Below are 72089 nucleotides of genomic sequence, written 5' to 3'. Positions count from 1 at the left end.
AACAAAATAGCTATAAGGCAATGCTTTTTGTTAGTATTGGATTTATGGCCATATTATCAAATGATTTTGTTGGTAGTTTTTATATTTGGCTTTCATATTTAGATAGAATTCTATTATAAAATCATTCATTTTTACCTAATTATATAGGTGACAATGAATCACACCACAAGTAGAGGTGGTGTATGTGCTGTTTTCTTAACTGTTAGAATTCCAGTATTGACATTATCTTCACTTGTGGCTTCCTGTAGGAACATTTTAAAATTACTTGTTTATTTTTCCAAACTAAACTCAGGTATTAAAATTAATGAATCTACTTAAGTATATACTTTCTTGTGTACTTGATTTTGAGAATTGCTCCGTGGACCCCAACCCTTCAAAGTTGAGGATTTTTTTTTTTTTTAAGTCCATGGTGTTAGAATATTTAGGAGTAGAAATACCAATGTGTTCAAGATGGAATTAAACCTCTTGAGTCCATGGGACATACTAATTTTGTTTTCTCTTCAGCTTTGAATTCCCACTATTTAGCTACCTGGTAAATGTCATTTCTTTTTCCTTTTTGGAATGTTTCTTAGCATCACCATGAATCTGGTATAGCAAAAGTGACACAAATACTGTGTATTGGGGCAACCTAGGAACGGTTGACTCTGCTCCAAAATTTAGATAAAATTGTTCTTTCTCTGGCAGAGCTTTCCTTTATTTTATTTAATGTTCTTATATTTGAAATGATAGCAACACAATCCCAAAAGAGCAGTGAAGCTAGAGGGAAGCAGCCAAAGAGGCCCATGCAGTGTCTCTTTTGACCTTCAGTCCTGTAGATTTAATCAAGTTAGAAAAAGGTTTCCTAATTTATACTTAATCTAGTTCATCAGTTCTGTGGTTGTAGAATATCACTGTAACTGGAAACTGCAAATTCTCAGGTGCCACTTCAACTTAGAAGTGGAGTGCCATTATCTGAATCCTGTAAGATCTCTGGGCAAATTTGCTGCACGCGAATGACTGAGAACTACTGGAAAGTCTAAGTCACCAGGACTAAGCATAACATAGGGGTTTTATGTTATACAATTAGAGAATAAATAGAGTGATTTATTTTACTGGATTGTTGCTGTTGAATAAATACTTTACATGCCAATTTTTGGCAGTAGTTATTAGTTTGAAATCAGGGTTGTTTTTGGAGGTTCAAAATTATGACCATTTTTTGGCCTCCCTTTCAGGTGTAATATAGCCTCATTACCTGTGAATTCCAACTTTGTCAATTTGCCCACTTGCTGAAATTTCTTTATTTTACTACCCCCAAATCAATTCTGTGAACAATAACAGACATATACAGAATGATAAAGGTTTGAGTGGTCCAACATACTCATTCCCAGCTGAGGTCAGACATGGTGATGCTCTTCCTTCTTGTCAGCTCTCATACTGTAAACAAGAGGACTTTCAGTCTCTGAGTGATGTATTTTTTTTTTGCATTTTTGTACTTTTTGTTGGTGATGTCACTGCTCAAATGCCCCCAAGCCTAGTGCTAAAGAGGTATTTTGTTCCTAAGCACGAAAAGGGAAGAAAAAAAAAATGTGACTTATGGAGAAAAAGCTCTTTTCAGGTATACATTTTAGTGTTGTCGACTGTGAGACCAATGTTAATGAATCAACAACGTATACTAACTAAGGTGTCTTTAAACAGAAACACTCAACATGAGATTGTATATTGATCGGCTAATGAAAATGTTATGACCAGAGGTGCATAGAAACCTAACCCTATGTTTTCACCTGAGTAGTGTTTCAGCCTTCACCAATTTATTGTTCACATCTTTATAGAACATAAATGCTATGAATAGTAAAAATCAATGGTATATGATTTCACTTTTTCAGGTCTCTACCACTTTGCAAAAATAACAACTCCACCTAACGCTGTTTGGAGAATGTTTTGTTTTCGGTTGACCTAATCTTGTATGTCCTAACTCATTTTAAGATTGATTTAATATCTGACTTTCAAATATTTCCGGGGAAATCTTAAATAACTTGTTCAAATCTTGTTTTATTTTCCTCTAGTGATTGTAAACTTCAGGACAAATTTCATGTTCAGGAAGTATTTACTCCAAAAGATTACAAACATATCTCTGTTATTTGATAAAAATGAACGTATTCTAATTCTGATTTTTGAGGTACATGGAACAGGTGTAATCTACTCTTAAAATATGGTTTACCTACACTAGATGTTTTAAAGCCAAAGTTATTAAGAATATAGATTGATGGAAAGATAGGTTTTGTGAAATTATCTAAGCAAAATATAAATTTTCACCTTCCTGGGTTTCAAATGAAGACCTCTGACCATTTTCTGCCTATTTTTATACATGTGGACCTATACTGTTTATTTCCATTAGGTAATATAAAGTAATATAAAGCAGAGTTTATTACAAGGATCTATCCAAGCCACATGCTTTTGACATGTTTTTCCTTATTTTTTTTTATACAACCTGAGTTTATTGACACTGTGAACAAGGAAAACCATGACCTTGACAGAATCTACGTAGGGTCTCTAAAGAGGGAAGTTAGGGAAGGACGCTTGTAGAGTTTGTAGGACTGGACTTAGGTCAGGATGGACAGAATTTGTAAATCTGGCAGGTTGCTAGAACTGTCCGTGGTTTTTGGAACACATAAATCCAGGTGAAGTTACTGTTTCTATGGTCTTATCTTGGAATATAAGAGTCTGAATGAATTAGCATTCAAATAATATAAGTTTAGATAGTTTATATTGCATATTATGATTTGGTGCACTTAATCTATTTTGAAAATCAAAATACAGGTGTTTTTGTTTTTTGTTTGTTTTTACAAATTGTGGTTTCCATTTCTTTTCTCACTGTAGTATCTAGCATAGTGCTTGGATGGGCACTCAATGAATGGTTGAATGAATCAGTAAATTATTTTTTAAAATTTAAATCCAAGTTAGTTAACATATAGTATAATAATAATTTCAGGAATAGAATTTAGTGATTCATCACTTACATATAACACCCAGTGCTCATCCTAGAAAGTGTCTTCCTTAATGCCACTCACCCTTTTAGCTCTTCCCCCCACCCAACACCCCACCAACAACCCTCAGTTTGTTCTCTGTATTTAAAAGTCTCTTATGGTTTGTCTCCCTCTCTGTTTTAAAGTTGGAAGCATCACAATTCCAGACCTCAAGTTTTATTACAAAGCTATAATTACCAAGACAGTATGGTAATGGCACAAAAACAGTCACATAGATCAATGGAATAGAATAGAAAACCCAGAAATGAACCCAGAAACATATGGCCAACTAATCTTTGACAGAGCAAGAAAGAATAGGTAACTAACATTTAGCAAATTCCCAAACCATTTAGCAAATGGTGTTGGGAAAACTAGACCGCGACATACAGAAGAATGAACAGGAAGCCATCAAAAGCCTAGAGGAAAAAACAGGCAGCAACCTCTTTGACCTCATCTGCAACAACTTCTTACTTGACAAGACTCCAGAGGCAAGGGAATCAAAAGAAAAAATGAACTATTGGGACCCCATCAAGATAAAACCTTCTGCCCAGCAAAGGAAACAATCAGCAAAGCTAAACAGCAACAAGAGAATGGGAGAAGATATTTGCAAATGACATATTAGATAAAGGGTTGGTATCCAAAAATCTATAAGGAACTTATCAAACTCAACACCAAAAAACAAATAATCCAGTGAAGAAATGGGAAAAAGACATGAATAGACACTTTTCCAAAGAAGATGTCTAGATGGCCAAACGACACATGACAAAATGTTCAACATCACTCATCATCAGCGAAATATAAATCAAGACCACAATGAGATATCACCTCACACCTGTCAGAATGGCAAAAATTAACAACTCAGGCATCAACAGATGTTGGTGAGGATGCGGAGGAAGAGGATCCGTTTTGCACTACTGGGTGGAATGCAAATTGGTGCAGTCACTCTAGAAAACCATATGGAGGTTCCTCAAAAAAATTAAAAATAGAACTACCCTACAACACAGCAATTGCACTACTAGGTATTTATCTAAAATATACAGGAAGCCTGATCCTACGGGGCACATGCACCGCAATGTGTATAGCAGCACTATTGCCAATACCCAATTATGGAAAGAGCCCAAATGTCCATCGATTAATGAATGGATAAAGAAGGTATGGAATATACATAGAATGTAGTATTATTCGGCAATCAAAAGAATGAAATCTTGCCATTTGCCACAATGTGGATGGAACTAGATTTTATTATGCTAAGTGAAATAAATAAATCAGAGAAGACAAATATATGATTTCACTCATATGTAGAATTTAAGATACAAAACTATTGATCATAAGGGAAGGGAAGCAAAGATGACATGTTTTTCCTTATTAACTATTCATATATAAGTGTATTTCTCACTTTAATTCTTGGGGAGTGTTTGAGTTTAAGTTTTATTTGAATTTATCTTTTATCAACTAGAGATTGATGTAGGGCAGCAGACCTAAAATAGCTAAAATGTTTATTCAGTTGAAATTGTGGATTGTGAATTGACGGAAGCAAATTGACAAAATAATAGTCACTGTTTCCACCATTTCTTTGTCTGGCTCTAATATAGGAAAAACTCTTGTTTGTTAATCATTTAGCTTTATGATGGTTATTAGGGTTTCTTTTAAGATGCCCAAGGGAGAATCTGCTATTACCAACTTCTTTCCTTCTCACAGATGTCCTAAGGACAGGTAATCAGGTTAGATGGCCTATCTATGAGATTTGTGGTATTTTTAATTCAGTTTATTTAGGCATACGTTTCCTTATTTTTAATGGTGAAAGGTAAACATCTTATGATTCAGTTATTTGTAAATGCTTCAGAGATTAAGTATTCTATAACGATTTTGGATGATTTACATTTTAATTTCAGAATATCCTTTGGCTTCTCATAATTTTATACGTAAAAGTATATATGCCCAATTTATTTGTGATAGTTTTATTAGAATATTTACTGTAACTGTAACAAGAAAGATCATAAAGGGTGGCTAAATGCCACAATGTTTAAATTGTAAAACTTGGGGATATGGCAAGTTATTATTGTTATATCAGCTCTAATGGCAACTCTCTTATTTCTTGATTCAAAACAGAAGTAAAATCCCATAATGAAGTCAATAAGAATAATGTTGATAAGGGCATTTAACTTTTTGTATTCTAGTATGTTTTTAATCAATTAATTATTTTTTTTTCTCTTTCAAAGAACAATTCAAACAATAAGGTTCATGGTCTCAAGTCCGAAGATCTTATTTTAATATTATATATTGAATTTGATTCATCAGGATCCTTTAACTTCAGATGATAAGTGTTTGAACCACATGGTAATAATATTCCCTTTGTTACTGCATTATCAGAAATAAGCATATATACAAATTCTGGCCAAAGACATGCTAGAGAAAGGAAGTTTTATTGAAAATTACTTCTCATATCTACATGAGAACCATAATAAAACATAACTCATTAGCTTCCTCCGGATCATTGGTGCATTTATGGAGTAGCTTGAATGTCGGTATCTGAATTGCCACCATCTTGATACAAAGTCAATGTCAAGCTTGGAGCAGGGAGAGGGGAAAACACACTCTTAATGAAATATTGAGACACTAAGTCTACTAATTCTGGACACTGCCCAAACTCTAAACAGTGTAAGTACAAGTCTTATTATTTAGAAATTAATGTAGGGGATTCTAAACATTTTCATCAAAATCATCTCAGTACATTTTAACATCAAAATATTGGTTTCCAAGGACTAAGATCTGTTACTTATTTCAATATAACCATGCTTTATAAAGATTTGGTCCTCTAAAAGCAATTGTATAGTCTATATTTTTTTCCATAAGTTTCATCTAAAGTAATTAACAAACTTCCCACCCAAAAAATGTAGTGTTTTCCAAGAGACATCTTTTTCTTTTTCCTTCCACCACCATTTAGTGGTTAGATATTAACTTGTCTGTTTAAAACTCCTAACACACTCATCCAATTCTCTTGTGTAGTAACACTTTTCTATAAATATGTGGTTCAAATAGAAACTACGTTTTTAAAATATATTTCCCTCTTCACAGCTTATTGCTCTTGGGATTTATACCCAGTGCAATAAATATGCGGCTAGACTATGAATTTTGGACTTGAGACCAAGTAGAGCATGTCTGAGCCTATCTTTGATGGTAAATATTTTTGTTGTGAGATATGGGAACTGCTGAGTGGAACACTTTTTCCAATAATGAAGCCAGTAGTCAGAGAGAAGCAGAGACAAGAGAAGGAGAGAGGTTGTAGTGATTTTTAAGGAAAACCCTTTCCTGATAAAACTAGGCAAAAAGTATGAGGGGTAGAAATACAATTTTCCACAAGGAAATCCTTTTCCCATATCCCTACACCTTTCTTACTCTCTACACCACCACGTTTCCTAGTAGACATAGAGCTTCAATGTTCTTGATGTTCAAAGTATATTTAATATATCTCTGGTTTATCTTCTGTCTTTTCCCTTGTTCTGTGTCTCGACTCTCATGGAACTCAGAACAACCTTGTGGGGTGGGCGTCAGGACTGAGGAGGAGGGAATACAGAAGCAGCAGTGACAATATTAGCACAAGATTAGGGGGAGGGGAGGAAACTGACAGTATCCTTTATTCACACTGAGTTTCTAACTTGAAGGAAGTCCACGCTGGGGGAAGGAAGAAAGAAAGTTCAGCTGCAAAAGGCAATTTCATTACTAAAATGTGAATTTCCCTGGAAAGAAAGTGCCTATAAGACTTATCGTTCCAGAGTAAGCAGAAAATGTTAGAAGACTGTATAAGATTTCTCTCAGAGAATAGAGAAAAGAAGTGACATAGTGAATTTCCAGGCTGTAATGGGAAAAAAAAAGTTGTTTCTTTTTTTGCTTGTATTCTAATGAGTTATGTGTGTTCAATATAACAGTTATGGTTGTATAATGGGACCACTGGCATGCTACAATTGTTGGCCCAGAAATTGAGAGCAACAGACATATAGCATGGACTAAGATACATAGATAGTTAGATATACTGGTCAAATTTATGATAACAGTAGAACTACTGTAAAAATCTGATACAGAGTAAGTTGCAAATAAGTATACTTATAGGTTTCTATTAACAAACAGAATGAAGGGTTTAAATGACATGCCAGAAAGAAATAATTAAAGAATAAATTTTGATAATGATGACAGGGATATGTCTTTTGAATCATTTTATGTGAGCAGTAATTTTAGCATTAAACATATCACATACACACAGGGACACACACTTATTCTTTGAACCATAATGAGTAATGAACTAATAACATAGTTTCATTCATTTATTCCACACACCCTCAATTCCTCCTATATTTTTGGCCTTGTACTGGGATCTAGGGGCATATACTGAGTACATATGCAATGACTTCACCCTCAAGGGGGCTCCCTCTTGGGGAATCATTTAACTAACAAGGTTAATATGATGCAGTTTGGCTGTATTCTCTAAGGGAGGACATTTATAGAAGGGCAAGTGGGCAGAACGGGGGTGAAGAAGGATGAAAGGGGGCTACTAGATCAAAATTATGCCTCGCAAACACTTGGAGGATATTTAGGAGTAAGTAAATTAAGAACTGAAGAAAAGAGAAATAAGCAGTGAGAGCCACACGTTGAAGGCCTGGAAAGCAGGAACAGAATGAGCAGTAGTGAAGGGGGAGGAGAAAATAATTAGACAAGAGAGATGAGCAGGGCCCAGATCATAGCAGATTTTGCCATGTAAGGAAAGGAATTTGTAATTTCAGAGCAATGTGGTCAACAGAACAGTTTCAATCACGGAAACAGGACTAATTTTAGTTTGTTTCATTTGTTTGCTTTGTAGAAAGAGCATTGCGACTTCACATCTGTAGATGCAAGAAGGAGATTCCTATGAACTGAAATAACAGAAATGCTGAACATAAAGCACACAAAAACCAAGCTTTTAATGTATCACTGAAATAATGAGAGAGGAAGAAATCCATAGATATCAAAAATACTTTGAAACTTCTAAAATGGAGATAAGACCTTGTTTTAGCTCTGTTTTTGTGGGAAGATGATCCACTTCTTCCTCTTTGAAGACTACGTAGAATAGAGATTGTGACCAATTGACAAGAAGGAAAAAAAACCAAAAAACAAACAAAAAGCATCTTCAGGGCACCTGCGTGGCTCAGCGGGTTAAGCCTCTGACTCTTAATTTCAGCTCTGGTCATGATCTCACAGTTCACAGAATGGAGCCCTGCATTGGGCTCTGCACTGAGTGTAGAGCCTGGTTAGGATTCCTTCTCCCTCTCTCTCTCTGTCCCTCCACTGCTCTCTCTCTCTCTGTCTGTCTCAAAAATATAAATACATCTTTAAAAAGAAGACATCTTCATAAAGATCAGCTCTTAAAGAACAATGGTGAAATAGAAAACACTGCTTTTCAGAAGTGACACAAGAAAATTTGCCTTTCTCATTTTTGGATTTGGGCACAGGGAACAAAATGAAATAATCAAATTCATCAGCTAGTTAGCACAAGAAGTTGCATTATGAACTTGTGGCCATCTTTAGAAAATATAATATGTCACATGTAACAGGATTAACTAGAATACCATCTATGTGTCAAGAAAACAAATTATAGGAGGAGAATTCAAGGTGGCCTTAGGTAGCTAAAAAACTCAACATTTGGGGTTGCCTGGGTGGCTCAGTTGGTTAAGCGTCCAACTTCAGCTCAGGTAATGATCTCACAGTTTGTGGGTTCAAACCCCACGTCAGGATCTGTGCTGACAGCTCAGGGCCTGGAGTCTGCTTCGGATTCTGTATGTCTCTCTCTCTCTCTCTGCCCTTCCCTCATTCATGCTCTGTCTCTCTGTCTCAAAAATAAATAAAACATAAAAAAATTAAAAAAAAAACTCAATATTTGGTGGAAACAAATTCAAATTCTCTCCTGAAGAATGTTAAGAAAACTTGGATTATAGGTTAGAAGTAGGTTTTATTATGCTTTTTGCTCCCTTAACATTCTCAGGTAGTTCTATATCATGCTTTTTATTTTGCATTTTAATGGCTCTTGTGTTTTGTACTTGTGTCTGATGATTCAGTGTGATGATCTGTGAAGATAAGATGTGAAATAAAGAGGATTCAAGGCTGGACCCATGGACACTGCTGGTAAGGCTGGCCATGAAGAATGGCAAACTTCTAAATCATGCACCAGTGTGGAAAAAGAATCACAAAATGTCCTTATAATGAAAGCTTTATATCAGTGGGTTACATGGGCTGATATCCAAATTGGCATGTTTCTTTGTGAAATCTGTGGCAATTCAAAAGGCAACAATATTTCCAGAAAATAATTAAAGACACTCATTTATAAATCACAGTCATTTGACAAATGCTGGAACTGATTATTTTATATGGTTTTAGAATCTAAAAATAAAGTTTTTCAAAAAAAGTATATCCTGTAACAATGAACCAAGTTATGTAATACCAGAGAATATTGTCCAGAAAAGGATAAGTCACACAGTTGGAAAAACCTAATAATGCCAGCTTGTAAAATTGTAGTGAGGAAATTGCTAAGACAAGATGCTGAATGAAAATTTGAAAAGGTGTCACTCTCAGGGAGTATGATCGTCAGTGTGTTGATAGTATGTCCCAGAATACTGGAAAGGTTTTGTCTAATAAGCTGAAAACAAACGCTTCACATTCCAAGTTGGTGAGTCTAGGGATTTCACCAATAAACGCCATTCTGTGGTATTCGTAACATGTTTAAATGATGATGAAATTCATAGTACCTTTTCCTGTGCAAACAGTGGCCTGACACAAATAAAGGACTACTTTTATTTAAAGTTCCAACTTCATACCTTTAACAGAAATTCTGTCTTGGAGGAATTGCATTGGAACATTCACCAAAGTTCCCCATCAACTATTGGCTGCTTGATTTCACTTCTCTTATTAAACCCAGAGTCCCAGCATCATCAAAATACAATGCTTTGTTCACAGAAAGTTTCTGTTTAAAAAAAAAAAAACCCAAAAATGAAAGAAAAAACAAAAAACAAAAAACAACTCATGGAAAGGAAATGATAAGTTTAGAAGGATGCCACATATAATGGTCAATTTTATGAAACCAAGAGACTAACCCAAGAATCTGTTTAAAAAACTGTGTAAAATCCTATAGGCAACAGGCTTAAACACACACTTCTGCTACACAAAGAAATCCAGTGGTATAATGGAGAAAGAGTGCCCAACAGGATGTATGATATGAAAGGGAAATTATAGGAGCACTTTCAAGAAAATTGTAGGCCAGACTTGGCTGAGTGCTTTGAAGATGAAAAAAGGCTGCAGAAAACAATCTAATTGGGAGACAGTTTTTCATCATGTGATCCATTTTAAGTCCTGAGTATATATTTTTTACTTCAGATGACAAGTTTTTTTTTCTTTTTGTATTTGAAATTAGACAAATCATTTTTATTTAAAAATCATTTTACCAAAGGAAATCTTGAAATATTTCCACTGCTGCTTGGGTTTGCAGTGAGGAATTATATGAGCAAGGCCCAAAGCTTATTGAAAAACATCTGGAGAACTTCAGAACATTGAACAGCGTTTTTCTTCCCTCTCAACTCAAATATGTAACATAATGATAGACCTTTTCCTTGTCACTTCTGTGCAGCCTGAGAACTCGACTTTAAAAGAACAAGACATATTTTGTGAACTGCAGTCTGATCATATTTTCAAAATTTGAGTTATTAATCTGCCTCTGGGCATGTTATGTATTTCTGTAAAAGAATACCCTCCAACCAGAAGAAAGCACTCATCATTTTGATGCAGTTTTTAACTTCTTATTTCTATATGCAGACTTCTGCTTGTTTAACAGTCCTTCAGCTTAAGAACAGAATTTGTTCCACTTCAATTAAAAATGAAAATCATGTGAAGGGGGCCTGGATATACTCTTTTACAGGATATACTTTTTATTTAAGTGTCTGGCTCTTGGTTTCGGCTCAGGTCATGATTTCATTGTTTGTGGGTTTGAGCCTCACACCAGGCTCTGTGCTGGTGGGCCCAGAGATTGTTTGGGATTCTCTCTTTCCCCCTCTCTCTGACCCTCCTGTGTTCTCTTTCTCTCTCTTAAAATAAACTTAAAAAAATGAAAATCATGTGGGTTTATTGTAAGTTTGACCTGGCATTGAGTAAATGTGCAGCAAAAAAAAAAGGCTCACATTTCATACTTCATAAATTTCATTCTTTATATCTGACTTCAAAATAACTTTTATGTGTATATTATAATTACGTGAAAGATCATGGAACATAGGTGCATAATAGTTTTATAACTCATACATTGAGTCTGATCATGTCACTTAGAATATTGCTTTTCAAACTCTTGTATTATATCTTAGGTTATAATTTTAATCAACTGGCTTTGATTTATGGTTTCAGTAGTTTTATCATTCAACCATTTCAACTCATTTCATGTTGTAATGCTATCAAATAATATCAAATTAGAATGATTATTTAAATATTTGTTTTATGCAAACCATAAGAGACTCTTAATGACAGAGAACAAACTGAGGGTTGATGGAGGGGAGGTGGATGGGGGGAATGGGCTAAATGGGTGATGGGTATTGAAGAAGGCACTTGGTGTGATGAGAAGTAGGTGTTATGTGTAAGTGATGAGTCACTAAATTCTACTCCTGAAACCTATATTGCACTGTTAACTAGCTAAAATTTAAATAAAAATTTGGGAAAAAAGGAAATAAATATTTGCTTTATGATTTATACAATATTTAAAAAGGAAAAAGATATTAATATCAAGAAAGATACACTAAGCTCAATATTTGCTATTTATTTTGAGTATTAAGAAGGGAAAGTTAAAAAGGAAAACTGTTTTGTATGTATTACAGTGCATACCTTAATAGATTTCTAAATAGTAGAAATTTATGACAAATCTCTTAGGTCAGCCTGGATTGGGCTAAAAAAATAAATAGGGAGTTAATTTTTTTTTTAAAGGAAGAAAAACTGTAGTGTCAGGTGTCTACATTATTAACTTACTTGAGTAGTAGGGTGGAAAACCTATACAAGAGAAGTGTGAATATAAAAGAAAATCCACAGGAAATATCACTCTATTAAAAAAGAATTGATAACTATTATTGGATTATTATATCCATAATTTATTAATCATGTTTAATATACTATACAGTGTAGATATAATAATTTTTAAGTAGGAGCTTTCAAAAACTTTTTCAAAGTTTTTTCCAAGGTAAAAAAAGATTGGGAATGGCTGGTAAAATATAGATATACATGAGATATATCAGTAATCAGAGTATATTAAAATGAAATAAACTCTTTTAAAAATCATGACATTCAAATTGATATAAATATTAACCTATGGATATACTATTTTCAAGAGACAAACCTAGCAAGTTAAGGTGTGGAAATTTAATTTCAAAGATTAGAAAGATATATATCAAGCAAACCCTAAGTAAAAGATACTATTGTAGACAGTATCAGTATAAACCACAAAATAAAACTATGATGACTAAAGATATAAAGTATCACTATATAATGATTAAACTTTTAATTCACAAGTGAGTATAACAGTCTGAAAGTTGAATGTAGCTAATGGTATAACTTTACAATACTAAAAGCAAAAATTTGCCAGAAATTCAAGGAAATGTGGCCAAATATAACAATTTAGTGACTGCTTTTAGATAATATATATTTAAATTCATAAATAAATGAAATTCATAAAAATAATAATAAATAATAAATTTTAACAGCAAAACTAACAATACTAAACTAATGACATTCACCAATTAAAGAATATACAAAATCAAAGAGCAACCAGAGAACCTTTATGAAAACTGGTAATGTAATAATCCATAAAACTATCATCAACAGTGTCAAGTAATTTTGCAATATATAGAATGTATTATTTGAGCCTATATATTTGAGCCTCAAATATATTATTTGAGCCTATATATTTGCAATATATAGAATATATTATTTGAGCCTATATATTTGAGCCTCAAATATATTATTTGAGCCTATATATATTTGCAATATATAGAATATATTATTTGAGCCTATTATATATATTTATATTATTTACCTATATATATGTGTGTGTGTATATATATATATATATATATTCACTAAAATTAAGAAAATCTCAGAATTACTGAGTTAAGCAACAACATTAAGAATTTAGAATAATTCAAATTAGGGCATTAAAGGTAAGGGGAATAATAACATAAAAAAGTGAAAAGCATATAATAGTAATGATTAACAAAGGCAAAAATTATTCTTTAGTAAAAAGCAATATAGTCAAAACTCTGTGTACCCCTATATTTATTGCAGCATGATTTACAGTAGTCAAGATATGGAAGCAACCTAAATGTCCATCAATAGATGAATAAAGAAGATGTGGTACACACTCACACACACACACACACACACACACACACACACACACACAGAGGAATATGACACAACCATAAAAAAGGATGACATTGTGCCATTTGCAACAACATGGACAAACCTAAAGGATATTATGCTAGTGTAATACGTCAGACTGAGAAAGACCAATACTGTATAATTCACTCATAAGTGGAATCTAAAAAAAATGAATAAACAAACAAAATACAGAGAACAGCAAATGGTTGCCAGAGGTAAGATGGTGGGAAGTTTGGTAAAATGGGTGAAGTAGAGAGGAAAATAAAGGCTTTCAGTTATGAAATGAATAAGTCACAAAATAAAATGTACAACATAAAGAAAAAAATTATCAAAGATCCCAAAAAGCTTTTGGTTCATATGAGTGATATTTTTAATATTTACCATATTTGAAATTTAAACAGAAAAATTTGAAAAACATTTTATAATCATAACAAGAAGTAATAAGATTTTTAAGACATTTTAAAATTTTGGATAGTGAAATTATAATCATACACAGCAATAAAAATGAATGTCAATAATATAATAAAATGCATAAGTAAATTCATACCTGGTCATTATCCTGCTAATTTAAATACAAATAGAATGAATATAGGTGGTCTAAATGATCTAATATGGCTGACTAAATTTTCCCTAACTAGTTTTTCTCTTCACTTTGTATCTGATAAACTTAGTTACAAAGTTACTTGTTTATAATTTGAAGTGAGCTATTTTTCATGATTCTCCAGAAATACTAATTCCTAGGGAATAAATATCTTTTAAAAATATTATTCAAATATGTTCTCAAAATTTTGTGATCTACTGACAGAATATTTTTATCCACTGAATAAAAATTTTCTTGTTTTAAAAAACTCTAGAGCAATTAATAAAAGAACAAAGACAGAAGTATTACTAGGAGTAGAAAAGGATATATAAATTTAAAAAGCTACAGAGAATAAATACAATAGAATGTTGAAATACAATGTAGTAATTATTTTTTTAGGAAGAAATGGTTTTATACATGGGAAAAACAATATAATTTCAAATTTTACAGATAAGGGTTAGCTCTATCACTCCTCTCTCTTTTTTTGTTATTTATTTATTTATTTTTTTAATATGAAATTTATTGTCAAATTGGTTTCCATACAACACCCAGTGCTCATCCCAACAGGTGTCCTCCTCAATACCCATCACCCACCCTCCCTCCCTCCCGCCCCCAATCAACCCTCAGTTTGTTCTCAGTTTTTAAGAGTCTCTTCTGTTTTGGCTCCCTCCCTATCTAACCGTTTTTTTTTTTTTTTTTTTTTTTTCTTCCCCTCCCCCATAGTCTTCTGTTAAGTTTCTCAGGATCCACATAAGAGTGAAAACATATGGTATCTGTCTTTCTCTGTATGACTTATTTCACTTAGCATAACACTCTCCAGTTCCATCCATGTGGCTACAAAAGGCTATATTTCATTCTTTCTCATTGCCAAGTAGTATTTCATTGTGTATATAAACCACAATTTCTTTATCCATTCATCAGTTGATGGACATTTGGTTTCTTTTCATAATTTGGCTGTTGTTGAAAGTGCTGCTATAAAAATTGGGGTACAAGTGCCCCTATGCATCAGCACTCCTGTCTCCCTTGGGTAAATTTCTGGCAGTGATACTGCTGGGTCATAGGGTAGGTCTATTTTTAATTTTTTGTGGAACCTCCACACTATTTTCCAGAGCAGCTGCACCAGTTTGCATTCCCACCAACAGTGCAAGAGGGTTCCATTTCTCCACATCCTCGCCAGCATCTATAGTCTCCTGATTTTTTCATTTTAGCCACTCTGACTGGCATGAGGTAGTATCTCAGTGTGGTTTTGATTTGTATTTCCCTGATGAGGAGTGACATTGAGCATCTTTTCAAGTGCCTGTTGGCCATCTGGATGTCTTCTTTAGAGAAATGTCTATTCATGTTTTCTGCCCATTTCTTCACTGGATTATTTGTTTTTTGGGTGTGGAGTTTGGTGAATTCTTTATAGATTTTGGATACTAGCCCCTTGTCCAATATGTCATTTGTAAATATCTTTTCCCATTCCGTTGGTTGCCTTTTAGTTTTGTTGATTGTTGCCTTTGCAATGAAGAAACTTTTTATCTTCATGAGGTCCCAATAGTTCATTTTTGCGTTTAATTCCTTTGCCTTTGGGGATGTGTCAAGTAAGAAATTCCTGCGGCTGAGGTCAGAGATTTTTTCCTGCTTTCTCCTCTAGGGTTTTGATGGCTTCCTGTCTCACATTCAGGTCCTTTATCCATTTTAAGTTTATTTTTAGTGAATGGTGTAAGAAAGTGGTCTAGTTTCAACCTTCTGCATGTTGCTGTCCAGTTCTCCCAGCACAATTTGCTAAAGAGACTGTCTTTTTTCCATTGGATATTCTTTCCTGCTTTGTCAAACATTAGTTGGCCATACATTTGTGGGTCCAATTCTGGGTTTTCTATTCCATTGGTCTATGTGTCTTTTTTGTGCCAATACTATACTGTCTTGATGATGACAGCTTTGTAGTAGAGGCTAAAGTCTGGGATTGTGATGCCTCCCGCTTTGGTTTTCTTCTTCAAAATTACTTTGGCTATCCAAGGTCTTTTGTGTTCCATACAAATTTTAGGATTGCTTGTTCTAGCTTTGAGAAGAATGCTCGTGCAATTTTGATTTGGAATGCATTGAATGTGTAGATAGCTTTGGGTAGTATTGACATTTTAACAATATTTATTCTTCCAATCCATGAGCACGGAATGTTTTTCCATTTCTTTATATCTTCTTCAATTTCTTTCATAAGATTTCTATAGTTTTCAGCATACAGATCTTTTACATCTTTGATTAGGTCTATTCCTAGGTATTTTATGATTATTGGTGTAATTGTAAATGGGATCAGTTTCTTTATTTGTCTTTCTGTTGCTTCATTATTAAGTATAAGAATGCAAATAATTTCTATACTTTGATTTTGTATCCTGCGGCTTTGCTGAATTCATTTATCAGTTCTAGCAGACTTTGGGTGGAGTCTATCGGGTTTTCCATGTATAATATCATGTCATCTGCAAAAAATGAAAACTTGACTTCATCTTTGCCAATTTGGATGCCTTTCATTTCCTTTTGTTGTTGGATTGCTGATGCTAGAACTTCCAACACTATGTTAAACAAGAGCAGTGAGAGTGGACATCCCTGTCGTGTTCCTGATCTCAGGGGGAAAGCTCTCATTTTTTCCCCATTGAGGATGATATTAGCTGTGGGCTTTTCATAAATGGCTTTTATGATGTTTAAGTATGTTCCTTCTCTCCCAACTTTCTTGAGGGTTTTTATTAAGAAAGCATGCTGAATTTTGTCAAATGCTTTTTCTGCATCGATTGACAGGATCATATGGTTCTTATCTTTTCTTTTATTAATATGATGTATCACATTGATTGATTTGCGAATATTGAACCAGCCCTGCATCCCAGGAATGAATCCCACTTGATAATGGTGAATAATTCTTTTTATATGCTGTTGAATTCGATTAGCTAGTATCTTATTGAGAATTTTTGCCTCCATATTCATCAGGGATATTGGCCTGTAGTTCTCTTTTTTTGCTGGGTCTCTGGTTTGGGAATCAAAGTAATTTGATTCAAATTAAATTCCCAAATCAAAGTAATTTGGGAATCAAAGTAATAGAATGAGTCTGGAAGTTTTCCTTCCCTTTCAATTTTTTGGAAAAGCTTGAGAAGGATAGGTATTATCTCTGCTTTAAATGTCTGGTAGAATTCCCCACGGAAGCAATCTGGTCCTGGACTCTTATTTGTTGGGAGATTTTTGATAACTGATTCAATTTTTTCACCGGTTATGGATCTGTTAAAATTTACTATTTCTTCCTGTTTGAGTTTTGGAAGTGTGTGGGTGCTTAGGAATTTGTCCATTTCTTCCAGGTTGTCCAGATTGTTGGCATATAATTTTTCATAGTATTCCCTGATAATTGCTTATATTTCTGAGGGATTGATTGTAATAATTCCATTTTCATTCATGATTTTATCTATTTGGGTCCTCTCCCTTTTCTTTTTGAAAAGCCTACCTAGAGTTTTATCAATTTTGTTTATTAAAAAAATAACATCCCTTGGTTTCATTGATCTGCTCTCCAGTTTTTTTAGATTCGATATTGTTTATTTCTGCTCTGATCTTTATTATTTCTCTTCTTCTGCTGGGTTTTGGGTGTCTTTGCTCTTCTGCTTCTGTTTCCTTTAGGTGTGCTGTTAGATTTTGTATTTGGGATTTTTCTTATTTCTTGAGATAGGCCTGGATTGCAATGTGTTTTCCTCTCAGGACTGCCTTTGCTGCATCCCAAAGCATTTAGATTGTATTTTCATTTTCATTTGTTTTCATATATTTTTTAATTTCTTCTCTAATTGCCTGGTTGACCCATTCGATCTTTAGTAGGGTGTTCTTTAACCTCCATGCTTTTGGAGGTTTTCCAGAATTTTTCCTGTGGTTGATTTCAAGCTTCATAGCATTGTGGTCTGAAAGTGTGCATGGCATGATCTCAATTCTTGTATACTTATGAAGGGCTGTTTTGTGACCCAGTATGTGATCTATCTTGGAGAATGTTCTATGTGCACTCGAGAAGAAAGTATATTCTGTTGCTTTGGGATGCAGAGTTCTAAATATATCTGTCAAGTCCATCTGATCCAATGTATCATTCAGAGCCCTTGTTTCTTTATTGATCCTGTGTCTAGATGATCTATCCATTGCTGTGAGTGGGGTGTTAAAGTCCCCTGCAATTACCACATTCTTATCAATAAGGTTGCTTATGTTTGTGAGTAATTGTTTTATATATTTGGGGGCTCCCGTATTCGGTGCATAGACATTTATAATTGTTAGCTCTTCCTGATGGATAGGCCCTGTAATTATTATATAATGCCCTTCTTCATCTGTTGTTACAGGCTTTAATTTAAAGTCTAGTTTGTGTGATGTAAGTATGGCTACTCCAGCTTTCTTTTGACTTCCAGTAGCATGATAGATAGTTCTCCATCCCCTCACTTTATTTTTTTTAATTTTTTTTTCAACGTTTTTTATTTATTTTTGGGACAGAGCGAGACAGAGCATGAATGGGGGAGGGGCAGAGAGAGAGGGAGACACAGAATCGGAAACAGGCTCCAGGCTCCGAGCCATCAGCCCAGAGCCTGACTCGGGGCTCGAACTCACGGACCGTGAGATCGTGACCTGGCTGAAGTCGGACGCTTAACCGACTGCGCCACCCAGGCGCCCCAGTCCATCCCCTCACTTTAAATCTGAAGGTGTCCTCAGGTCTAAAATGAGTCTCTTGTAGACAGCAAATAGATGGATCTTGGTTTTTTATCCATTCTGATACCCTGTGTCTTTTGGTTGGAGCATTTAGTCCATTTACATTCAGTGTTATTATTGAAAGATATGGGTTTAGAGTCATTGTGATGTCGGTAAGTTTCATGCTTGTAGCGATGTCTCTGATACTTTGTGATCCTTGCAACATTTCACTCACAGAATCCCCCTTAGGATCTCTTGTAGGGCTGGTTTATGGGATGAATTCCTTCAGTTTTTGTATGTTTGGGAAAACATTTATCTCTCCTTCTATTCTGAATGACAAACCTGCTGGGTAAAGGATTCTCAACTGCATATTTTTTATGTTCATCACATTGAAGATCTCCTGCCATTTCTTTCTGGCCTACAAAGTTTCAGTAGATAGGTCTGCCACTAGTCGTATGGGTCTCCCTTTATAAGTTAGAGCCTGTTTATCCCTAGCTGCTTTCAGAATTTTCTCTTTATCCTTGTATTTTGCCAGTTTCATTATGATATGTCATGCAGAAGATTGATTCAAGGTACATCTGAAGGGAGTTCTCTGTGCCTCTGGGATTTCAATGCCTTTTTCCTTCCCCAGATCAGGGAAGTTCTCAGCTATGATTTGTTCAAGTACACCTTCAGCCCCTTTCTCTTTTCTCTTCCTCGTCTGGAATTCCTATTATACGGATATTGTTCTGTTTCATTACATCACTTAGTTCTCTAATTCTCCCCTCATACTCCTAGATTTTTTTTATCTCTCTTTTTCTCAGCTTCCTCTTTTTCCATAATTTTATCTTCTTTTTTAAAATTTTTTTCAATGTTTACTTATTTTTGAGACACAGAGACAAGCATGAGCATGAGTGGGGAGGGGCAGAGAGAGAGACACAGAATCTGAAGCAGGCTCCAGTCTCTGAGCTGTCAGCACAGAGCCTGATGAGGGGCTTGAACCCACAAACCATGAGATCATGACCTGAGCTGAAGTCGGATTTTCAATCAACTAAGCCACCTAGGTGCCCCTATAATTTTATCTTCTAATTCACCTATTGTCCCCTCTGCCTCTCCAATCCGTGCTATGGCTGCCTCCATTTTATTTGGCACCTCATTTATAGCATTGTTTAGCTCTTCATAACTATTTCTTACTCCCTTGATCTCTGTAACAATAGATTCTCTGCTGTCCTGTATACTTTTTTCAAGCCAAGCGATTAATTTTATCACTATTATTCAGAATTCTTGTTCTGTTATAGTGCTTAAATCGTTTTTGATCAGTTCGTTAGCTATCGCTACTTCCTGGAGTTTCTTTTGAGGAGAGTTCTTCTGTTTCATCATTTTGGGTAGTCCCTGGGGTGGGCCAAACTGCTGGGCACTTCTCCTGTGCTGTCTGGAGTAACTTGTGTTGGTGGGCGTGGCCGCAGTCAGAACTGATGTCTGTCCCCAGCCCACCACTGGGGCCACAGTCAGACTGGTGTGTACCTTATCTTCCCCTCTCTCAGGGGAAAGACTCACTGTGGAGTGGTGTGACCCCTGTCTGGGCTACTTGCACACTGCCAGGCTTGTGGTGCTGCTTTGATGGGACCTGGCATATTAGCCGGGGCGGATCAGCAAGGTGCACAGGGGTGGGAGGGGCAGGCTCAGCTCGCCCTGCGTTTAGTGGTCCCCTGTGGCAGGGGCCCTTTGGCACCGGGAGGGAGGCAGATCCGTTGGAGGGATGGATCCACAGAAGCTCAGCATTGAGTATTTGAGCGGTGCAAGCAAGTCCGGTGATGGGAACTGGTTCCCTTTGGGATTTCCTGGGGGATGGGAGAAGGAAGTGGAGCTTGCCTGTGCCTTTGTTCCCCACAGAGCTGAGCTCTGTCTCCCAGGGCTCCACACCTCTTGCTCCAGATGTCCTCTCACCCTCCCGCTCTCTGAGCAGAGCTGTTGACTTATAAAATTCCAGATAATAAGTCCCCCTGGCTGTCAGAACTCACGGAGTCCAGCCCCTCCACCTTTGCAAGCCAGACTTTAGGGGCTCTGCCTTGCTGGGTGGGCTGCCCCTCCACCACCCAACCGTCTCCTGCCAGTCCATGTGCGCACCGCCTCTCCACCCTTCCTACCCCCTTCAGTGGGCCTCTTGTCTATGCTTGGCTCCAGAGAGTCTGTTCTGCTAGTCTTCTGGCAGTTTTCTGGGTTATTTAGGTAGATGTGGGTGGAATCTAAGTGATCAGCAGGACGAGGTGAGCCCAGTGTCCTCCTACGCTGCCATCTTCCATGTTCCTCTATCACTCCTCTCTTTAAAAAGTTTATATGGATATCCAGTCAAAACCAATAGGGCATCTCCTTTGAAACACAATTTTAAAAAATATTTATTTATTTATTTACTTATTTATTGAGAGAGAGAGAGCATAAGCAGGGCAGGGGCAGAGGGTGAAGGAGGGAGAAATTCTCAAGCAGCCTCTGCACTGTCAGCAGACAGCCTGATATGGGATATAACCCTACAAACCATGGGCTCGTGACCCAAGCTAAAATCAAGAGTCCCGTACTTAAGCGACTGAGCCACACAGGTGCCCCAGAAATTCTTATTGGTAAGAAGAACTAATAATTAAATTACCAGGAAAAATTCAATTGACCAAAATGTATTCAAGAAGAATTCCAAAACCAGATAATTCAATAATCACTTAAAATTTTCAATCAGTTATTAAGCTTTTTAAAGAAATAAATCATTGGTCTCAGAAAAATTTTAGGGGCTATCTTTCAAACACTGAAGAAATCAGTTATAATTTCACCTAAAATCCTCCAGGGAATGGAAGAAAAATAAAACTTTTCAAGTAATCTTATGAGATAAACAGAATATTGATATTAATATTAGGTAAAGACAGCAAAGAAAAAATATTGGTTAATTTAATGCAATAGTATAAACAAATTAACAAAGTAACTCATCAAAGCATTAAAAAATAATACACTATAATAATAATCAAGTTGGATTCACACAAGAAATTCCAGAAAATCCTTTAGTATTTTTATGAGTTGGGATGCAGTTAGGAAATAAAAGGTATACTAGTAATTGAAGCAGGAAGAATTTAATATAAACATTTGTTAACTCCTAGAAGAGTTAAATAAAAGTATCAAGTGGTTCTGAGGTGGCAAAAGCAGAAAGCAGTTATTACCTCTAGAAGAGTGAACAGAAAGGAACTAAGAACTTAAGACAAGGTCCTTGTCAATGCAGAGATTCAGATATTTTCAGTAAGGGCATGGCTTTCATAAGAACATGCAGATTTCCAGTGGTTAAAAAAAAAAAAAAACTTACTAGATGTCATAAATAATTCCACATGGTAGTGGGAAAACCTTGAATGCTGGGTGATGGAGAACCATCCTAGATTTTGGCCAGCCACAACTTGTCCATGTGAAAAGCTGAAGTGAGTGCTACTAGACTTCCGAAATGCTACGCGTTGGCTATCCTGTTGAAAACCAACACACCAAATGAGGAAGGGAGCACGTTCTGACTTCTCTGGTTTTAGTGTTTTTCAAGGATATTGTCTTAAGAGAGTTGGCAAAGGAGAAAATCTCTATGAGGTCCAGCTGTAGTACCACAAAGAAAGGAGAATGAATTATGAGGTGAGAGGCATTTTTGATAACGTGAGTAAACAACTCTTTTGCCTTTCCAAATACACCCTTCATATAATGTGAATTTCCACACAGCAAATAAATAATTTAATGACTCTATCGAATAAAGTAGTATCCTGTATACAAGTGTGAAGTCTTCTCTCTCTCACCAAAATGAGAATCACAATTCCAATAGGAATCACTGGCTGTATTAATCATTAATCAAATTCAGTCATAGTTGCATTAAATATTCTATTATCTGAAGACTATTCTAAAATTAACCACCAATATATTGTATATAAAAAAGAGGAAAAATGAAAGAGAAAATAGAATTAAAGTGCACTAATAATTTTACATATATACTTATAAACTATATATATAATATAATATATAAACTATATATAATATAATATATAAACTATATATGTAATATAATATATAAACTATATATATATATAATAAGCAAAGAGAAACTATAAAGTTACTATAGTCCATATTTCAGTAAATGTTCATAATCATTGTTAATACTTATGACTTCTTTGTTTTACAACCTTTCCATATTCCCTTACTCATAGAAAAAAAAAAAAGCCTCAGCTGGTAAAGATTTTAGTAGATGGGTGACCCAGTCATTTTGAAATAAATGAGTCCTCAAGATCCTACCATTTTGCTTACTATATCTTTACTATTAGACATAAAAGTACTAAAAGTTACCCACAGATACTCCCATGGGTCCCATGTATATTTCTTTTTGCCCCCATTGTAAAACTGAAAATTGATTTTATAATATAGCCAATGGGCCAAACTCAAAAAATAACACCCTTTTCCCCCAGCTTCATTGAAGAATAATAGTTAAATAAAAATTATACGTATTTCAGTGTGCAACATAATGATTTGATATTCATACACATTGTGAAATAACTAAAACTATCAATTTAAGTAACATATCCATTACCTCACATGGTTAATTCTTTTTTTTTTTTTTTTTTTTTTTTTGTGGTAAGCATACTTTAGGTGTACTCCCAACAAATTTCAAGTATGCGGTACAGTATTATTAACTACAGTTCCTGTTTTACATTAGATCCTCAGACTTTATATCTTGTAACTGAAAACTGTACCCTTTGACATGCATTACAGTGTAAAGATCACCCCTAGTAATCCCTTTCTCTATGTGTTGGGCCAGTATCTTAAAGAGTCACAAAATGTGTCACAAAATGGTGCAGTGGAAGTCTCGTCCTCTAATTGAATGAAACCAGTGTTGTGTAGCTGGGGAGTAACATTCTTCCATTAGGAAAAAAGAATCCACACTAGCAGAGCTTGAGGTTGTTGAGACAAGAAGCAAAAATTCCACAAGTGGATTACTATATACAATACTGAGAAAAGCCCCTCCCACTCCTCGATTCTCAAACCAATGTGTTCTGGCAACAAGGGAGATGGCAACAGTTGGTCATTGTCTTCCAACTGGCCCTGTAACTGAATCTTTAGAAAGCCATTTCATGTTTTAGACAATCATTTCTCATTGATGTGAGATAAGTGGATATTATGAGCATGAGTCAATCACTTCACTTCTTTTTCCATGAAATGAATTCCTTAATAGGAACAAATGTTATGTGGCATATAATGATGGTATGAATAAGGTATCTCATGAGTCCACTGACAGTGCTGGCAGAAGCATTATTGGGGGGTAAGGCAAATCTATATCCAAAAGGAGTGCGTATCCCAATGAGGAAGCATACCGGCTCCCTTTTTGAGAAAGAAGATCAATTAATAAATCTGCCCCCAAGTGTCTGGTTGGTCTGTCTGGGGAATGGTGTCATATCTTGGGCTTGGGTTCTCTGTTGGTGTATTAGGCACTCAGCATTGGGAAAAGCATAGTCAGTTTTGGTATAGAAAAAGAACTTTTCCTTGAACCTATTCCTGAGCCTCTATTCCTGACACTAAATATTTTGTTACAGCCCTGTTGATCAAGTACTATGGAGGCCTGAGAAAGAAGCTGACTAACATCCAAAAGTGTTGTTGTGTCTATTTGATTGTTGAGAACCTTCCCTGCAGTGTATGTCCTTCGGTGACTATTCATCTGAGACATAAATATCTTCAAATTCTGTGCCAATTCTGAAAGATCTATCCTCATACCTCTCCCCCAGGCTTCCAGTTTTCCAACCTATTCCTTCCAAGGCCCTGTTGTTCAGCCAAACTGTTAGTAACAGCCTGTGAGTCAGAACACATTTGTACTTCTGAACAAAGTAGCCAGTGAAAGTGGAAAACAAGTTGTACTACTCAGAATTTTGCCCATTGGGAAGATTTTCCTTTATCACTTTGCTTCAGAATCACCCCCGAGTAGCATTTATTGTGGCAGCCATTCAATTGTGGATGACACATCTTTTAAACAGGCTCAATTTTTAATTCTTCAGTCAACTAATTGTGAAGACTATGAAGGCATAGATAGTGCTGGAGGGAGAGAAGGCACTGTAGCAGGAATAAGGGACAAGGAAATGCAATTTACTCTCTGAATTTTCTTATACCTTCCAACATGCCTGAGCTTAGTCTCTTGCGTATTATTTCCACTTGATAATACCTTCTGTGCATCCCCAACTTTTGGCTTTAAGTCAGATAGCATGCAGTTAATGATGGGTATATCAGGCTGACCGGTCACCTGATAGTACCATGGTTATCACTCGGCTTCCTCTGCAATCCAGTAGCAAATATGAAGCTAGCTCTCCATTTCATATCTCTATAATTTTCATTTGATTTTTGTACACATTCCAATTCTTTTCTGAAATTATCTAACTAGTTTCTCTATAACATAAGGCATTTAATTATGGTCACTGTAATTTTGTGTCTATTACTCAGTTTTGGACATTTAGAATTTGAAGACTATGAAATATCAAAGTAGAAACCTTCCAAGGCTGTTAGATACATGTCTTTAGTTGTGTAAATAGAAATGAATAGAAGCTATCGATTATCAAGTCATCCAAATGCAGATGGTAATTGAGGCCACTGAAAGGAATAAGATCTGCTAGAAAAAAAAAGTGTGTGGAATAAGAAGAAAAGAAAACCTGAGAAACAATTTTGAGAAACACCAACATTTAACAACCAGCAAGAAAAAGCTTAAAAGCAATAATCAAAGGGAGAAAAGATCAGGATAGAATAAAATTTCATCAAAATTTAGGAAGTAGAATATTTTTTTGTAGGGGGAAATATTCAATCAAAATGTTAGACCTGGAAAGAAGTCACATAGATCTTTTCTACCCTTTGGTGACCGTCACTATACTCTAGTGGTTAAAAGCATGGGCTTTGGAGCCCACTAATTGAATTTAAGTCCTGACTTCCACACTAATTATTATGTGATCTGTTTAAGCTCTATGTGTTTCAGTGTATTCATTCATGAAAGGGAGTTAGTTGTGGTTCTTATCTCAGAGTTACCGTGAGTCTTAGAGTAAAAGATGTGGCTTCAACTACAGGTACTTAAAATAATGCTTGGTACATGAGAAGTGCTCAGTAACATGCTATTTTTAGTGTCATTATCTGGATCATTTTTGTAATTATTCATATTATTTTCATCTAGGCAAAAGTGATGCATTATAGTGATATCGGGCAAGTCAGAGGCAGTGGGTTGAAGAATACGTGAAAGGCTTAGTGGATATGAAATAGTAGCCAATGCTATTATGTGTTTGTCTGTGAATGATGAGAAATGAAGCGGTAATGAATGTAAAAGAATGTGTTTCTGTGTGTGTGTGTGTGTGTGTGTGTGTCTAAATTTTAGACAAACTTGAGTGTCTTTTTTTTTTTTGAAGGGAAATATTCAGTGGAGGAAGGGTTGAAAATGGAGAAGGGTAAAATACTCTGTAACAAATAATTTTGTGCAAACATAGGAAGATGGAAAATCCAAATTACAGGGGAAGGGATTTATTTACACCCGTGAAAGGATGCCTTTTTATTGTGGCTACAGAGGCACATGCCAAAATGATTTGATTGTACACAAATGAATTATTAGTAGCAAATTAACATTACTGAACATTCTTATGTACCAATTATTCTGCAGATCCATATATATTTCATTTAATATTTCCTTTTCATATTTACTCAGTTATAGTTCATCATCAAGTCATTCATTTAGCAAACATTTCCTAAGTACTTACTGTGTCTCCAACATGGTATGAGCAAATGGGAATTAAAAAACCATGGTGGCTCCTGTCTCTGAATTTAGGGAAGGGCCAACCTAGCTGGAGAGAAATAAACAAAGAATAAAATCTGAGATATCGTGAGAGTAATGAAAGAGAGATACACAGTGTTGTGGAAACCTAGGATGAATTGGGTGCATTGGAAGTAGACTGAAAGGCAGGAGGGGACAGCAATGCTCCTTTTCTCAGTTTATAAACCAAGAAAATCCAATTAAAAAAAAATTTGACAACTGACTCTGATTTTACAAAGATGTTTTGTGTATCCTTGGGTTAGTTTTTGATCTTCACAATCTGCTACAGAGAAAACTAGAAAACTTCATAGTGAAATACAGCCTTCTGATTCATCCAGAGCAACCGTACTTTGATCTTCATAAATGGCGTCCTGTTATGTAATAGGTATTTCTGATATTTAAAGAAAGACATACTTTAACACTTCTGACTGAATGATTTTTTTAAGAAGGAAAATCAATTCCAGAGGCATTATTTAATACATTCCAGAGATACATCTTAAAAGAGATTAGATGATTATTTTTGGCTTCTTTTTTTAAAAATTTTTTAACATTTATTCATCTTTGAAAAATGAAGAGAGAGCATGAATGGAGGAAGGGCAGAAAGAGAGGGAGACACAGAATCTGAAGCAGGATCCAGGCTCTGAGCTGTCAGAACAGAGCCTGACACAGGGCTCGAACCCGTGAACCACAATATCATGACCTGAGGCCGAAGTCTGATGCTTAACCAACTGAGCCACCCAGGCACCCCTATTTCTGGCTTGAAATCATACATATGGTTACTTCATATGGCACAAATAACCAAAGTTCATCTTTCTTTACATACAGTGTACAAATTTTAGGAAAACTGAGACTAAGAATGGGAGATAGATTTTTCAATATGTTGAGTTCACTTTGATTATGTTGACCATTTAAAATAAATTGTAAATGCATATGAATAAAAGTGAAAAATACAATTCTCTAAACATTTCTAAGATACAAAATGTTTGGGAGTTTTAGCATTCTTCATAAAAACATAATTTCTTGAGCAACGAATGTAAAATACAGCTGGAAAGTTATTATCCTGAAATGTTTGAATGTTTTTAAGAGACAAAAATAAAATAAATGTGCTAACTAGGAAATAGTGTTAGCAACATCCCAAGAACAAGGAATGCGATATGCAGAAGAACGTGATAATTAGGAATGTGAGTCATTATAAGGGTAAAATTGAAAATTGAATCATATTAAAGTTATTAAAGTCAAAAGTTATGGTTCCTTAGTACCATTATCCAAGTCATATTACCCATATGTACTATTTTCTCTTCCTGTTTGGTTTATTTTGCCTCTGGTCTTTAGCCATTAAGGCAATATGAATTAAAATTATATTGTTCTGTTTTTCAAAGATTGCTTTTTTTTTGCTTCTTCATTAAAAATGAGATTATAAAATGTTTGTCAGACAATTTATCCTTCAGTTCCTCAAATGCGTGTGTTCTGCACATACTGTATGGAAGAACTACATTTGGAAGGCAAGTTTTTTCAGGAGGTACTTTAGATTTTTTACTTATACTTCGAATGAGCAAAAATCCAGGAGTCACAGGCAGGAGGTACAAATGGCTAAATAAGAAGGGCCTGATCACCCTTTCCACATTAGGAAAGACACTGACGTTGCCTCATGTGGACATTTTAACAGACGCAAAAGCAAACAGAAATAAATACAACCAACTTTCTTTCACTACCCTCCTTAGGCTCCTTTCGATACTTTTTAAGCACTTGGTGGTTTTTCCTCTTTAATGTTTTTTGAGGAAGAGAATAGTTTTATTGAAACTATTTATTGATATTTATCAATAGTTTTATTGAAACTATTTATTGAAACTTTATTGATATTTATTGAAATAGTTCAATAAATAGTTGTTTACTTCCTCAGATGCTTGAATCTTATGAGAATAAAAAAGGACTTTTACAATACTTAGTAAATAAAATAGCCCAGTTTCTACTCACATGTTGCTGAAATGCTTTAGGGACAGGCAAATGGTCACCCGCACACACAGTGACTCCCTTCCTCTGCTACATGCTTATCATGATTCTCCCATGTTGTGTATCTGATGAAGCAACAAGGGTAGGCATTCACAGTAGTGCATCTTAGTTTTCCTGTTTTCTAGGACTATGGTACGGAAGAGGCTTATCTCTCAACTCTTCTGAAGCAACAGCAGAAGGGGATAGAAAGGAGTGAATGGGAATATAGGAGAAAGAAAGAGGAATTAGCAAAGAAAAGGAGAAAAGATCCGGTGGCCATTCCATTAGGACTCTTAGTTCCTCTAATTTGCCTTTCTGTATCTCATTCAGTGGTCTGACATCAGAGACACAGGCTGCGTTTAGTTCAGTCTAAATTTCTCTGATGATGTAATCAGTTCCAGCAAGCGTAGGATTCTATGGGGAAATTTTTTTTTTAAAGAGATTTTGAATTAGATGCTTTCTCAAATTAACCAGTCCATTCATTAAAAATGATTAATTGAATAGTTCAGTGACATGGTAATCACACACCTGGTGGGAAAATTACAGAAAAGGAGAAATTGACTGGTGATTTTATATATATGATGGCAATCATTGAACTTGAAGTTTAATTTGTTACTCCCTTCCCTGCACAATTTGCCAGACCCAGCTTGTTATTCTCCTAACAGGTGGACACGGATAGAGCCTGTCAAATCTACTTCAGATTTAAGTTTCAGAGATTAGTGACTGCAGCAAGACCTAGTTATTGAGCATGTATAGCATACTATTACAAGGAGCTCCAGATTTTAGGAAATACAAATATTCAATAAATTAGACATGGGCAGGCTCCTCAGTTTTCCAATGGGTAAAATAAGCAAGTACTTGTAAGTAATTACCAACAACACTGAAAGGAAGAACACATGATTTTAGTTGAAATATTACTGGCTTTGTAGTCAATTTACAGTTAAATTCAAGAATTCCTTGTAAAATAGTCTTGACAGATGATCCTTGAGCATGTGCTTAGATGTTTGTAAACCAACACGATAAGAAAACAAGCATAGGTGAAAAAGGAAACATTAGGGGAATATAATACATCCTACCATTTATAAAATCCTTGACCCTGTGACATGAACAACACCTATAATAAAGACCCACAAGTTTTCTTTCTCCAAATAAAATGACAATTGGATGACCACAAAAGTATACATTGCTATAGAAATATTTTTGTGTGAATTAATGACTGAAAATAAAAGGCTGCATTGGGAAAATGCTCTTATAGTATTTCTTGGAAATTTGACCCTCCAATACATTAATGATTGGAAGAATTGCTTTCTGTCAAATTGCTATGAAGTAATTCATTTACTGTATTTGTTTGCTTACCGTGAATACATTACATTCCGCAGTTGTTGAGTCTCAAGCTGAAAACTTACTCTCCATGAGCTCTACTCTAGGTCTAGTTTTTAGTTCTCATAATTATACTATGGCAGTGACTACCTCTGTTTGCTCACTTTTATGTAGTAAGTACTATCTAATCTATAGCATAAAATATGATCAATAGTTTCATGAAGAATGGAAGTATACACCAAGTGGGTATTTTAGAAGCTCATGTGGATAGTTTGTTTGTAAAAATCTTTGAGAGGATACAACATACATTTTATTGGAGGATTCCTGGTTCCTAGGATATTAGATGCCCAGTAGTAATGTTTAGGACTACTGTAAGAAAAATGAATAAAAAATTCCCAACAGCACAAGACCTTTGGTCTTGCCAGTCATTCATGCAAGATGGGGTGAGGAGATGATTTATGTCATGTGAATCTAGAACAAAAGTGTATTTTACATATAGACACAAATAGTTTCTAAACTGTGTTAAAATATATAGGATTTTCTAGAGGAAAATAATTATGAGCTAAATTTGGGAAAATTATACTTTGTTATTTGAAATTTTACCAAAAGAAAATCACATCATGGACAGTAATAATTCTATTATGTTTGAGAGAATAGTACCAAACTGTACTAGTCTGTATTTGGACATATTCATTATATGTATGATCTTCTGAGAACTTTATTACACTTCATATATTTTTATGCTTTTTAAAATTTGTAAATGTATCAGGTTTTAAAGACAAAGTTAAAATGGAAATGAAAATCTGAATTCTATTTATTTCTATTCTATTTAGGGATGTTTTCTGAACATAACTACCATGTTTTAAGCATTTATAAAATTAGATAATGATTGCTCTACATATCCCCTTGTGTATACTCACAATGCTTGCAAGACTTTCATTTCAAGCAATGCGAAAAAAAAAGACACAGCTGAAGGAAACATCAGCATGCCGTTTCCAATTTTTCTTTAGTGGAACAACATTCATTAAAAATTTAATTTAATTAACTTTAAGAATTTATGAGAATTAGAAACCAGCTATGAAACTTGAATTAGCCGTTGTAGTTTTCAATTTGGAGCTTTACCATCAGCCCATTAGATTCATTGATCCCCTTGGATTCACAAGTAAGAAGAGTTGTACCTGACTTAAATTAGCTTTCTCTTTTCTTTGAAAATAACAAAAACAAGAATGTAATGCTCAAATAAAATTGACCCCATGAAAATCTCATAAGGTTTCTCAGGAAACATTTTTAGCCACTTTCAACAGTATTCAGCTGACCCTCTTACAGGTCCTTTTATATAATAATCAATATACGCATGGAGAATTGATACCAATTCACTTATTTCAAGCCAGCCAGAACAACAGATCAATAAATCATGAACTTTTCTTTGCTTCTTCTCTCAACTTTAACAAAACAATTATTCCAACAACTAAGCCAGTAGCCAATATTGTGATAAAGCTGTTTCAGAGGTCAGAATGTTCTGAGATTGGGACAGACCCCAGAGTTCATTTATTTATCTCCAAGTACTAAGTGAGAAATACATTTAACTGATATTCTTGCACTCTCAGAAAGCACTGCACATCTGGAAATGATGCATTTTTTTTCAAAAAAACACATTATGGTAATTAAGCAGGGGGAAGTAAGGTATTTGCATCACTTTTATTTTTTCAGGAGAGTATGATAGCAATAGAATTCTTATTAGGCCTATTGTCAATAAATTAGATACATTAAGATGATTTAATAACCAGCCATGATCAATTTTCATAGCTCATGAATCTGGTATAAGGATATGGGCATTTTCCTTCCTAAAACACAGGGTACTACAAATATTATGATATAGCTTGCTATGAACAAATGCCTAACCATGTTAAGAAAAGCCATTTCATTTCTGAGACTCTTCATGTAAACTTACAAGATGGTGTTTGGTTAATTGGTCTGTAAATTCCTTCTCACTTTAATAAACCAGGGTCTCTGTACAGACTGAAATTTAGGTTATATTATAGTATAAGTTGATTGATGCTTGGTCAGTTGATCAAAACTTCTAGATTAACTGAGTTAATGTCCATTCTTTCTTTTGAAGGAAGACATATAAAGAATGATCATCAAATTGGTAAGAGAGACAAAACTTTGACAAATGGTTAGAATAAGACATATTAAAAATGAGACTCTATGTGAACTCTTCATCAAAACCATATTTGAAAAGTATCATATGCTTAATCAATAAGGAATTTTTAAGTGTGGCATAAGGAAGACCTGTATAGAAGAAACTGACTTATAAAGGGCCTAGAGATTTTAGTAGACAAATTCAATACTCATTAACAGTGTGATGAGTTTAAAAAGAGCAAATACAGGCTTAGGGTACACTTGGGAACATGCAATATCTGGGCTAATGTAAACAACAGAACCTTTATTCTTTGTGCTAAAGAGACAATTTGTAAAGGATGTTGATCTTAGAGTGTCAGGCTTACAGAGAAACTTAAAAGAACTCAAGTAATAGGTGGTAAATGTTACAGGAAATAGATACAATAGTAGATTTTAGCTCAACGTTATGCCAAACTTGTTTACATTTTCCTTTAATGAAACATATTACCTTGTGAAGTAGTTAATAACAACATTCAAGATGAAATTCTATAACCTCCTATTAGCAATACTGAGAAAAAAAAATGTTACGTAAGCAAAAAGAGAGACTGGAGAACCAAGAAATTCTCCCAAATCTGTTTCTATGCAAGTGGAGACTGAAGATGGATGTTTATAGAATCTGGGATTATGAAAATAAACTCACCCCCTCTATGAGTATTGTGTCGAGCAAAATATACATGTTTAATGTAGTATCCTGGCCACTTGGGAACAAGACCAGACTTAAAACACAACATGTTCATTGAACTCATATGAACAAGTGGCCTGGATTATCATCCCTTGGCTACCTGTTTCATATAATGCATTTAACCATTTAACATATATGAAAATAGCTATACTTCTCTTACTAATTTGTCAAGAGTATCATTGTTTTAGTGTTCTTGTATATTTAACTGATGTCACTAAACAAGAAAAGAAAGGAATGTTCTATTCTTCAGGTTCAGGTATTATCCTAGTAATTTCTTGGGCTCAAAGGAAGGCAGTAACTCTACCCACCTAGTAGGCAATATTGAAAGATTTTGCTTAAATATTCATAGAAAGTCTTTGGGTCATTTTCCATTTTAGAATTGGAATTCTAGATGCTATTCCATTCCCTCTGCTTCTGCTTGAATATTTTTCCTGGTGCTGAAAACAATGCCAAAATATTTGCTTAAGTTCCCAATTGTGAGAAAAAAGTTATATATGTGAATATATGACCTATTTATAGTTGGAAGTAGTCTTTTCTGGTTTAGTCGCTCCTGCAATCCCTGACATAATAAAACAAGTCCCCACAGGAAGTGTGATGCTGACCCACCTTTCAAAATAATCTGTCAAATAACTGTCCTGATTTTCTGTGTGTGGCAATTATGCTGATGAAAATCTATTTTGGTCAAAAGATGCAAACCAGTTTTTGTATGTCTGTGTGCATTTAATTTTTGTTGATGTTTTAGGTATGAAAATAGCCTGGGTAATTTTTATTTCTCTGATTTTTAGTTTTCTTACTAACTTTCCATTAAGCAAATAAATTAGTTAAGTGCAAAGTAATATTATTAGAGGAACTATTCCAAGAATGTCTGTGAAATTGCATTTCAATACCCATTAGACATGGTTCTTTTTCTCTATAAACATCTCTCTGTCATTGAAGATGCAATTCTGCAACATTAAATAAAAAGCATATTTAAAATAAAACTTGATTTTCAATCGCTGAGCTGTAGCTACCTCAGCCAAATACCAGAATCCAATTAATGAGAAGTGAACTCTTCAGCTTGACCCACTGACAATTTCAATGATTTTCTTCATATTTTGAAAGTTTCATTAGAGAACACAGGACTTAATTTGAATCTGATTTGGGGGATCTGGTTGGAAATGGCTGATCAGAAAATGTTAGGAAGATGGGAGAAGGATTGGCCTCTAGGAGATAGAAGGGGCAAAGAAACCAGTTACTGAGGAAATCATTTTCCTGATGTCTGCATATGTGAGGAACTTAAGTAAAAAATGAGGAAGGCAGGGGCGCCTGGGTGGCTCAGTCAGTTAAGTGTCCGACTTTAGCTCAGATCATGATCACACGGTTCATGGGGTCCAACCCCACATCAGGCTCTGTGCTGACAGCTCAGAGCCTGCAGCCTGCTTTGGATTCTGTATGTCCCTTTTTCTCTCTCTGCCTGTCCCCCATTTGTGGTCTGTCTCTCAAAAATAGATAAACGTTAAAAAAAATGAGGAAGGCTGGATTGCTGTGGAAGGTAGCCTGGTAGAGAGTTAGCACCCATCAGTCCAGCAAAGAGCTACCTTTCCCTGAGACTTTGGCATAGGCTCAACTCCAGAGAACCTCTGTCAACTGACAATAAGAGCTCTGGTGCTGACAAGGAAGCATCATTTTTCAGGAAGCAGATGGCCTTAAAGTGGCTCCAGGAAGAAACTAGTGTGTGGATCCTTTCAGCTGCTTTGTTTTGAACATGTGCCCTCAGAAGCAGGTGGTACAATACTGTTGCAATCCAGACCTGTGAACATACGACATTTATCTCCGGGAAATGATGTGCTTTTCATTATCTGCTATCCTGGTTGTACATGCAAGCTACATATTCCTACAGGGGGTTCAGGAGAGAGGACCTTCATATTCAGTAGTTGTAATCATTCATGGTTATTGAGATAACATTCTCATAACTCAGTTCTCTCTGCTCCAAGAGGGTACCCTTACTATAATGGCTAATTTGTGAGCTAAAATGAGAAATGTGAAACAAAATGTATCAAAAATATATTTCTAGGGGCACAGAGGTTCCGAAGGGGAGATATATTCTATATTGCATGCAGGGATTGATACCCAATTTAGCATGATCTGTCTACAACGGGGTAAATCATAATTTTTTTAGAAAATTTTCTTTGGCAAATATCAAAATGGAAGTTAGCACCGATATAGAAACTAGTTAAAAAAAAAAACAAAAAAAAAAACAACTGAAGGGTGTTTTCTCAAACTTTAAGGGGTACATATATGAGAGATTTGGCAATTAAAATGTTTTATCTGTCTGTCCAGATATCTACAAGAAATACCCCAAAGAATCAGTACATATGTCAGAGAATATGTCAACAGGAACTGTCAGTGGAAAAAGTACAAACCTCCAATAATAATAGGCCTGGGCATCAATCCTATGGGAGGTGGGTAGAAGGTAGGAGCTCCATTCTTAGGCCATCCTTTTCCAGTAGTTAGTTACATAAGGAGAAACCAAAAGACAAACAGAAAGCAATGGATAACATTATTCTACTTTGTGAGGTATAGGCGAGTCAGATGAGGAGTTTTAAACTGAAGGAAGACAGAGGCAAGGAAAAAATAAACTCGGCAAGGAAGTAACCTAGAATTTCTGCTCCTTTGTGTGGCTTGGTTTTATGATCTGCTTGACTGTGATTTACAGATAAGTGTTTTTTTGTTTGTTTGTTTGTTTGTTTTTTGTTGTTGTTTTGTTTTGTTTTGTTTTGGCCAGGACTTAAAGGGCCAGAGGCAGACAAATTTCAGCTTGAAAGTTTTTTTATTTGAGCCTCAAAATTTAATACAGAGATTTCCAATGACCATGTCAAGCTAGCTACATTGTTCGATGTAACAGTATGCATATTACTAAACATGAATGATTTAGGCACGTATATCATGAATGATTTAGGCACGTATATCCGCTTTCTACTTGCTCTGAGGTTACTCCAGCTGCCCCTGATTTATGCATGTGCATAGTACTCAAAGAATTTAAGCTTTATGGTGCTGTTCCTTTGTGATAATAAAAACATTATAACTCTGTACTAGTGGATGTTGATTTTACTACTAGTTAGATTTCTACAATCACACTTCTACCCTCAAAACACACATACATTACATCAGTGAGAAGGTCCCTGCTGGAGCCCAGGGAAACACCACCCACCAGGATAAGCTCTTTGGGTCTCAGAGAGTGGAGGCATTATAAAGGGGCTCCGTATCATCGAGAGGAGCAATGTATAAATTGAAGGCACAAGCCATTTCTGAATAAAGGATACAGCCCTGTGCTTTAGTAAGGTCAATGCTACTTGAAGTCACAGATAAACCCCATATTTCAATGGTGTGTGCATGTGTGTGTATATATATATATATCCCATATGTCAATGGTGTTTATATATATGTGTGTGTGTGTATATATATATATATATATATATGTTTATATATGTATATGTATGTGTGTGTGCATATACATACATATATTTTTTAGGAAGAGAGAGAGAGCGCTCACACGTGAGAGAGGGAGGGGCAGAGAGAGAGAAGAGAGAGAATCTTAAGCAGGCTTCATGCTCAGTGAGAAGACTATTGCAGGGCTCAATCCCATGATGCTGGGATCATGACCTGAGCCATGAGCCAAATTCAAGAGCCTGACGCTTAGCCTACCAGGCACCCCTGCCAGTGGTTTAAAACATGAAACTCATTTATTATTCTAATGAAGTCAACCTTTGATAGTTATGTGCTAGAACTGGTTCATACCAGATCAAGGAGTCAATTAGTAACTTTTCAGGAATTGTGTGCACCAATTGCTAATCACAGTCATTATGAAATCAGAAATTGTACACTTATAATTAAATAAATTATATTAAAACAAAAGTAATTAATAATTAAAACTCATCCCATATTATTTATTTTACTATATTTTATTATTAGCTATGCTCTAGAGGTTATTAACTTCTATTGTATATGTATGGTAGAAATTCTATTAAATGGTATGACATACATATTTCATCCTAACTCTAACTCTGCATTCAGTGCTGAGACCTACAGGCTCAGAGTGCACATGGTTGGATGTAAAAGTCATAGAAAGTTACATATTACCAAATACTTTGCCACTGTGTAAAATGGGACTTCATCTTTCCATCCTCCAGTATGAATTTGTATGTAATCTGTACCTGAGTGATTAGATCAATATTATAATTTAGGTTACAGTTAGCAATAGCACATCCTTCCTAATTTTCATATTAGAATAAAACCAGCTACAGTAATTAATAAACCTCAAAACCTCAGTGATTTAATAAGTTAGAACTTTAATTCTTGCCCACATCAATTCATAAGTCAACATTGATCATCAACAAGCTGTTCTCCAAATGGCTCTTTTCATCTTGAGACTCAACCTATCTTTGACACTTAGTTTCAAAATTACCCCCCTCATATCTAGCCAGAGTGGAAAAAAAAAAGCAAAGGTGATAATATGCAAAGGATCTATGGTCTTGGCCTAAGAGTGACACACATTACTTCTCCTATCTTTCTATTGACTAGAACTCAGTCACATGTCACATCTGACTTCAAGGGATGCTGGGAAATATAGATTATTTGTGTGCATAATTAGAAGAGAACACAGTTCTGATGAAAAGCTAGAAAGACTCTGCATACCCTTAGATGTATAAATGCATTGTCACATGTGTTTAGTCTCTTAGATTCAGGTCTTCAACAAGATCTCATGGGATACCCATTGAGCCAATTCAATAGGCATGGCATGGCATAAATACAATCATTACGAAATCCCTACAAAATGCAATTATATACCGAAGAAATTGAGCCCAGAGTAATTGACTGGCAACAAAGTTTAACTGGTAAAAGCAGATGAGCCTTGACTGTATTTACAAACAAATTTGGTTGAAGCTTTATCTACACTGACTTGGTTTACCCACTTCTTCCTCACCCAAGGATGATGGGAGTAATTTTAGCATATCCCTAGACTTCCAACTATGCTGGAATAATTCCATTATTTTATAGCTCCATATTTTATAACTCCATAATTCCAGCTATGGTGGAATAATGGCCATTCTGTATTATCTCTGGTTAAATTCTCCAATCTGACTCTGGACTCTTCAAACCTCTCTTCCAGCAGGACAAGCTCCTAGCACCCAAGACAGTGCAGGGGAGAAATCAGTAGGAAAGAACAGTGTAAGTATAATTCTTCTTACAAATCATAAATATTAAAATATTTGAAAATGGTTATCCTAACTTAAACTTCTATATTTTACACTAAGCAATTATAGGCCTGCATCCTGTCTCTTATGACATCAATTTCAAAGCCTTTACCTTTCTCAGTACCTTCTGAAACATGGTACATTGAAGGTAATTTAATTTCCTAGGTGTTCTCTGGATGATAGATGAGGAATGCTCCCCATCATGGGATATGGAAGCTTGTTTATTTGTTTCCTTCCACTGTGGTTGCCCAGTTAAAATGACTGCTTATTTTCTTCATATGATTATTATTTTAACATTAAACCTTCTTTCTCATTACATATTTTGCCACTAGTATTGTCTCAACATCATCATTCACAGTAATGAGTTCTATTGTAACTCACATAGCTAAATCAGGTTCTACTGTCTCTAGGTTTGTATTGCAATCAGTGATGTTCTTCCATAAATATTTCAAGTAATTCCAGTTACCCAAAGAAATGAATATGCATTTAATATTTCATTGTTTTACCAGTATCTTTTCACCATAATTTTCCTTTTTTTCAATTGAAGTATAATTGACATATAATATTGTATTAGTTTCAGGTGTACGTCATAGCAATTTGGTATTTTACACATTATGAAATGATCCTCACGATGTCAGTTACCATCTGTCACCATACAAAATCATTACAGTATTATTGACTACATTCCCTATGCTATACAGTACATCCCTGTGACTTATTTATTTTATAACTGGAAGTTTGTATCTCTTAATCCCCTTCATCTTTTTCATTGATCCCCCAATGCCTCCCCTAATCTGATAACCAACTGTCTGTTTCCTGTATCTCTGAGTATCATTCTGTTTTCTTCATTTGTTTTCCTTTTTAAAATTCAAGTATAAAAAATCAATTGGTATTTTTCTTGTCTGACTTATTTCATTTAGCATAATATTCTCTAGATCCATTCATGTTGTTACAAACAACAAGATTTCATTCTTTTTTATGGGTGAGTAATCTTTCATTCCTCTTCTTTATTCTTCTATCGATGGACATTTAGGTTGTTTCCATATCTTGGATATTGTAAAAATACTGCAATGAACATAGGGGTACATATATCTCTTCAAATTAGTGTTCTTGTTTTCTTTGGATAAATACCCAGAAATGGAATTGTTGGATCAAATGGTGGTTCTAGCTATAATTTTTTAAGAAACTTCCATACTGTTTTCCATAGTGTCTGCACGAATTTATATTCCCACCAACAGTGTACGAAGGTTCCCTCTTCTCCACATCCTCTCCAACATTTGTTGTTTTTGTCTTTTTGATACTACCCAAACTGACAGGTGTAGGGTAATATCTGATTGTGATTTTGATTTGCATTTCCGTGATGATTATTTTTTGTGCCTGCTGACTATCTGTATATCTTCTTTGGGAAATGTCTATTCAAGTCCTCTGTCCATTTTTTTTTAATCAGGTTATTTATTTTTTGTTATTAAGATGTGTAAGTTATTTACATTTAAATATTATCCCCTTATTGGATCATGATTTGCAAATATCTTCTCCCATTCTGTAGGTTGCCTTTTCATTTTGAGGATGGTGTCTTTCACTATGGAAAAGCTTTTTAACTTGATGTAATCCCATTTGTTTATTGTAGTTTTTGTTGCCATTGTCTGAGGAGATTGGTCCAAGAAACTATTGTGAAGGTCAATGTCAAAGAGCTTATTGCTTAGATTTTCTTCTAGGAAGCTTTATGGTTTCAGGTCTTAAATCCAAATCTTTAATCCGTTGTGAATTTGTTTTTGTATATGGTATAAGATAATAGTTCAGTTTCATTCTTTTGAAAAGACTGTTTTTTCCCCATTGTATATTTTTGCCTCCTTTTTCATAAGTCAATTGACCATATAAGCATGGGTTGATTTCTAGGCTTTACATTCTATTTTATTGATCTATGTGTCTTTTTTCATGCCAGTACCATACTATTTTGATCACTCTAGCTTTATAGTATAGTTTAAAATCATGGAGTGTGATACTTCCAGCTTTGTTTTTCTTTCTTGGGAAATGCCTTTGCTATTCAAGGTCTTTTGCAGTTCTATACAAATTTTAGAATTCTTTATTATAGTTCTGTGAAAAATGCCATTGGTACTTTGATGGGAATTGCGTTGAATTTGTAGATTTTTTTTTTTGGATACTATGGATATTTTAGCAGTATTAATTCTCCCAATCCATGAACGTGGAATATCTTTCCATTTATTTACATCATCTTCAATTTCTTTCATCAACATCTTAAGTTTTCAGTGTACAGTGTCTTTCACTTCCCTGGTTAAATTTATTCCTAGATATTTTATTCTTGTTGATGTAATTATAAATGGAAATGTTTTCTTAATTTTTTCTAAGGGCTTGTTATTAGTGTATATAAATGTAACTGATTTCTGTATGCTAATTTTGTAACCTGTGATTTCACTGCAGGTATTTATTAGTTCTAATAGTTTTTTGGTGGAATCTGTAGGGCTTTTATATATTGTGTCACGTCATCCGCAAATAGTGACAGTTTGTTTTTTCCTTTCCAACTTGAGTAACTTCTATCTTTTTTTCTTGCCTAATTACTGTGGCTAGGACTTCCAATACCATATTCAATAAAGTGGTGAGAGTGTACCTCTTTGTTTTGTTCTAATCTTAGCGGAAAAGCTTTCAGCTCTCTACCATGAAGTATGATGTTAGCTCTGGGTTTGTCAAATATGGCCTTATTATATTGAGGTGTGTTTCTTCTATACCCACTTTGTTAAGTTTTTAACATAAATGGATATTGAATCTTGTCAAATGCATTTTTTGCATCTATTGAGATAATCATAAGATTTTTATCCTTTGTTTTGTTAATGTGGCATATCATTTTCATTGATTTTCAAATACCTCTGATGAATATAGATGCAAAAATCCTCAAAAAAAATTTGCTAACTGAATTCAACAATACAATGAAATGATAATATACCTTAATCAGGTGGGATTTATTCCAGTTAATCATGATTTTAACTAACCTGAACCCCTTTACTAATAAAGTGCAGGGAAAGAAATTTGCCTTAATCTTTGGTAACATCAGCATCAACATATTTGATTATGAATAACAATATATTTAAAGATAGAGATGGCTTCCTGATTTAATGCTTGATTCAATTTCCTCTCTAGACCCAGGAGGGAGTTATTTAAGAGATCCCAATTAGGAATGATTTGAATTAATTGGAGCAACATAATGTACACACTGCATTGCATTCCCAATTAAGTTAGAAAGACATAGAAGATATTCTGCTGACAGCACGTCTTTATTGGGCTAATAGTCATTATTTACGTATCATCAATTCTTTATCTAATGTCAAGCATTTTGTTTCTTCTGAACACAAATATGCATTATTACTAAGAAACAAAAATACCAATGTATAATGGCTTGGTTTAGTGAATAGGAATAAGATTGGAACATAGAGCATACATTAATTATTCCTCAAGTACCCAAAGCTTCACCTCTGTATGTATGTATGAATTGGATGACCACCCCCCACCCCGAACCTGTTGTGACCTAAGGTAAGAGCCAGATTTATTGGGTCTTAATTGCTCTGTGTTATACTGAAGTTAAAATGTGTCACAAGCATTTAGAGATTCTTACTGTCTTTCGACTATTCATAAAATAAAATTATTCACAGGGGGAAAAAGTTTTAATACTGATATTTTTGAACAGTGAGTATTCTTTTAGTAATATAATCACTTGTTCTGAATCTTAAAGTATTATCCTTAAGCTGTTAATAATAGCTGTTTATTATTAATTATTAATTACTATTAATTAATAACAAACAGCTATTATTAGTTAATATTAACTAATGTTTTTTACCAGATTTTTATTGTGTTCAGGATCATGTTTGCTATTATTTTTTCCTCTGATTTTTTTTGTTGTTGTATAAATATATGACGTGAATTCACAACACCCAGACTAATTGTTTTAAATCCCAGATCTGCTAATTATACCTGTGTGACATTGCATAGGCAATTTAGACTGTGACATTCACATTTTACTCTTGTAAAGTTAACTAACTCTCATGAAGTGATTGTTGTTGGGTGAGAGAAATGGTTGGAGTAACGGAGGAGGGCTGTGGGGGCGGGGGGAAGAGAAGGAGAGAGGGAGAGAGAGAGGATTCTTGTTTTGTTGTTTTGGATGAAAATACATTCTTCCACAGGATATTCTTTGAACAAAAGCAAATCCCCATATGTAAGTGGCAGATTACCTTAAGAAGATACTGTGGTTTATAGGAAAAATTTAATCAAATAATTTAATTTGGTAATACATGCCTACTGTATGTGTGTAGAATTAGACTAATCCTTCCACATGACCTCTCTGATTGAAGTCAATTCCAGATTCTAGATGATACCTACAAAATGTGAATTCAACAAATTAAAAAACTAATTTTAAAAGAAACCAATTAAGTTTTTTAAAAATATATCTCAAGAGACAAATTATAAGTTTCATTGATTCCCCCCACCATCAGTTCACCAGTTGACCAGTTGTGGTTGTCAGTTATGCAGACTCAGACTTAACTGAAGCTGAATACAAAGTCTTATTTCTAAGAGCAGATGAAGCCTTCCTGCATCCCAGAAGCTATTATAGTTTCATTACAAGTAGTTTTGTGAGGCAAGTACCCAGACTAATGAAGTCTAATTTCCTGTGGATTAAAATAGGGAAGCGATAAGGTATCGCTGATGTTAGGTAAAGAAATTCTGATTATAGCACATTTATTCTGTTAAATTACTCGTGAACACATGAGGACATGGTTGCCGGCCAGGAGAGCCAATGGCATTTTCCCTCTATGGGAGCTATGGGGGTGTAGGGATTCAAGAGCCCGTTCCATAGTCTTAAAGCCTTTTAAGTAAAAACTCTGTGTGGGTGATCTCATTTCAAGATAAAGTTAAACTAATATCACAGGTTAAAACTGGCCAGCCAAGGAACCTAAAGAAAATATACAATTATCACTAAAAGAAACTCACACAATATTTTTAGCCAAGAAAACTGCAAAAGGGGAATGCTATTATTTGTAGCTTGGCCAACACTGCATCTATTTTGAACAAATGAATGATATGGTTGTATAGTATAGATGCCTATATTCTAAAGCAAAATAAATCACACCTGAAAATTTATAGTATCTGGAAATATCAGAAGAAAATCAATTGTCAATTTACTAGAAATATCAGTTGTTTCAGAGACTGTCCTATGCTATAATCAGTCTTAAAAAGCACATTATTGCTATCATAAACCATTAATGGTGGTTTATAACCAGGGGAAAAATCCTTTAAAATCCCTCACTGCTACAATTCACAAGCCATTGCTACAATTCACAACTCGTTTGTTAGAGTCTTAACCGCCCTCAGCTTTGCCTTGGGCCATTAACTAACAAACCAATCATTAACTGCTAGTAATGACCATTTTTCCCAGGGATTATTGTTTAATTGAACTCTTGTGCAGGACCCATTATTTTCTGAGATGTCAAAATAACTATGCATTGTTATGTTTTTCTGCAATATCAAAACCTCCCAAAATAAACAATGCAAGTGTCAGAGAATTAAATTGTTCACTGTACACACTATTTAAAATACATTACTTTAATGAACAATTTTGATGTTTCAGAGGAACTTTCTCATTTTTTCCATTCTCCTGAGCATATCCATCATGTAACTCAGATGCAGAATTAATGTGTATTTCTCTTCAATAATATACACAATGTCGAGACATTTATATTAGTAAACTGGGTTATATATTCATCTGGGTAAGGCACATTTGATTATTAGCATTCTGCTCTTGAGAAACAAGGCTCGGTTGCTTGTCTGTTGCCATGGAAATAAATTAGGAAGGATAACCTGCCTACTTATCAATTTTTATTAATGCAATCAGCCTACCTGCTTAACCCATAAGTAACAATTGCACATTTAAACTAAGCCAATAAAGCACTGTAACTCTAGGGGTGCCAGTTAAAGTAAATAGAATAGAAAATTGCTGAAATAAAAAGTCTGAGTTATGTGTCATAGTTCTGATCTGCCCCATTAATATTACAGGATAAAGAATGTTGCCATTTGAGAGGTCTTTAACAGTGGTATTACCATCAACTAATATTTATTGAGAGGAGGAGAGGAATCTAAGACAAGAAGTCAAGAGGGATATAATAAAACAAAATTGCCCTCCTACTGCGTTGAGACAGGTTATAGATGAATGTGTTAAAATTTGAAACTATGAAACCTCAATCCAGTGTTAGACAAACAAAAGGGAACAAAATAGATTATATTCGATGGAGCACTAATATGTAAACTCTAGAAATTCAGAATTTGTCTTATTTAACCTGAGCTAAATTTGTCTTATTTAACCTGAGCTGAATGTAGAAGTTCACCTGTCTACGATCTAAGAAGAATAAAGGCTTTCTAAGTAAATTAATAGCAAGTTACTACACGATCAAAAAGATAGTTAACCTGTAAAGTATAATATATTTTTAAGGACCCAAGATCCACATCTGTTCATTACAGCAGGTCCAACAAGGCTTAAAGATAATTGGTGTTTTTTCCTTTTAATTCATACTGGTTTACCCATCAGTGCCTATAAATTACTGAGATTTTATGAAATCCATTACTATCAAAGAAATCCATGACAAATATACATATGTGTATTTTCCATAAGGAAAATAAATCACTTGAGTAGCAATATCTAGTAACTTCAAAGGTTAAGGAAACATTTTTCTCATAACAGAAAGAAAATCTAGTATTTGAGAAATAATGTTTAAGGTTTAGGTGTTAAGCATATGATAAGAGAAATTAACATGTGGCCTTAAATTTTTTTAAATAAATTATTTTACTGTGGTAAAGACAACATGAAATCAACTCTGAAATTTTTAGTTGTACTATACATTATCATTTTCTAGAGATACAGTATTGTACTGTTCTCAAGAGCTTACTCAGCCTGCTTAACTGAAACATTATGCCTATTGATAAGTAACTTCCCATTCCCCCCAGCCCTTGACAACCACAATATTTTCTTTCTTTTTACTTTATTATTTATTTATTTATTTATTTATTTATTTATTTATTTATTTATATTTTGAGGTAGAAAGAGCATGATTAAGGGAGAGGGGCAGGGGGAGAGAAAGAGAGAATCTGGGTCCTGGGGCTCAATCCTAGGACCCTGGGATCATGACCTGAGCCAAAATCAAGAGTTGGACACTCAACCAACTGACCCACTCAGGCGTCCCTACATTTTCTAATTTTTATCTTCAAATATATTAAATTACTCAGTTTGTTATTCAAAAAAGCTAAAATCCATGACTAATCATTATGAGCAATAGATGAATAGTAAAAATTTAAAATTAAAGTTAGGATTAAAAAAGCCATTTAATTTTGCCAAACAAAACAAAACAAAAAAACCCAAAGGAAACAAAAGAAAGAAGGATACAGGATTATCCTTTCTATGTACCCCTATCTACCTAATCACATCTGTGCATAACGATGGCTGCCACATCATTGGTATTGAAAGCACAACGTGAGTAGACAAAGTTTATATTATATGCTAGACCCAAGGTGAAGTCTTAAACATGTATTGTCTCATTCACCATCAAAATAAATCCATGAAGATATAAATCTGTATTAACTTTATAGATACTGAGTTTTAGAAAGGATAAATGACATAGCAAAGATAATAAATGGCAAATGGCAAAGGTGTAACTAGAATACGACCTAGTATTACTGTGTTGGATATTTGAGGATGTAAGTTCCCTTCCTGACTACTTTCTTTCTTTTTTTAATATTTATTTTGGGAGAGTGCAAGTGGGGAATGGCCAGAGAAAGGGGGACAGAGGATCCTAAGCAGGCTCTGCACTGACAGGCTGACAGCAGTGAGCCAGATATGGAGCTTGAACTCATGAGCCAGGAGCTGAACCTGAACTGAAGTCAGACTCTCAACCAACTGAGACACCAGTTGCCCCCCTCCCTAACTACTTTCTTAACAAATATGCAACAATATTACTGCTAGATATTTTTTGAAGAAGAAGAAACTTATGCAGAAATTATGCTTAACAGAGTAGAAGTGTTGGGGACAGAAAATATAAACAGGGTATCTATCATTAGAAAAATAATAAAGGTATAATGAAATAAATATAAATATAAATATAAATATAAATATAAATATAAATATAAATATAAATATGGTTATCAGCCAATAAATGAATCTACCAAAAAAGTTTATATAGTTTTTGTTTTCTAAAAAGTTATATTGAGATATAACTTACACACCATTAAATTCACCCATTTATTTTTTTGTTGAAATTCACCTATTTAAAGTAGGGCACTTGTCAATGTATTTTAGTATTTTCAAAGAAATGTGGAACCATCACCAGTTATTGAACATATTCACTACCTCAATACTAAATTCCACCCATTTAATACTACTGTTTTATCCCCCCAAAACTAAGCAATCACTAATATGGATTATGTCTCTATAGATTTGTATATTATAGAGATTTCGTTAATTGGAATCATATAATATGTATTCTTTTGAAACTGGCTTCTTTCAATTGGCATAATATTTTTAAGGCTCATCTGTGTTATAGAATGTGTCATTACACTCTTTTTTATGGCTGCATATTATCCTATCATATGTATATACCACATTTTTGTTTATTTATTCAGCAGTTAATAGATATTTGGAGTGTTTCCAACTTTTGGATATTATGAATAATGCTACTCTAAACATTCATACACAGTTTTTGTGTGGACATGTGTTTTCACTTCTGTGTATATACCATCCTACTGGGTGGGAAGAGTTATCCTAGTTTGGTTTTGATATGCATTTCCCTCCCTCTTGACTTATGATGTCAAGATCCTTTTATGAATCACTGGCCTTTTGTATATCTTTTTTGGGGAAATGTTTACGATAAATGTTGTTAATATTTTATTAGTTTGTTTCATTTTTTATGAGTTTGTGTTTATATTATTTAATTGTTCTTAATATAGTCTAGATAACATTCCAGATATAAATCAGATACTTATCAGATATAAATATATAAAAATATTTTCTCCCATTCTGTGGGTTGCCTTTTACTTTCTTGTTAGTGTCTGTAGAAGTACAAAGCCTTTTCAAAGTTGATGAAATTCAATTTATCTATATTTTTCTTTGGTTGTTCATCTAGGAATCCACTGCCAAATATGAGGTCATGAAAGATTCTTCCTTGTATCTTCTAAGAGTTTTATATGCCATTACTTCTATGTCATAGATCCATTTTCAGTTAATTGTTGTATGAAGTAAGGGTTCAACTTCTTTTTTTTTTTTTTCTCATGTAGCTATCTAGTCGTTAAAGGTTACTCCTTCCCCATTGAATGTCCTTGGCACTCTTATAAAAATCAGTTGACCATAGACACATGGGTTTATTACTGAACTATCAATATTATTCCTTTGAACTATATACATCTATCTTTATGACATTACCAACTCTTGATTTCTGTTGCTTTCTATTATGTTTGGAATCAGAAAGTGTGAGTCCTACCTTTTTCTTTTAATTTTTTTTCATTATTTTAATCATTGCAATTTCATACAAATCTTAGAATCTACTTGTTGAATCTACAAATAAGCCATCTGGCATTCTGATAAGGGTGGGGTTGAATCCACAGACCAATTTAGGGAATCTTGCCATATTAACAATATTAAATCTTTTGATCTATTAGCATCAGATGTTTGCCCAGATGTTTGAGATTATTTATATCCCCTTTAATTTCTTGATAATGTTTTGTAGCTTTTATAGTATAAATTTTGTTCTACTTATTTCTAAATATTTTATTCTTTCTGATGTGATTGTGAATGGAATTGTTTTCTTAAATTTCAGTTTTGGTTGTTCATTATAAGTACGCAGAAATACAACTCAATTTTGTATGTTTATGTTGTGTCCTGCAACCTTACTAAACTCATCTATTATTTCTGGTGGGTTTCTTGGTGGATTCTTTACGATTTTCTATATAAAAATCATATCATCTGTGCAGAATAAGAGAAAACCATTCATCTGTGAAAGTAGTTTTACACCAAAATGGATTTTTTTTTCTTTTTTTCTTCACTAATTCTCCTGGCTAGAGCCTTTAGTACAAAGTTAAACAGCAATGATGAGAAAAGACATTCTAGTCTTTTTCATGATTTTCTGGGGAGAGTATCCAATCTTTTACCATTAAATATAACTTTAGCTGTGGCTTTTTCATTGATGCCTTTTATCAGGGTGAGAAGGTTCCCTGCAGTTTCTCGTTTTTGTGGGGGAAATAGGTTCTATTTACATAAATAGGTTAGAAAAAAAGCTTAGGGCACAAAGCCACCACCAGAGGGTGAAAGCGCCCGAGGTTAGGTAGCAAGCTATCGTAATGGGATCACAAATAAGTTGTTATATCACCTGCAGAAAATTGCTTTCCATCTGATGCCAATATCACAAACTCCACTTGCCCCCTAGACCCTTTGCTTCTTACACATACAAGTTAATGATTACTATCTGATTGCTTTCTCCACGTTTATGTGTGTAAGATCTTGTTTTCTTCACATTCACCACGTGGATAATATCTTGTGTTTTCTTCATGTTCACCCTGTGAGTAATATCTTGTGCTTTCTTCACATTCACCACGTGGGTAATATCTTGTGAGTTCAATAAATATGGAAAAAAAAACCCTGTTTGGGGCTCTTGTCTTCTCCTGGACATTAGCCTCTCTCATATTCAATTCTGTATCCACGCTTTTGTTGGACAAGAGAGAAATCCAGACTCATAGTCTGCGACAGTTTATTCAATATTTTATTATGAAAGTGTGTTGGATTTGACCAAATGCTTTTTCTCTATTGAGACAATCTTGTTTTAAAATTTTAATTGGCATATTACATTTTTAAAATTTTTTTAATGTTTATTTATTTTGACAGAGAGAGAGAGAGAGAGACAGAGCATGTGTGGGGGAGGGGCAGAGAGAGAGGGAGACCCAGAATTCCAAGCAGGCTCCATGCTCTTGGCTGTCAGCACAGAGCCCTAGGCGGGGCTCAAACCCGCGGACTCTGAGATCATGAACTGAGCGAAAGTCGGGCACTCAAACAACTGAGCCACCCAGGCACCCCTTAATTGGCATATTACATTAAGTAATGTTTGATGTTAAACAACCTTGTATATCTGGGACAGATTCCACTTGGTTGCTTGATTCATTTCGTTAATATTTTGCTGAGGATTTTTGTGCCCATATTTTTAAAGAGATATTGGTCCTTAGTTTTCTTTTCTTGTGATGTCTTTGGTTTAGGTATCAGGGAATAGATTCATTCTTACAGCGAGTTGGGAAGTATTCCCTACTCTTCCATTGGAGAGTATGTGAATGTTTGGTGTTATTTCTATTTTAAAATGTTTAGGAGAATTCAATAGTGCAGGCTTGTAGACCTGGGCTTTCTTTGTGGGTTGTGTTTTGATTATTAATTAAGTGCCTTCACTTAATATAGTTTAACTAGATTGTCTATTTCTTCTTTTCATAGTTTGTGTTTTTCTAAAAATTTGTTTGCATTTCATCTAATCTATCCAGTTAATTGACATATAATTTTTCATAGAATTCCTTTATAATACATATTATTCCTCTAAGGTCAGTAGTAATATCCCCTCTTTTATTTCTCTTTCTCCATCTCTCTGGCCAATCAAGCTAAAGTTTTCTCTATTTGGTTGATATTTTTAAAGAATCAGCTTTTACTTTTACTGATCTTCTTTATTGTTTTTCTACTATTTCATTAATTTCTGCTCTAATCTTAAGGTTGGGTTATTTATTTGATATCTTTCTTCTTTCTTAATATAGACATTTATCGTCTTAAATTTCACTCTAAACTCTGTTTTATCTGCATCTCGAGTTTTGCTACATAGTCTCTCATTTCCATGTATCTCATTTCCCATTTTATTTCCCATTTGATTTCTTCTTTGACCTATTGGTTATTGTGTAGTGCGTTTGCACATATTTGCAAATATCTTAATTTTTTTTCTGCTGTTGAATTATAGTATCATTCCATTGTGGTTGGAGAACATATTTTGTGTTACTTCTTAACCTAAAGAGCTGGATCATAAGCAAATAGTTAGATCTTGTTTGTTTTTGTTTTTTGTTTTGTTTTGTTTTGTTTGTTTTTGTTTTTTATCCAGTCTTGCATTTCTTTATTTTTGGCTGGATGGTTTAATATAGTCACATTTAACAATATTACTAATGCAGGGACACATGAGTGGCTCACTGGGTTGAACATCCCACACCTAATTTCAGCACAGGTCATGATCTCACAGTTTGCTTCATGGGATGGAGCCTTGCTCTGGGCTCTGAGGTGACAGTGTGGAGCCTGCTTAAGATTCTCTCTCTCCCTCTCTCTCTCTGCCGCACCCCCACTTGCTTACACACTCATTCTCTTTCTCAATCTCTCTCTCTCTGAAAATAAATAAATAAACATTAAAAAGACATTAATGGGGAACCCGGGTGACTCAGTCTATTAAAAGTCTGACTTTCAATTTTGGCTCAGGTCATGATTTCATGGTTAGTGAGATCCCACAGTTCGTGGGTTCAAGCTCTGCATGGGGCTCTGTACTGAGAGCTGGGAGACTGCTTGGGATTCTCTCCCATCTCTGTCTCTGCCCCTCCCCTGCTTGCTCTCTCTGTCTCTGTCTCTCTCTCAAAATAAATAAATAAACATTCAAAAAAATTAAATAAAAATTAAAAGAAAAATTATTACTAATGCAGTTGGATTTGTGGCTGCCAGTTACTGTTTATATTCCACATTTCTTGTACCTTTTTGTTCCTCTATTCCTTGTTTAATGTTTTCTTTTGCCTTAAGTGGATATTTTTTTAATGTTGCATGTATATTTCTTAATGATTTTGTTTACTACATATTTTTAGTTACTTCTTTAGTGGTTCCTCTAGGGCTTAACATATACACACTACTCTATCAATATCAGCTTCAGATTTATACTACTTGATTCCAGTGAAACATAGTTACTCTTCTATATTCCCTTTCCTTCTTTTCTGTGATATTATTTTTCTCCATATTACATCTGTAAATGTCACAAATCCAACAATACATTACTAATATAAATATTACATTATATAATTCTTATACATATATAAGAATTATATAAATTCTTTCGATTTAAAGAAGCTTAAAGGAGAAAAGAAAGCAAGTGTATTTTTATAGCTTTTGTTATGTTAACCTTTTGATTTACCATTTCTGTTTCTTTTTATTTGTTCTTATGGATTTGAGTACCATCTGGAGCCTTTTCCTTAGCCCAATACAGATTTGAACTCACCTGTCTCCTTTATGCTGTTTTTGGCAAATATATTTTTATATGTTATAAGTCCAACTGTGTATGTGTGTGTGCGTGTGTGTGTGTGTGTGTATCTATATATCTATATATCTATATGTAATTGGTTCTTAAATCAATTAAGAGAGAACAGGAGAAGATATATGCATTTATACTGTCTTTTATAATGACACAATTATCTTTACTGGTGTTTTTTGTTTTGTTTTGTTTTGTTTTGTTTTTGTATATGGATTTAAATTATTGTCTTTAGTAACTTGTTTTTAGCCTAAAGAACTTCCTTTAGTATTTCATGTAAGGTGGGTTTCCTAGCAACAAATTTGCTCAATTTTTGATCATCTGGTAATGTTTTTACTTCACCTTCATTTTTGAAAGATAGCTTTGCTGTAAATAGGATTCTTGGTTGGTTGTTTTTATGAGCGCTTTGACTAAAATATGTTATCTGCATTTCCCTCAGACCTCCATTGTTCCTGATGAGAACAAAACTGATAATGTTATTAGAGTTCTCTTGTAAGTGATGAGATATCTTTCTCTTGCTGCTTTCAAGAGTTTTCTCCTTGTTTTTGATTTCAGCTTTTTTTTTTTTCCTGTGATATGTTTGTGGATCTCTTTGCATTTATCCTACTTGGATTTTATCGAACTTCAATTTATTGTTTTCGATAAATTTGGGAAGTTTTCAGCAATTAAGTCTTTGAATATTTTTTCTGCTCATTTCTCTTCTTTTCTTCCTCTAGTACTCCCATTTTTCTTACATTAATAACACTCACAGTTCTCAGAGGTTCTGTTCATTTTTCTTTTCTTTTTTCTCTCTCTTCTTCAGATTGTATAGTTTCTATCACTGTCTTCAAATTTGCCAATTATTTCTTGTGCCAGCTCAAATTTACTCTGAGCCCCTCTTGAATTTTGCATTTTAATTATTATACTTTTCTACTCCATAATTTAGGAGTTGTTTTTCTATAATTTCTATCTCTTTATTGATATTTTCTATTTGATGAGACCTTGTCATCACATCTTCCTTTACTTCTTTAATCATGATTTCCTTTTATTCCTTGAACATATTTGCAGTGGTAATTTGAAGTCTTTTCTGTTAAATCCTATATCTGTTCATTCTCATAAACAGGTTCTCTTGCCTGTTTTTTGTTGTTTGTATGTTTTCATGTTTTATACTTTTTGTTATTAGAAAGTGGAAACTTTACATACTATATTGTAGCAACTCTGAGTACTCTGCCTCTTGAACTCATTATTTGTATTTGTTGTTGCTTAGTGAATGGCCGGGTTATTTTATTGGAGCCTAGTCCTCCCCTTACAAAGTTTAAACCTTTGATGTTGCTCCTCATGAGGGCTGTTAGAGATTGAATTGTTTCTCTCCAAAACTTGTGTGTAAGAGTCCTAATCCCCAGTGCCCCAGAATGTGTTTTTTTCTGGAAGTAAAGTTGTTGTAGATTTAATTAGTTAATTTAAGATAAGGTTGTACTGAAGTAAGGTTGGTCCCAATCCAATATGACTAATGTCTTTATCAATAAAGGAAATTGTGAGGCACCTGGGTAGCTCAGTTAGTTAAGTGTCCAAGTTTGGCTTAGGTCATGATCTTGCAGTTCATGAGTTCGAGTCCTGCATCAGGCTGTCTGCTGTCAGCGCAAAGCCTGCTTCAGATTTCTCTGTCCCTCTGTCTCTCTGCTCCTCCCCTGCTAGTGCTCTCTCTCTCAAAAATAAATTAACATTAAAGAAAAGGAAATTTGGACATAGACATGCACACAGGAAGAACACTGTGTCAAGACGAAGTCAGAGATTGGAATGATGCCTCTATGAGACAAGGATCATCAAAGATTGCCAGGAAACAAACAGGAAACTACTGAGAAGTATGGAACAGATTCACTCTCAGAGCTCTGAGAAGAAACCAACACTCCCAACACCTTGATTTTGGACTTCTAGCCTCCAGAACTGTAAAACAATACATTTTTGTTGTTTGGGCCCCTTAGCTTGTGGTCCTTTGTTACAATAGCCCTAGCAGACTAATATAGGGGCATTGGGTTTGCCCACAGTCGCTCTGGTATGGCAGTGGTTCTGCCTGTATTTCACTATCTTTCTCCCTGACCTCATCCAGCTGTTACATTCCAGTAATTTCTTTTTTTTTTAATTTTTTAATGTTTATTTAATTTTGAGACAGAGAGAGACAGAGCATGAGTGGAAGAGGGGTAGAGAGAGGGGGAGACACAGAATCTGAAGCAGGCTCCAGGCTCTGAGCTGTCTGCGCAGAGCCCGACGCGGGGCTCAAACTCAGGAGCTGTGAAATCATGACCTAAGCCAAAGTCCGACGCTTAACTGCCTGAGCCACCCAGGCACCCCTCAGTAATTTCTAACTAATTGCTTTATAATGTTCAACAATGTGCTGTTCATAAGTTGATCCACAGACAAAACTAATCAAATTCAAGCTCCTTTGAAGGGATAATTCCATAGATCAACGTTTAAACTTTTTTCAGACCCTAGTTAGGTTCCTCCCACTTGTCTCTCTCTGGTTCCCTCAGACAAGGTAATTAGCATACAGTTTAGTTTATATGCCCAATGACCCTAGTAATCTCCTAATTCCCTTTCATCACAACTTGCACTGTGTTTGTTCATTTCTTAAGCTTAAACTTTATTTCAAGTTCAATTCCTTTGGGAAGAGATGAGAAGCTATCATTTTTAAGACTTGCTTCTCTCTCCCTCCACATCTCCCTACCCAGGAAAAACTTCTGAGCCACACCTCTGGAGCTGGATATGGGAACAATGGTATGTTTCTCTCTGAGTGACAAAGCTACTTCAGAAACCGAGGGCTGTATGATTTGGAGGGTGGAGGGTGGTAGCCTAAGGTCTTCTTACCGGATTCTCCCAGTGTGGAATCAACACTTTAAGAGCTGGACAAGTGGTATTTTCAGTGGTACTGTCCCCAAGGTAGAAATTCCAACCCCCAATTTTCATGTGAGTGGAAGAAGGGATGCCCTACCTTGTTCATTTTTCTGGTCTATATTCACCTATAACTAACTTAGCCTCAGCACCTGTAGCTGGGTTCAGAATGAAACATTCTCATGTCCTGTCCCTCCTGGGAAGATATATCCCTCTGACCGGGGTCTAGGGGAAGAGGTGGCCAGCTTTCTTGGTTGCATCCACCTGGAATAGGGCTCTTACCTTACTGAGTATGGACGAGCAAGTGAGGGAGCAAATCTCAGGGTAAATACCAGATTCTCACTCTTCTTATAGTATTTTAGATTTTTTTGACTAGCGTTTCTTCATTGTCTGTCACTGTGACCATTTCCTGACACTTTAATTTTTTTTTTTTTTAAAGTAACACCAGTCATTCTGGAGAGCAGGTTCAGAGAGCTCCTCATGCTGTCACACTCTAAGTCCCTCTTAATATAATTTTCAATGTATGAAAACTCTAGTAACAGAGCTTATCATGAGATACTCTGAGACGAATGCTTTACCTTTTAAAAATATAGTCAGCAGTGTTCAAGGAAGAAGTTACTCTAGAAAGGAAGTATAGCCTCTGAGTCTGATAGCCACTCTGTGACTTGTTTCTTTAAGATTTCTTTCACGATAAACCCAACATTTCGTAATTCACAATAATCTCTGACTACAGCCAAACCTCTCCAATTGGTCTAACTTCCCATTTCCAAGTGTAATATGTTTTTGTTGATAAATCAAATAATTAAGTTTTGAATAATTGAATGATCAATTAAGATAGAAATTAAGACACAATTAAGTTTCATTGTCTGGTTGTTTTATTTGTTTGCTTATTTGTTTTATTATTTGCGGAAAGGAGAAGAAAAACAAGGATGACATATTATTTTCTTGTGAACAGAATTTAATTGGAAAAAAGCTAATGTTATGCCAAATTTGGAGATGGAGGAATATGTTATATTTATTAACATACACAGTAAATTAGAGGAATTTCTTTTTTTAAGGCTTATGCATCACTGCTTTTAAGCAATGACTCATTGGTTTTGTTTTCATACAAGTCATAATTTTAAAGTTTCTGAACAAGTTTGAAAATGTCACATATCTTTTTCTAATACCTAGAAAAGCAAGGAAATTTATTTACACTTAAAAAATAGAATAGCTATAATCATAATTTGGCTTTTAGGCTCAACTATTCTTATGCTAAATTGTTCCTAAAAAAAAGTGTAATTGTTATTTTTGAGTCCACAGTGAGGAGCTGGGAGGAATAAGATGGGGAAAATTACAGAACAGCAGTATAGTTATCTTAATGCCTAGATTTAATTAATATTTGAAAAGTGCTAGGCACAGGGCAGCAATTATATCAGTGGCAGAAAGCAAATCAGTATTTAATGACTTATGTCAATATAGTTGACTTTTGGCTCTTACTCATCTGTATGACTGTTTTCACAATCATTGAAAACAGTGATATTCTAATTATATTTGAAATCTTTGACATTGGCTTAAGAAAGATTTTCAGTAAAAGAGCTTTTATGACCCCTATTTTGATACTAAAAGAACAGAATGGCTTTTGAAAATATGGGGTCTAGACAGTGACATGAAATAATTATCATAAATCCTAACAATATTATGATTATATTATTATACTGAAGATGTATTGATATGCACTATACTAAACACTTTATATGCTTGTTATGAGTTAATTGTCAACAAACTTGTGATGTAGATAGTTTTCAATATTCTGTTAAGAAAATTGAGGTCTAGCAAGATTAAGTGATTAGTCAAAGGCACAAGAGAATATTCAAAGGCACATAGAGAGTTCAAGGCTTTCAGTGTGTACAATTATTATTTATGTAGTATTTTAATCCATCTTGAAGATACAGGTATAGCATATTGCAAAAAATAACAACAACAACAACAACAAAACCTATGTAGCATTCCTCAGACAATGCAGAGGCAATAAAAGAATGTGTGTATGTGCTGTGTGTATAATTAATGGGCTATTACTTAATTAACATTTTAATTTATAGCATATCACACTGCTATGCTGCCTCATTTTTTAAGCCTTATTATTATAAAAATAATCTTATGATATATTTGATCTTCTCTCTTCATGAGCTTGAGGAAATTTCTAAGTGCCTTAACGATAACATGAGATTTGTTATGGATCGTAATTCAATTTTATATAATAATTAGCTTTCAGTTTCCTACCAAATTAATCACATCATTTATTCTGAATATATTCAGATTTTAAAAATAGATTAAAATTATTGTTAATATGATTCATATTAACATGTAAAATGAAGTTTATCATACATGGGAGGCCTCTATGTAAAATTTAATAGATAAAATATTTGGAATGTTCTAAATACAAAAAATGAGAGGTTTATTAGTAATTAAACAAAGTGACACCCCAAAAAGTGGACAGCAGAAGCCCTGTAAACTGAATAACATGTGGCAGTCAGAATGCTAAAAAATAAAACCATAAAATAAAAATGTAAAATTATTTCCCATTTATTACCTAAAGATGTTGCAAAGTTAAAATAAATACTTCATAATTAATTGAGGGAGTTCAATAAGAAAACCTATCAAAAACAAATGTTCAAAAAAAGCAAATTTCAGAATTTCAAATTTCCTATAAAGTTTGGACATTTATCTTTAGGCTCACCAGCTGTATTGCTAAATTCTATATAGCCCTAGACATTATTTGCTTTATAGCAGACACATACACACAGATAAATATTATACTGTGTAACAGATATTATATATAATAGATATAAAAATCAATCACAAAAGTTTTGATCAAATCTTGGCAACTAAATAAAGACTAAATGTCTTGTTAGCACTCACTAGTTAATAATGGGTCATGATTATGTGTCCTATTAGCAGAACTATCACTATTTCATACAATGAAACCTTGAATACAGAAACAAACTGGCATATATAAGGCAGAGAGTACAAACAAATAATCATATGCATCAAAAACATCATCTCAGTTCTCACGATGGGTACCTATCTTACAGTCACCAGACCAAATGTGTTGATGAAAACAAATGTTCACATTTTCTAGTTCTCACAGAAATCCTAGGGATATTTTTAGAGAATGTTAAGTTTTATCTATTCTAAATGCATTTGCTTCAGCACTTCCTTCTTATTGGGTTCAGAATACCTTATAGAGTATCCCTCAGGTTCTTGAACTTAAACACGTGAGAGTTCTGTATTTCTCTAAAGGCATTGATTCTGTTTACAAAGATCTCTAGGAAGGAGCATAGGGTGTTTGATTTTATCTTGCCACCTTTGCTTTGTCACTTGCCAGTCAGTTCGCAGATATGGATAACAAGTTAGATGTAAGAATGACTTAAGGGGCGCCTGGGTGGCGCAGTCGGTTAAGCGTCCGACTTCAGCCAGGTCACGATCTCGCGGTCCGTGAGTTCGAGCCCCGGGTCGGGCTCTGGGCTGATGGCTCAGAGCCTGGAGCCTGTTTCCAATTCTGTGTCTCCCTCTCTCTCTGCCCCTCCCCCGTTCATGCTCTGTCTCTCTCTGTCCCCAAAATAAATAAACGTTGAAAAAAAAAAAAAAAAGAATGACTTAAAAAATGTACTTGTATAAGTGATCATATTCATAGGTTTGTGTTCCTATTTTTAGTTATTTGATTAAAAATAGATGCACAAAGTAAAGTCTTGTACAAACCAAAAACAAATGTGTATGGCATCATACTGTCCTCTGATTCTCATTGCCATACACAAACTTTTACTCGGTACCTGGATTTCCTTGTTGTATGAAATGTTATATTTTGTCTCACGGGCTATTTAGATAGTCCAGTAAAATAGAGTATGGTAGTGTATTTAGTGACCAAAACTGAAGCTGGAAGCTAGAGATATTATCAGATTTCTGAAACTCCCTCCATCACTCGTCAATGATCACCAAGAGGAGATTGAGGAAGGAACAGTCTTTTCAATTCCTGTTGTGAGGATAAAACTAGATGCTGATGGATATGAAATGATTGCATAGAAAACAAGTTTCAAGTCAAAGCGCTCATCTTAGGCTAAATACAGCCTGATTTACCCACAGATAATAGATATCCTAAGGTAGGGATTCTGTTATTGTTGATTTGCTGTCACTAAATATAATTTATATCAAGTATAATAATCACTAATATTCTAAGTCTTCTTGTGATATGATAAAATATTATTAACCTATTAGAAATATAAAGATATTTTAAAAACTATACAGAGTTGTGATCATATTTTTGTAAAATTATCATGTCAGAATGGTATTAAGTCAGATTTATCTCTTGCACTATATTACTGTTTTTAATATTTTTTGTACAATATTTTTAAGAATTACTCAATGATGATTACTTTTGGAGATCTCTTTAATGGTAAATTACTATTTCTATCTCATCATCCTTGAGATTTAAATATATATTTGTTACAGTTGATTGGTTTTTCTTTTCTCCACACATAGTACGTGAATATATCAGCTGCACCATGGTACTTAATTTTATTGCATTTACTTATTGATGAACTACATGTGTGCTCAGGAAAGTATTTTTAGAAATATGTTCACTGAAAATGGTCTCTCATCTATAATTTCTACCATAAGGCAACTAAAATCCCCTCTTGAGTAAGATACATGTGCAAATTTAGTACTTTAATGAGAAAGTTTAAATGAACACTTCACTTAGCTGAGGTTATTTTGAATGCGCATACATACAAGCACTCAGTGTTTCAAAGGGAAACCACTAGTTGATTATAGTCCTGGGATATAGGTAGTCAGTTTGGGTACAATATAACCTTCCCTGAAGATCCCCTGATTAAGATTTACTCCAGAACGTGTTCTCTGTATTTACCTTTGCTTGAACTTTACTCACCTCTGTATGACCTCTGTTTAGCTTGTGCACAACATCTTTTGGTCGGTCTCGGGAGCTGGGCTGGTAAATTACAGAGGAAGAGCATCCAATTGCCCAAGTCCTCTCTTGAGAGTTTAACTCTCTGGAGAGGTGCCTCATTCCCAGGGGCAGGGATGTAAATACTTGACCTAAACATTGTACAGGTGGTTTAATAAAGGCTGGAGGCTTAACAGTTGGGTTCATCACTCACTGGCAGAATCCACATGAAATAACAGTGTGGAAAAATTTCTATCTCTTCCATTTATGCTAGTGTTTGAATACAGTTTCCTCTATCCAACAATTACATGTTTATAAATAGTATATAAAATAAAAACTAGAAGTGTACACAAATGTATAAAAACAGACAGAGCATATATTATTAGATAAACTGTTATAATCATGATTTTTTGTTGAACTGATTTATTGTCACAAAAAGGAGAATTATATAGAAGTTGACAGGTAATTATACTTAAATTACAAAGACTATCCCTAGATTGGATTGAAAATGATGGTTCCTATATGCCATCTGTCTGCTTGGATCAAAATAGCACTGAACGGACCGATTAATAAAAGAAGAAAGAAATAAACAGATAAAACTAGAAAAATATAAACGTAAAGTTTCTGTACATAGAATTATATATATGAAATTATGCATGTATGAATTATATATATATGAAATTATTTTCTTCTCTAAGAAAGGTTCATGTTCTGAATTTGAGATATTGATTCCCTCTGGACTCTGAATCCTTGATGAGGAAAACACAGGAGACACTTATTATAACAATAACCTTCCAGAAACAGATGAACTCCCCTTCCAATTAGCACTAGGTCAAAACTATTTTTTCATGGAAAGTTTCTTGTTTATTTGCCCTTATTTTTTATCTCTAATGAAAAGGAGAAATAGAGCCAAGTAAGACCAAATTTCTTTTATAGTATCATCAAACCTTCACAACACTGAATATATATACATATATATATACACATATATATGTATATATATGTATACATATATATGTGTATATATATTTTCACAATAATATATTATATGTATATATATATTTTGTAACAATGAAAGTTAATATTTTCTATGATATCAAGGCACATTTCAGAGGATTTCCCATCACCATTTTCTGATTAAGAAAACTTTCAAGCATATATAAGAGTGGCAAGATGAATATGGTAAAACACTGTCACGTACTGTCACTTACCTTTAACAATTATAAATTTATGGCTAATTTCATTTTAATTATACTCCTTTTCACAACTCCTTCAAGAAACTTTGGAGCAAATCCAGGTACATATTTTAGCATACAGCTGTAAAAGATAAAAATTCTTTGTAAAATAGAATACAATATCAATATAACACACATGAATTACAATCTCAATCTATTATTGAATACACATTCACTGTGAAAGTTTCATTAACTTAAACATTTTTCTTTTTCTTTTATGTTTGAATCAGATATCCAAATAATGTCCATATGTTCAAAGTGGTTGATATCCCCCTTCCATGTCTTTTTATCTGTAAGTTATCTTCTGTCTCTCTGTTTCTTTGTTATTTAGTAAAGAACAGGGTTGGTTTTGTCCTGCAGAGTCCAGTAAACACAGTTCTATGTCTCCTATTATCTCTGCAAATTGCAGGTATATCTGGAGGATTTATCAGGTTGAAGTTTTGTTTTGTTTTGTTTTTACTTTTGATAAGAATTGCTTATAAGTCCTGTTGCATTCTCCCATCAGTAGGCACATAATATCTAGTTATCTGGTTATCAGCAATTGATAGTCATTGCCCATAATCAGCGCACTAGAGGTTTGAAAATTGTGCTATAAAATTCAATTATTTCTTCATTGATTGTTAGCAGAATATTTTTCTGACCTGAAACTCCCATTATTAACTATTTGGTAACAGTTAGATATAGTTTGTACCGAAAATACAGGATGTATGTTTGGTTCTTTCCCTTTATGTTCCTGTTTTGTTTTACGTTTTTTTTTTTGTTTTGTTTTGTTTTATTTTGTTTTTACTTTTTAAATGTTGTTTCCCAACATCCTAATGTGACTGTTCCAGGTATCTACTGTTGTGGTAAAAAAAAAAAAAAATTGTGGGGACTTTAAACTGTGGCAATCATTTGTTTATCCCTCATCTTTCCATGAATCATGAATTAGGGAAGAGTAAGCTGAGCAATTCTAGTATTTGGGATCTGTAGTTAGAAAACTAAATAGTTGGAGATTGGCCTGTCACCTGCCTCTGTGCGTGAAGAATCAGGCTTCTCCATGTGATATTTCTATATGGACTAATTTGAATTTTCTAACAATATGTCAGCCTGAAGTCAGGTGCTAGAGACGGAATGTTTGTGTCCCTCTGAAATTTATATGTTGAAACTTAATTTCCAATGTGATTGTATTTAGAGTTGGGGTCTTTAGGAAATGATTAGGTGATGAGGGCAGAGCCTTCATGAATAGGATTTCGTGCCCTTATAAAGGAGACCTCAGAGAGTTCACCCATTACTTCCATCATGTGCAGACACAGCAAAAAAGACAATTATCTATGAACCAGGAAGCAGGTCTGTCATTCACAGACTGAATCTATTGATGCCTTGATCTCTAGCTTTCAGATTTGTGAGAAGTAAATTTCTGTTGTTTATGAGCCATTCAGTCTTTGATAACAGTCAAAATGCTTGCATGATGACTGATTACCTCTAGAGAAAGTGTTCAAAGAGAAAAAGAGGAGGTGTGCATGGCATTCTGAAGACAATCTTGGAAGTTACACAGCTTCAGTTTGGCCCTATTCAGTGGGTAGAGGTAGCCAGAAAGGTTCACCTAGTTTCAACAGAAGGGTATTTGGACTCCACTTCCTAAAGAAAGTTCACTTGTAAGAAAAGCATGTAGAAAGAGAGATATTGTCGAACTATCTTTAAAATAATATCTAAAAAAGGGGTGGCTGGGTGGCTCAGTCAAACATCCGACTCTTGATTTCGGCTCAGGTCATGACCCTATGGTTTCGTGAGTTCAACCCTGCATTGGGCAGCGTGGAGCCTGCTCGGGATTCTCTCTCCCTCTCTCCCTGCCCCTTCTTCACTCACGCTGTCTCTGTCTCTCTCAAAATAAATAAATAAAACTTGAAAAAATTAAAAAAATATATTTAAAAACACATTTAAAATATATTGTATGTAAACACATCTGACGTGTTCTAACCTGTTGATTCATATTGATGTTATGATTCATATTGATGTTCATATTGTTCCATCTTTGGCATATGAAAGAAGATTATTCAAGTCGGTTTCAGATTCTCTAACATGGCCTAGTTTACCCTGATAGCTTTTCATTTTCTTTGCTTTCTGTGATGATTAGGTATTTTGAGAATGTCTTGTGTATTTTGTGTCCAATCACAGCTCATTGTTACTAGGTCAGTCATTTCTAGACACTTTTATTCATGGCTACAACTAGAAAATATTTTTCCTTCTTTTTTTTTTTAAGAGAAAATAAATTAGGAGTTCATACTTCTGCACTCAGTACAAATTAAAGATGACAGAGATTTTACCTAACTCATCAATCTTATATCTCTGCAGCCTTTGTCCCATTCATAAATCCTGGTTCTTAATGAGACAAGTATAATTACTTATTTTCTTTCCCATAATGCACACTCAATCTCTTTATTCTCAGAATGAAAATATAGATACTAAGATCAACTATAATTATTGAGAAGAGATAAAAATATCTTGCATTTTTTTTGTCCTGCAAGTAAATTCTACTTGGAGTATCTAATCAAATTATTATATTTTAAGTCATATAGGACACTTTTCTCTGTGCTACCACTTTGATACATTTGTTATTTTATTTTGCTTTCAGTTTTAATTTTAATTTTGTTTTTATACCTATAAAACATTCTTATAATTCCAAAATATAATCAAATTATACATATTTTTACACACATATCTCTGCTTTATTCCACCTGTAGATAGTTTTTAGGATGTTACAATTTATTCTGCCATTTTTATCATTTAAGTAAACACACACACACATTTATTCACACCCCCTTATACTTGGCAATATATTATGGAGAACTAATAAATGATAGTTATAAGTAAATTCATCCTTTTTAATTTCAGCTGCATAACACTCCACTATATAGATATTATTTAATTTATTCATTGAATTTCCAGTTAATTGTCATTGTGTTATTTATGGTCTTTTGCTATGAAAAATTGTGCTATAATAAATAGTAATTTCCCATATTAGACTGGGAATGCATAGGTTTTTATTTTACATCTTCTCTAAAACTAATATGACATTGGTAATTCTCATAGACAGAGCTAAATTTTTACTCTAAATATTTTGGCTAAAAAATCACATTGTGCATTTTATAGTATACTTAATATTTAAGATCCTACTTGAATATTTATTTTTATGCAAAATTATAGGCAAAACAAAAGCTTGCACGGGTGAAAAAGACACCAAAAGTGTAATCACGTACCTGATCCAAGGTGAGCATATCACAGGAAGGGAAATACTCTTAGACAGAGGTTGCATTAAGCCTTTTCTTGTGTGATGTATCACATTATAACTTCATTTGTATTAGGAGATCTATTTACACCAATGGTTTTCACAGGTACCTGTACTTAACAGGTGCCTGATTTCTTTTGAACTGCCCTAGTCTTTCCTAAAAGCTATGTGCTAAACCAAAACCAGACCCTTTTAAAACAGATTTACTAGCATCAAGAGTCTCCTAGCAATATCCAATATATCCAGGCACAATAAAATTTTACTTGTCATACCAAGCACCAGGAAGATTGAAACTTGAAGGAAAATCTAAACTTAACTCATGCTCATACCAGAAGAGTCAGTTGTTAGAACTATCTAACAAAGATTTTAAAGCAATCACCATAGTATTGTTTCAATAATAATTGTGAATTGTCTTGAAGCAAATGAGAAAATATAAACTCACAGCAAAGAAATAAAAGTCATAAAGAAAAGAAACAAATAGAAATTATGGAATTGAAAAATACAAAACAGAAAGAAAGAAAGAAAAGTAAGAAAGGAAGGAAAGAAAGATTGATAAGGAAGGAAGGAAGGAAGGAAGGAAGGAAGAAAGAAAGAAAAGGAAGGAAGGAAGGAAGGAAGGAAGGAAGGAAGGAAGGAAGACAGACTTGTTATATGAGCACCATAATAGAGTGGACATTACAGAAAATAAAATCACTCAACTTTAGAACAGATCAATAGAATTCACTCAGAAAGAATAATACAGAAAAAATAGACTTTAAAAATGATAAGCAGTCTTGGGGCCTTTGTAAGAATAATAAAACAATATAATATATAATAAAACAATAATAAAAGATTTAAAACTCATATCCCAATTTAAAACCCATATCCCAATGTAGAGAAGAAATAATATGTGGCAAAAAATATTAAAAGAAATGGCTGAAACCTTCACAAATTTTACGAAAGATATATACCTACATATCAAAACAGCTGAGCAAACTCTAAATATGACACAACCAAAGAAATCCAAGCCAGCTCATCAAAATTAAACTTCTAAAAACTAAAGATAAAGAAAAATATATTTATAAGCAACCACAGAACACATTCCCTAGAGGAGAACATTGATTTGAAGGGGAATGGACTTCTCATTTGAAACAGTAGAGGCCAGCAGATAAGTGGCACCACATTTTTCAAGTGTTGAGGGAAAAGATCTATCAAGCATGAAATCTGTATGTAGCAAAGAATCCCTTCAATAATTAAAGGGAAATAAATGCATTTTCAGACAAATGGAAACTAAACTATTCTCTAGAACAAAAATATGTAGGTGTGCCTGGGTTGCTCAGTCAGTGGGTGGGTCTTCAGCTCAGGTCATGATCTCATGGTTTGTGAGTTCAAACCCTGTGTCGGGCTCTGTGCTGACAGCTCAGAGCCTGGAGCCTGCTTCGAATCCTGTGTCTCCCTTTCTCTCTGTGTGCCCCTCCCTGACTCACGCTCTGTCTCTCTCTGTCTCTCAAAAATGAATAAACATTAAAAAAATTTAGAATAAAAATGTCTAAAGAATACTTTTTAAACAGAAAGAAAGTAATAACAGAAGAAACTTGTAACTTGAAGGATTGAACAACACAATATTTTCAAATAGGAGTACTATATTACACTATCCTTATTTCTCATATTCTTCTGAAATCATATTTGATGATTCAGGCAAAAATGATATCGTCCTATGTGTTCAATGTATACAGAGAACATTCTTGAGACAATTATATTTTAAAAGTGGTGAGAAAAAGAAACCCAAAGGAAAGGAAAATTTCAGTACTTCACTCAAAGTAGTAAGATATCAATATTAGAAGTTTTTATTAAGTTGCATATGTAAATTATAATACCTAGGGCAATGGACTGAATGTTTGTATCCATCCAAAACTGAAATCCTACCCCCCAGTGTGATGGTATTTGATGGGGCCTTTGGGAAGTAATTAAGCCTAGATAAGGCCACATTGATGAAATTAGGCTCATGGATGAAATTAGTACCTTTGTGAGAGACATGAGATTGCTTGTTTCCTCTGTTCTGCTCTCTACCCTACCAGGATACAAGGAAAATGTGGCATTCTACAACCCAGAAAACCCTCAGCAGAATTTGACCTTGACACCCTGATCTCATACTTCCAGCCTCCAGAACTGTGAGAGCCAAATACGCTACGTCATCTCTGGTATCTTATTATAGTAGCCTGAACTGACTAAGACACACTAAAAGACAAAGATTGACAAGAATAAATTGAAAAACATGACCCACTTTTATGCTATCTATAATAAACATAGTTCATATTCAACAACATAGGTAGGTATAAAGGAAAAGGGCAAAAGAAATAGTGCTAACTATAATTTTAAACAGCAGTAGTAGCTATATGAATAGCACATAAAGTAGACATCAAAGTAAAATTATGAGAGATAAAGGCCATTACTCAATGATGAAAGTATACATTCACCAAGAAGATTTAATGATCCTATAACATGCATGCATTAAACAACAGAATTCATGAAACAAAATATATGAAATATAAATTGATAGAAATTAAAGTCAAATAGTCATATCTACGATCACAACAAAAGAATTTAATATCCTGTTCCCAGCATTTGATAGAATAACTAGACAGAAAATTAGCACATAAATGGAAGAAATGAACAACACCATCCAACAAGATAATCTAATTGACAATTATAGAACACTCCATGCAAGCAGTAGAATACACATTTTTTTTCAAATATCTTTGCAACATTTACCAAAACAGACTATATTCTGGGTCTTAGGAAAAACCTCAACAAATTTAAAAGAATTGAAATAGTATAGAGTAAATTTTCTGACCATAGTAAAATCCTAGAAAACCCTCAAATAATTGTATTAAAAAACACACTTTTAAACAACCCATGGGTCAAAGAGGAAGGCTCAAAGAAATTTTTAAAAATACATCGATACAAGTAAAAATGAATATGTAACATATCAAAATGTGTGGAACATAGCCAAAACGATGCTGAGAAGGAAATTTATAGTGCTAAATGATTACATTAGAAAAAGTAAGGTCTTAAATCAATCATCTAAGTTTCTACCTTAGGATAACCATAAAAGGAGAACAAAATAAACCCAAATCAAGCAGAAGGAAGAAAATAAAAAAGAACAGAAATTAATGAAAACAGGAAAACAAGATAATGAAACCAAGAGTTGGTTCTTTCAAGTCATCAGCAAGATTAGTACACCTCCAGCAAGACCCACAGAGTAAGAATGGAGAACACAAATGTCCAAGTTACTGCTGAACCCAACATATTGCTTATAAACTGAGGATGATATGACCTACCAAGCATTAAGTTTGGGCATGCACGGCAAAATCTTATTAACACGCTAAAGTGTTGATTATAAATTGGGCTCTAGCAGTTCCTAAAAAGCACAAGGATATTACATGAGCATGTGGCTCATATTCCCATGGCTTCTACTTGTTAAATTGCCTCCTTTCTCTCTACCCACACCTGCAACCCTAAAGGAAGTTCCCTATGTCCAGGTGATGGAGGAGGTGTGATATGGGGCCTCATTTACAAATGGTTCTGCACGAATGCAAGGCTCCAGTCAAAGTTGAACAGAAAAAGCATGACAGTTCAACTCAGAATTATTCTTAAATGACAGTGGACCGAAAAGTTTGGCCGTGAACTGGATAGTCCACTTTACCCGAGTGTGTAGAAGGTCAGAGTACGTAGTACTCTGCTATGGTTAGTACAGGGCTTTGTACTAATTCATAGATGATTTAATGGTTTAACTGGATAATCTGCTATTTGGAAGAAAAGTGATTCAAAAGTTGAGAAAGGGACCTAGGGAGAATGTATGTACATGGACATTTCTATTTTTTTTTTTAATTTTTTTTTCAACGTTTATTTATTTTTGGGACAGAGAGAGACAGAGCATGAACGGGGGAGGGGCAGAGAGAGAGGGAGACACAGAGTCGGAAACAGGCTCCAGGCTCTGAGCCATCAGCCCAGAGCCCGACGCGGGGCTCGAACTCACGGACCGCGAGATCGTGACCTGGCTGAAGTCGGACGCTTAACCGACTGCGCCACCCAGGCGCCCCCATGGACATTTCTAAATAGGCAAAAAGGTAGGAAAAGATTTGTGTTCTGTGTAAATGGACGCACAAGTACAATCTTACTTTTCAGATGGACAAATAACCTGTTTTGTGTACATGAGTCAGGCTCTTTCCCTAGTCACCTCTGTTCTTACCTGATGGGCTTATGACAAAATAGCTTGCATCTGAGATGAGGGTTATGAATGGGGTAAGTTCCATGCACTTTGCTTTCTTTACTATCCCACGTAACCCTGAGGTAGTCTCCCCTTTTAAATGGTGGGAAAGCTGTGGAAGACTCAGTTATGATGACATCTAGATGACAACATGTTGAAAATCTGGGTAGCATCAACAAGGACATTTGCTTAAAATTAGAAACGAATATATTTTACTATTTTTTTATGAAAAAGATTCACAAGTCTGAAAATGAAAAAGCGGAATGAGTGTCTCCTCTCATTACTTCTAACTATACACTAACAAAGCTTTTGCTTTTTCATCCCTTTAAATTTGGTCTTTACTGGTTCATAGGCCTTATATCTAAAAGAGAAATATTTTTATCAGGGTACAACATGATTTTATTAAATAAAAAGTTGAAACTGCATTTAGCCATTTATTTGATTTTTAAAAAATTTTTTAATGTTTATTTATTTCTGAGACAGAGAGAGGCAGAGCATGAATGGAGGAGGAGCAGAGAGAGAGGGAGACACAGAATCCGAAGCAGGGTCCAGGCTCTGAGCTGTCAGCACAGAGCCCGACGCAGGGCTCGAACCCACAAACCGTGAGATCATGACCTGAGCCGAAGTCAGTCGCTCAACCGACTGAGCCACCCAGGCGCCCCTAGCCATTTTTTTTTTTTTTTCAAATTCCTTTACCATTTAATCAATAGGAAAGAAGGTGCTTAATCTTCTGGCTAGTGTGACTGATTATATCTTGTGAAAATTGGATTACATTTAAATACGTGTGAGACCACAAGTGGTTTGTAACATAAGAGATCCTCTGAGTTATATGTCAGAATTACTACATTCTCTGATAAAAGTTACAAAAAAGTAACTTTTAGTTTTTTCAGAGCTTCTTTTCTGTTTACAATCTCTTAAAAAAATCAACCTAAAATAATCCTACGCCAAATAGGCATATTTTGGGTGGCAAAATTTGTTCCCCTTCAGTATAGTCCTTTCACACTTTTTGGAGACTAAAGAACTTAGTTTTCCTGCAGAGACTTAAAAAACTTGGAGATCATCCAAAAATGTATGCTTTTTAACTACTTACATGGATTTATTTATTGGGTATAAATTCTGTATTTTGTAGCTAAAACAGTAGCACTGTATAAAAATACTTCTTAACTTGTTAATGTTACAATATTGAATGTTATATTTATCTAAAACTTTATTAAAGGTGATTTTTTCTATGAAAAATTACTAAAATGTTACCTGTACACTGTGTGAAGCAACAACCATCCTTCAAATATTTCCTTCCAACTAATGGTGAAAACAACAGTATTGGTTGTAGTTTTTTGGTCTTTGTTGTCTTTAATTTCACTTAATAAAACAGATTATAGAATTTATTGATTTGTTATATGTTATATTTAACTTACTAGTAATAGCTTGGATATAAAAAAGTATTCATCAGGCACAATAAAGCAAAATAGATCAAAAGGGTATTATTTTATATCTTTTAGAATGTTAAAGACTAGAAAGTCGAATACCGCCACCTGTTACCTGGCATATGGGGATGTAGTAATTGTTATGCATTCCTTGTAGGTGTATATACTTGTCCAAGAACTGAGTGAAGCAATCTGATATTATTTCATCAAGTTAAATATATTTGATGCTATTTGCTATTACACTGTAATTCAACTTTGGAGTATATTTCTCAAAGTCTCACAAGAATTTTCCAAGGATGTGTAGGAAGATACTTCCTTATTATAGCATTATTTTTGGTAGTGGTTCATTGCTTGAAGAGTGGATGTAAAATATAATAAATCCACATCATAGAGTACTGTTTATCAGTTAACCAATGACTCTTAAAAGTATAATGGTGGGGGTGCCTGCGTGGCTCAGTCAGTTTAGCATCCTATTTCAGCTCAGGTCATGATCTCATGGTTCATGAGTTTGAGTCTCACATTGTTCTCTGCACTCTCAGCACAGAGCCTGCTTTGGATCCTCTGCCTCTCCCCTCTCTCTGCCTCTCTCTCTCTCTCTCAAAAAATTAATAAACATTTTAAAAAATGAACGATGGTGACGAGTAAGAAAAGTATCAACAGGTATGACAAAAACATTTATGTAAATTAAGATATATGTAAACCAATTTAAAATTTATTACAAAGATGAAAAAAATCAAGTAGGTACGCACATTAGAATGTCCAGTTATAGAGAGATGGGGGTGGGAGTAAATGGAAATAAGTATGTATAAGAAGAAAAGGACCTTGAAGAGACCAATAATTTAATCTTCCATTACCAAAGAAGTGCTATTATATCAACCCCCTGTAGCTATAGTCTTATCATCAATGCAAATATTAAAAATATATATTTAACAACTGATGTAGCACAGCTACCAACAAATTAAAAGATTAGCCATGTGGGCACTAAATAATCACAAAGAACACTGGCTATCAAAACCATTTTAGTCACAGTAATGTGCACTAGCTAAATATCAATGATGCCTATTGCCATAAAATAAATTGAGATACTAAATCAACTATTCCCACAAAGAGAATATTAGGGTCAGTTTGATTAAGAGGTATGTTCTACTAACATTCAAGTAAAAGAAAATTTCAATCATACAGAAACTTTCCAGAAAATAAGAAAAAGTAATATTTATATAGGGGAATAAGTTTTAGACCAATTTCCTCATTGGGATAAAGATAAAATATCTTAAAAAATATTAGCTAATCAAATACAGTGGTGCATAAAAAAGTAAACATGTCAGAAGCAACTTGTGTTTTCCCATTTTTGTTTGAATTGATAAGTAAAATTGATTAATGTCATTTCATTAACAAAATAAAAGAGAAAAAAATGCAATGAGATTAAAAGAAATGTTAAAATAGTTAATATCTATATTTAAAAAATTAAAAAAAAACAGGAATATTATGAAACTTGCTTAACCTTAAAATAGATTATATAAAAATAATCAATGTCAAATTCAATATATTAATTGTCAAATGTTGAAAGAATTTCCTTTGTGGCTGAGAAATGACAAGGATGTCTTCAATTAGCACTTCTGTTCAACATTGTACTGCAAATCTCAAGCAATTACATAAGACAAGAAAAAATATGAAGTAGAAGTATCTGAAAAATAAACAAAGTCATTATGTTATAATATTTAAAAATACAGACTTATTCCTAAATAAAGACAAGGGGGCATTGACAAGGGACAAGCCCGCATCTTTAGTCATATAAATTATAACAGAAATACCACTTCAAATAGTGGGGGAAAAGATGGCCTTTTCAATAAATGGCATCAGGCTAATTGACTATACAAAATAATAAACAGTCTTCTACTTCATACCATATCAAACATTAATACCAGATAAACAAACAAGCCAAAGTTGTTTTCATAATGTAAAAATTCTAGAAAATAAATTACAAAAATAGTAATGATATTAAAGCAGGGAGAGATTTCTTAAACCAAAGAAAAACTAAACAGAAATAGATTAACAAATTAGATATCATTAACCTAATAACACTGTTCATCAAATATTGCATTAAGAAAGTGAAAAAACAAGCCCTGGAGTGGAAGAAGGTATTTGCAAGATTTATATCAGGGAAAGAGTCCTATTACCAATGGAAAGGATTCATATAAATAAATAAAAATTCACACAATACCAAAATGGTCAAATGAATGGAAATGGACACTTCACAAAATAAGGTTATCAAAATACCTGAATAATATAAGAAATTACTCTTACCTCCTTATTAGTGCAAAGAAAATTCAAATAATAATGAGATAACACCATTTCAACCACCAGACTGGATGAAATAAAAAGACTGTCAATATTGTATATTGTTGAAGATCTAGGGAAATGAAACTTTCATACTCAGCCATTTTTTTTTCTCAAGGAGCTATATAGTTCTTTTTTGATGGAGAATAATATTTAAAAAAATAGTATCTTGGTCCTGTATGTGTTCACCTCCACTGAAAATATTGTAATTTCTAGGCCCATTTAATAGATTGATCTAGAAAATATATCAGTATCTGCTTCTACCTAACAAATGGATCCCTCCTATTTCAATGAAATACCATAAATCTTTTCCTTTCCATATAATTTCACTCCTCAAATGGTTAAAACACAGGCCTCTCAGGTTTTGCTTCTTGTCTAGTTCTTAGCATCCCCAGAAAGCAGTTGCAAAGAAAAATTAGTGCCATGGTAAAAAAATAAAAATACTGAGAGTTTAATAATGTTTATGGTTATTTTAGTCTTAAAATAGTCTTTTATAGTCTTAAATAGTCTTTTTTTAGTCTTTTCTATAATGAAAATAATATACAAAAGACACTTGGATTAA

The sequence above is a fragment of the Lynx canadensis genome, chromosome B2 (genome assembly GCF_007474595.2).
Source record: "Lynx canadensis isolate LIC74 chromosome B2, mLynCan4.pri.v2, whole genome shotgun sequence".
NCBI lineage: Eukaryota > Metazoa > Chordata > Mammalia > Carnivora > Felidae > Lynx > Lynx canadensis.
Note: the sequence above shows the minus strand (reverse complement) of the source record.